This window comes from Garra rufa, chromosome 14 (assembly GCF_049309525.1).
Source record: "Garra rufa chromosome 14, GarRuf1.0, whole genome shotgun sequence".
NCBI classification, from domain to species: Eukaryota; Metazoa; Chordata; class Actinopteri; order Cypriniformes; family Cyprinidae; genus Garra; species Garra rufa.
Window position 1 is genome coordinate 31,855,553 of NC_133374.1, and position 72,089 is coordinate 31,927,641.

General features: G+C 37.4%; 1 protein-coding gene across 2 annotated transcripts; it reads right to left on the minus strand.

Moving 5' to 3' along the window:
- Positions 1–7,714: 7,714 nt before the first annotated feature.
- arhgap35a (Rho GTPase activating protein 35a) lies at positions 7,715–45,437 on the minus strand. 2 transcript variants are annotated; one of them, XM_073817569.1, is made up of 6 exons: positions 41,303–45,437; positions 39,184–39,328; positions 29,333–29,410; positions 17,077–17,208; positions 10,802–10,907; positions 7,715–10,711 (listed from the first exon to the last, which is right to left on the minus strand). In XM_073817569.1, the coding sequence occupies exons 1-6, from the start codon at positions 45,050–45,052 to the stop codon at positions 10,294–10,296; spliced, it is 4,629 nt and encodes a 1,542-aa protein (XP_073673670.1). In that variant the 5' UTR covers positions 45,053–45,437; the 3' UTR covers positions 7,715–10,293. The 2 variants fall into 2 exon arrangements, with proteins under 2 accessions (XP_073673670.1, XP_073673669.1); XM_073817568.1 differs by having other exon boundaries at positions 39,184–39,331.
- Between the last annotated feature and the right edge of the window lie 26,652 nt (positions 45,438–72,089).

Here is a 72,089-nt window from a genome sequence, read left to right on the forward strand (position 1 = left end):
CACCAAAAATAATATGCAGTCAATACATTTTATATTTTATATTTTATATAAAATATTATAAACGTTTGGAAAAACGTTCACTGAAGCAAAGTCGTATGGTGTAACCAGTCTATGGGTGTAACCAACATGCAGAAATATAAAGGGACCCTCATGGCTGTGTCAGGGTCAGTGACTTTCTTAAAATATCTTTTTTTTTTTTTCATGACAAAACAATGTTAGTTCAGGTATTGAAATGTCATCTGGTGCAACTAAAAATGGAGAGATATTCATTATTAACAATTTATGATACGTATTATGTATTATGTCTTCTATTTTAATATATTTTAACATGCTATTTCTTCCAGTGATGCTACGCTGAATTTTCAGTATCATTACTCCAGTCTTGAGTGTCACATGATCCTTCAGAAATCATTCTTATATGTGACCCTGGACCACAAAACCAGTCTTAAGTCGCTGGGGTTTGTTTGTAGCAATAGCCAAAAAATACATTGCATGGGTCAAAATTTTAGATTTTTCTTTTATGCCAAAAATCATTGAGAAATTAAGTAAACTTCATGTTCCATGAAGATTTTTTGTAAAATTCCTACTGTAAACATATCAAAATGTATTTTTTATTTGTAATATGCATTGTTAAGAACTTAATTTGGACAACTTTAAAGGTGATTTTCTCAGTCTTTTTGATTTTTTTGCATCCTCAGATTTCTGATTTCAAATAGATGTATCTCAGTCAAATATTGTCCGATCCTAACAAACCATATATCAATAGAAAGCTTATTTATTGAGCTTTCATATGATGTATAAATCTCAGTTTTGTCAAATTTAACCTTATGACTGGTTTTGTGGTCCAGGGTCACATATGCTAATTTGCTACCCAATTAACATTTATTATTATTATCAAACATGACACATTTTGCTTTTCCAGGATTCTTCAATATAAATTAAAAGATTATAAAAAGCATTAATTTGAAACAGAGTGTTTTGTAACACTTTAAATATCTTCACTGTTACTTTTATTCAATTAAATGCATCCTTGATGAACAGAAGTTCAATTTGTTACTTGCTGTTTCTTTGTAAATGTTTGCGAAATTTGCTAGCAATTTTTTTGGTTATACTCTATTATAAGTAAAAAATTCCTTAGATATCTCTTTTTTTGTATACAAATTTCCACATGTAATTAAAAAAGAAAAAAAGAATGCTGTGTTATTTGCCATAAGCTCAAGGAGATCCACATACTGTTTGTCTGTATCTGCAATCATCATGCCGTTAATCGTGTTTCCTCTTTAACCTCTAAAAGGAGAGGAAATGAGTTCGGCAGTCACAGGAAGTGAGGCTCCGGCGGTGCAGATGGACTGAGTGTGAGAGGAGGCTGACTGGGCCGCAGCGGGGCTGGAGCGCTGGGATGCCCGCTGTGCTCTGGAGGAAATTCTCAGGGCAATCGATGCTAGGGATTAAGGCTGGGTTTTGGGCTCAAAGGCCTGGATCTCGGCGTTATCCTCTAGGGGAACGTTGGGAGCGCAAGTGGAGAGGCGAGGAGCTAACCTGGAACTGTCAAGTGCGCATGAAGGGCTTCTGAAAGCCAGGCAGGAAGATTCGCAGGGGCCGCTTCAATGCGCGGAGCCGCTCGCGCGTGCTCACCATGCCATGGTAACCTTATTCAATATTCTATGGAAGACGGAGCTACTCAAAGTTTGAACTTGGGGGAAAAAAGGCAGTCTCTGAAAAGACTGGATGTGCTTAACTCACTTCTCGCTACTTGCTATAGAATCATGCCAGGCATCCATATTGATTCTGAATGGTCAATGCAATCATCTTCACTCGGCGCTCCCCGGGGTGAAACCGAACTCGACGCTTGAATTCACGACTCATTACAAAATGAGAGTGAAAAAAACACACGCGCACAAGAAGACCATGGGGAAATTACAGGAGAGCTATGGTGAATCTCAGAATTAAACAGCATAATTAATCATAGCAGAAAAAAAGACGGCGAGAGAAGGAAAAAAAAAACAACCACGCTAATAAACTTAATAATAATTGCATTTCTTTTCCACATCAGAAAATGCAATCAGTTCAACCATGAACAGACTAACTAATCTGCATCAGCCGTCTGCCTGGCCTTCAGTGCCAAAAACCACTGACCTGAACACATCTGCACTAAATCTATCCCAGAAAGATGATTTCTTCTGGCATACTGAAATGTAAAAAATATAGTTTCACTTAAAATGACTATTAAAAGAGCAAATAAAGAAAGTTATGTCTTATTTCACCTAATCAGAATCAAAATTATAAACTGATTTACAATTTACAGTGACCACAAAAAGTATTTTAACAGTCAGTTCATAACTTCAAAATAAATAAATGCTTACCAATAAATGTTCATACTGAATTCATCAAAGAACCATGAAAAAAGCAGCACAGTTTTCACAAAAATATTAAGCAGCACAACTTTTTTCAACTAATGCTTCTTGAGAAGTAATTATTAAAATGATTTCAGACGGATCATAAGACACTGAAGACTGAAGTAATGGCTGCTAATTCACATAAATAAATTACATTTTAAAATATATAAATGGCAAACGTTAATTTAAAATTGTATTACCATTTCACAATAATTGATAAATGCAGGTTTGGTGAGCATTAATTACTTTAACCTCAAACTTCAACCTCAAACCATGACAAAATGTAAAACCAAGAGTCACATAAAAATTGTAAATCTGGGCCACAAAACTGGACAAGGGTCCATTGAAACTGAGATTTATAAATCATCTGAAAGCTGAATAAATAAGCTTTCCATTGATGTATGGTTTGTTAATATTTGGCCGAGATACAACTATCTGGAATCTGAGGGTGCAAAGAAATCAAAACATTGAGAAATTTGCCTTTAAAACTGACAAAAAGAAGTCCTTAGCAATGCATTTTAATAATCAAAAATGAAGTTTTGATATATTTACGCTAGGAAATTTACAAAATATCTTCATGGAATATGATCTTTACTTAATATCCTAATGATTTTTGGCATGAAAGAAAAAATTGATGATTATGTCCCATACAATGTATTTTTGGATATTGCTACAAATATACCCATGCTACTTAAGACTTAAAAAAAAATTGCTCAAGAATCAAGATTAATATAACTTTTGAAAGTTTGACAACCACAAAGTTCCCAAACTGTAGGCTGTGTGATGTTTTATGACCTAGTAAACTTCTTTTAGTAACCTAGTAAACTTCTTTTAGTGACATTTTTGCTTGACTAATACATTTACGATAAGGTTTATCAGTTAACTTTAGCCAGCTACATTAGGTAACTAATGAACAATACTTACAGAATATATGAATCTTAGTTAATGTTAATTTGAGTATTTACTACTGCATTATTAAAATCACAAGTTGAGTTTGTTAAAATGTGAACTAACATGAACAAACAATGAACTACATTTATATTAACTAACATTAACAAAGATTAATAAACAGTCAAATAAATGTATTGCTCAACGTTCATTCATATTAACAAATTCACTGTCATTCAGTGTTATCAAATGCCACATTATTGTAAATGTTACCAAATCCCACTTTGTTTTGTATTCTGTTAATAATGCATTGACATTCATTTTATTCGTGGGTTTGCTGTTCTTTTTGTACTTTACGTTTACAAAGATTTGAGACGATGCACTGCCAATTATCCATGTGCTTCAGAACGATCTTTGAGTTTTATGTAAATTACACTAATATTAGTGAGGTTTGAAGAAATGACTACACAATACCAATTGTCTAACCTGTCCAACATAAAAAAAAGACTTGGCGTCACTACTCAGTTCTCAGTAGCCTACTCATGTTCTGTAAGGTTGCTGGTGTTTATACTTGTTTGATTTTTTTGTCATTGTTGGTGTTTCTATCTTCTGGCTTCAGAGCTATTGTGTTTCTTCGGCCGGACAGATACAGATTTTCCCTTTTCTCCGCTGGTAAAGCAGAATAAATTTGTTTTTGTCTAATTTTCGCTTCACAGAGATTCTCTCGTAACACCAGGGTTGCCAGGTTTTAACAACAAAACCAATTGCTACTCGCACCCCTGGTAAAATTCGCACTTCGGGGATAAATATAACGTTATTGGGGTCGCTTCAACCGATGACATAAAACAACCCTGTAACAGTGTTAAAGTATTCCAATTCCGCGGTAAAATCGAGGACTTGGCAACACTGCGTGACACCGGCGCGGTCACGTTATTTCGTCGTGGCACTGCGACCCGCATTCTGTATAGCAGCCTAATTAAAATATGATTGTAGACCATGTAGATCTACATTGTAGATCTTTACAAAAACAAAATGTATTTTTTAAACGTGTTAAATTAGAACCAAACTACTGGTGCCACTGAAAGTTTTTGTAATATATATACATATATAGGAAAAAGTTATCTAGGGCTTGGGTGTTGCTAGCTGTATTTGACTGTTTTCAGCTGATAGTGCCAGTACCATTTACAGCAGCATTCATCAATTTGACCATCAAATGATCAATAACAGCATCCTTACTCCCAGCACTGCCATCAATCGAGGTATCAGAATCGAAACACCCACAGTGACCCGGACAATCGATGTGTAGTCTAAGGACAAACATGGGCCTAAGGAATCTGTCTTGTCCTGTTCTGGCATGAGAGAGCCTGGGGGTTAGTTGTCACACAATTTTACAACGCTAGATATTTCTCTGGGTCAGGTTAACACAACTGATTAATTACTGTTGGCCAAAACAATGTTGTGATATTTTTGTATGTATTGTTGCATACGTTGTTTTGTGTTTCAAATGAACATCTATTCGGTTGACTTATGGCTGAACATGTGACCCTGGACCACAAAATCCGAAAAAATAAGCTTTCCATTGATGTATGGTTTGTTAGGATAGGACATTATTTGACAAAATCTGGAATCTGAGGGTGCAAAAAAATCTAAATATTGAGATATTGAGAAAATGGCTTTTAAAGTTGTCTAAATTAAGTTCTAATGCACATTACTAATCAAAAATTAAGTTTTGATATATTTACGGTAGGACATTTACAAAAATATCTTCATGGAACATGATATTTACTTAATACCCTATGAATAAATCAATAATTTTGACCCATACAATGTATTTTTGTGCTACTGAAGTCTGGTTTTGTGGTCCAGGGTCACAATTAGAGTGGGACTTCATTGTATTCCCTACATATTGCAAAAATAGGATTATACTGAAATGAGAAAAATCACATTAAAACTTAAGACTGGAAATATGTTTTTGAATCTATTAGACAAAATGAAGCATTTGTGTAAATTGATTTTTCGACTCAGAACCTTATTGTTTTCCCTTAAAGAGTCATGAAACAATATTTTCTGTAGTACGTATAATGTAAGAAGTAGGATGATGGTTACAGGTGGATCTCGGGATGCTGGTGTATTGATATTGATAAGAGCTGCTCCACCTGTGGCGGTATGAATCGTTTGGAGTCGGACGCATCTGAATTCAAGACTCGAAAAGACACGGATGAGCAGCGATACGTGCCTCGACTGATCATAAGACGAACCGGACATACAGATTTACTTTCAGACTCTGAAACTTTCCGGAAAGCTGCAGGCGAAACTTTTGATATACCGAGACAAAAGATTCATGAAACAACAAATCTTACTTTGTGTAGCCTATAAATGAGCACATGCACCACATGCCATGCGGTCGTATAGATTAAGTGTTATTTACATTTAGGCTGGTCTACATAGCATGTGTGTTCATAGCATTTATTCTTTAAAAATGTAAAAGCTGGAACAATCATTTATGAACATGTATCTCTAATGAAAATAATTCATCAACGTTAACAGAGTCAGAGGTCCGATTGATTTATATGCAGAGAATGTTAAAGATCCAGTACTGAAAGTTCAACAAGCGAGACACCTAGTGGTCAGTTTTTGTCATTGCATGCAACTCCAATACGTACTCACGCACAAACTTATAACGTAGCAACAACAGCTCGAATTAATTAATTAATATAAATAATAAATAAGCCTCGCTTGTAATTATGGTAATCAAAAATATCAAAACACAACCCACTGAAGAAAACGCTTTGGCGTAGTGCACTTTGTCAACTACACTTAAAAATAAAGGTGCTTTAAAAGGTTCTTCGCAGCGATGCCATAGAAGCACCATTTTTGGTTCCTCAAAGAACCATTCAGTCAAAGGTTCTTTAAAGAACCATCTCTTTCTTACCTTTTTATAATCTGAAGAAGCTTATTTTGCCACAAAGAACCTTTTGTGAAACAGATGTTAAAGGTTCTTTATAGAACCATTTAAACAAAAAAGCACCTTTATTTTTAGAATACGGTATGCTTTTATATTGTATACTTTTGTACTTATAGTATTAGAGGCAACAATGTTTTTGTTGTGAGTCCTTATTGTTCAGATAAACTGAACTGACATGAACTTATCCTATGAGATATAGCTAGTTTAAAGAAACATTTCTATCCCCCATACAATTATGTGGCCTTGGTCTTGATTCCCAATGAGCAGTTATGACCCAGTATGGATGGTCATATGAACCAATATTGTTCTGAAATGCGATGTTGGAAAGAAACTAATAGTTAATATAAAGTATGGTTCTTTAACTAGGTTGTTTATATAGCATGTCAGACAGTGGCATGTGTGTATGACAAAACTATATTTAATCTAAAACTAAGAATTTTATTACACATAGCCTAGCTTTTTTTTTATTTTAATGCTGGTCCTCAAATGCACCAGCATTGTTTTGGACATAATTTTATAGAAAATAACATAGTAATATTAGTTTGCATTGTTGTATATTATATTTGTCTTATATAGAGAGAAAGAGAGATGGCAAAAAGGTAAATTTGGGGTCAGTAAGTTTATATACAGTTGAAGCCAAAAGTTTACACACACTTTGCAGAATGTGCAAAATGTTAATTATTTTACCAAAATAAGAGGGAATATACAAAATTCACGTTTTTTTTTTAATTTAGTACTGACCTGAATAAGATATTTCACATAAAATATGTTTACATATAGTCCACAATTGAAAATAATAGTTGAATTTATAAAAACGACCCTGTTCAAAAGTTTACATACATTTGATTCTTAATACTGACAGTAGTTCATGAGTTCCTTGTTTGTCCTGAAAGGTTAAACTGCCCGCTGTTCTTCAGAAAAATCCTTCAGGTCCCACAAATTCTATTTTTTTTCAGCAGTTTTCTGTATTTGAACCCTTTCCAACAACGACTGTATGATTTTGAGATCAATCTTTAGACCCTGAGGACAACTGAGGGACCCATATCCAACTATTTCAAAAGGTTCAAATGCTCAGTGATGCTTCAGAAGGAAACACAATGTACTAAAAGCCTGGGGGTGAAAACTTTTGAAATTAAATGTGTAAATTTTTCTTATTTTGCCTAAACATAATTTTGCTGAATTTTCAGCATCATTACTCGTCTTCAGTGTCATGATGAGAAGTCATTCTTATATATTGGTTTGGTGCTCAAGAAACATTTTTTATATACACAGTATACAGAATTTCTTTGTAACAATGTAAGATTCATTATTTTCATATTTGACCAATTTAATGCGTCCTTGCGGAATAAAATTAATTTCTTAAAAATACTTTTAAATGATAGTCTGTATTACAAGTGAGCAAAAAGCACAGATGTAATGGAATTAATGCACATTCCACAACTACAAAATAAAGACAAGAGACGGATTTTACAAGATTGATTTATTAACTATAATACAGGTCACAGAAGGTCTTACTGTTTACACACCATTCCCATTGAGACTAATTACCAACTTCTTGGCAAAAAATGACATGTATTTTTGTTGATGTAACTTCATTTATTTCTGTATTTTTTCCATTCTATTTTTTTTGTTTCTTTGTTCATTTTTTCTTCCTTTTTTAATACTGAGAGTGGCAGACCCCTCTCCCTGACCTGGTCTTAAATCATGCACTACATCATTGTGGCCTTTACACCATTCACAAAAAAAAAAAAAAGACTGTTAAAAAATGCTTTGTCTCATTTTTTAATTATTAAAATAAAACATAAAAAGAACACCTTTTCTATCACCATTGACTACAGGGCAAAGTGTCAGACCCCCTAACGTACAAATAAACAACCATTCTGAATATAGTTTTGCTCCTTTCTCCTTTAACTTAACAGACAATCTGTCACCATTGTTGAACAAAAAAAAAGAAAGAAAGAAAATGAAACAAAATAAAGTGATGCAGCCAAATAGGATTGCTGAACCAACGTCACATTTTTAATACAGGTTTGTCATGTCGCTTTTTGTTGTCTTCCCCTGCCCTTTTTTATTACATGTTTTTTTTTTTTTTTTTTTAATTTTGCACAGTCTTTGGCTGTGAAGGACAGACAGCTCTGAAAGAATACGTTGAAAATACACAGAGAATGCAGCATTCATACACAAAGTACCAGGGGCGTATAGGCCACACAGCTCCCGATTTCCCAAATATACCATTACTCCTGCTCTCTGAGGGCAAAAGACGTAGTGTTTAAGCAAAAAAATTGGATAAAGAGTTGCAGCTCATCACAGCCAATCAGAAGTCAGAGTAGATGTTGATTGACATGTTAAAAGTGGGCGGGGCAGGTGTGGTTCACTGTGGTTAATAGGGAGAGATATGCACAAAAATGAATTGAAATCTAATTTGGGATACATTCATTAACCTCCATAAACGTGCTTGTTTCACAGTTTCACAAACCACTCTTTTGAGTTCAAATAAACACTAAAGTCTCAGAAAATGATCTGTTATCTAATCTGGAGTAAGTAAACTTACAAAATATAAGTGCTGGGGAATATTGGTATGAACTTGGAAGCTGAAAGGCAGCTGATTTCTCAATCAGGTGATTGTGAATGCATCCAGCATTTTCTAGAAAAACAAAAATGCAGCATTAGCCTGAAAACGAGCTGAGTTTCAAAATGCAATACCTCTGTTGTCCACTGGGTGATAGTGTTGCGCTCCAAGAGCTCGCAAAAGGAAACGTCTACTCCCAAGCTACCACATTAACTTTCCTATTTCCGTGCCCAGGTTTTCTTCCCCTAATCTTTCTTTAAAAAAAAACTTCTGGCATTTTATAAACAAAGTCATCCTTCTGAGGTCAACTCTGAAGTCTGATATTTAGTCAGTCCTGACAAAAAGCCACTAACTGCAAGCTCTGATAACGCACTGAACGCTTTATCTTTTCCGAATGCCATTTTTCCCCATCCAGCTATGCCACTATCTTCCCTCTCATCCTCCTCTAGGCTTCCACAGCTCACTAATTCAATGCCATCCGAATAGGTACAAGTAGACACAGCGTCTCCTCAAGTGCAAACTTCTATCACCCTCCAGAACTGCGAGGTAACTCTTGATTTAGTGCATACCTCTCCTCCAAACGCAGGTGGACCACAACCTAACCCATCCCCTTAGAACTCAACACTCATTGGTCACCAATCATGTGCACAAAAAGTACTCCGCAGGATCTAGCATGAGCCAGATGGAAGGGGCTTCCTGCAAACGTGTAACAACCAAATCAACAGAGATAGCAGAAGATCCTCGTGGAGCTTAAAACCGAAGGTTGTGTGGTTGTGAGGACATTCTGCAATAAAAGAAGCATTAGTCTTCCAGCATATTCTGGAGGCTCATGTGACAGGGGATGAAGGTGAGGAAAAGACTTTAAATTCCATCCTTGCCTGCAAAACTAGATCCAGTTCGTCAAGTTCTAGTTTTGTTGTTTGATTTTTGTTAAGGTTACGAGCGAAACAGGATAAATAAAGGGGAGGAATATGCTTGTGTTGCTGTGTCCGACAAAAGCATTTCTTTTTCCTAATTTGATAATAACAGTGGTCGGAAGTTACAACTAAATTCTGGTGAGTATATAGGCCACCCTGTTGGCCCGCTTAACCTTATTTCTAAGAGGTTGCGTACAGTGTCACATGGGCCCATTTGTTCACGAATTCCCCAACACCCATTGGTCGCCAATTGACGAAGACAAAGTTGAACCAGCAAGAATGTGACATCTAAGTCACGTGGACCCATTAAAGATTTGGGTTTGGGGTTACCACACTTCACGAGCAGTTGTCTAAGGGCCGAGAACAGAGCGGCGCTGCAATTTATGGAGTAGCATGATGCAGAAAGAGGGCGATGAAGTGTGGTTGACGTAGCTCATGTACTCTTGACCTCGTTCCTCAACTGTGATAAGTCAGGCACGGCCGTGCAATCTCCTCGGAAGTTTCTTCCATTCAATTAATCTCTTTCAATGCTCCCACAGTTCCTCCTCGTCTACAGGTTCACAGCGTGTGTTGTTCCGTAGGGGTGTGATGGGGGTGGAGCGAAGGCAGGAGGCTCTGGATTGGGGATTGAGGAGTTGGGGGTGGAGAATGGGGTGGGGATTGTCGGGCAGGGCTGTAGGGCAGAGCTAATGGGGTGTAACAGGTGGAGTAGGCGGAGCTTGGTATAGATGAGCCAGAAGACAAGGTGGTGGTAGGTGAGGCGGGCTGTCCGGGCAAGCCGCTGGGTGTGTCGGCCAAGGGCTGATTGTAGAAGAAGAAAGCACACTGGTGGATAAAGGTCTCGATGATTGTCTGGTAGGTACGCGTGGCGGTCAGCGCATCCATGGTGGTAAAATCAGGCCGCATCAGTGTTGGCCAGAAACAGATGGACAAGTTCTCGCTGGTCATCAGGTTCAGCCGGCTGTTTTGGCTCACCCTGAGAGAAAGAGAGAAACAGTGAGAATGGAGAACATTTGCAGAGGCGAGTTTGATCGTGCGTTGCCCTAGGGATGCTTCTGATTCTCACTTGTTCAGGTGAGTGATGACGTATTTGAAGACGTCGTAGTTCTCTCGGGGGAACCTGCGGAGCACGTCCTTCATGGTGTGGAGGCGCTGCTCTCGATCATTGATTTCTGCAGGGGGCAGAGAGGGAACACAGGATGAGACACAAACACATTTATTTTCTTTACGCTTCACAGGTGTTCACTTGTCCCACAACACAAATAGTTTGAAGGCGACAAAGCACAGGAATCGGTCTTGACAATGGCTTCAACCTTCAAGACCAGTGTGCTTCTGTAATGTTATGGCCTCTCAAACATTGCGTCCTATTAGTTCTGTGAAGTGACAAAGGCACAAATCACATTATTACAGTGATAGTTCACCTAAAAATGAAAATTCTGTCAGTAATTACTCACCCCTGTGTTGTTCCAAACCCAAAAGAAACTTTGTTCATCTTCGGAACATAAATTAAGATTTTTGTTCAAATCTGAGAGCTTTCTGATCAGCAACGCAACTGATTCGTTCAAGGCCCAGAAAGGTAGTAAGGAAATTGTTAAAACAGTAGTTTTATAAAGCTACGAGAGAATTTTGTGTGCGCAAAAAAAGCAAAAAATAATGCCTTTATTCAACTACTTTTCTGTTCCGCGTCAGTTGACACGTGTTCACGTCATGGTACTCTTGTGAACATGCATTTAAAAAAATGACATAAAAGAGAAGAAATTGATGAATAAAGTTGTTATTTTTGTTTTCTTTGCACACTACATGTATTCTAGCATCATAACATTACAGTTGAACAACTGATGACGCATGGACTATTTTATCGATGTCCTAACTACCTTTCTGGCCTTGAATGTGATAGTTGCGTTGCTGTCTATGCAGGGTCAGAAAACTCTCGGATTTCATCAAAAATACCTTAATTTGTGTTCCAAAGATGAACGAAGGTCTTACAGGTTTGGTATGACATGAGGGTGAGTAATTAACGACAGGACTTTCATTTTTGGGTGAACTATTGCCAGCTTTATGTACCATAAACATACTATTAAACTGTGTCCCACATATACAATGTGGTCAGCCCTGTTACCATAATGATCCACTCTTTAAGTTAAATTTTTGGAAATAAAAATTTAGCAAATTCCTACGGCATGGTGGGAATACAAGTATACAATCACATTTAATGTTTTAATTTCAACAAAAATATATTTGACAGCATTCGTCAGGCTAAAACTTCAACCCTGTTACCCAAGTCCCAATAACAGGGTTGGATGTTGCAAATAATATAAGGGAAATAAAAATGTATCAAAATCGTAAATACTTCAAATCTACATTTGCCTGCAAACTTGCTAGTCCATGCCGAGTGACAGCTTAATTTTAACCAAAGATTTAATGAATGTTTATTATTTTTAAATTGGTGTAGTATTAACAGCTGCTAAATCATTACATCAAACACAACATTTGGATACAATTTTAGACTGTATTTTAGTTTTAAACTCTCACAAATTTTGTAATAGGGAAACAGGGTGGAAACCTTAAATATAAATGTAAATTTAAAACCCTGCACAGCTTTTTACATTTTTATTTTCTAAGAGATGCATGTATTCTTTTGTATAGAGGATTAGAAGTGACACTTAAGATTAACAAATGAGTTATCTATTTCAATTATTTTAAAAAAGGATACAAGTCAGATTTTAAATGGACAAATTAGACGATAAGAAACTCCTTAATTCGTTGTTCAAATAAATTAATACAAATTAAATTGACAGTTTAATTAAATAAAAAAAAACAGCTAAATAAAGCAATACATTTAATTTAATTAGAATGAAATTATAAAACAATAAAAGTAAATAAAATCCTAGCCCTCCATAATTTAGCACCAGATTTGTGAGAAAAGCTGAATACTAATAAAGACTTTGACTGAATGTGTGTACAGAAATTGAATGACTCTAGTTGCTCCCGATGAATTGTGTGTGGGGACTCTTTCTTAAAACACAATCCATGTTTGGCTTTGGGACCTCAGATTGCTTGGAAGCAATGCTTGAGGAAGTAATTCAGGAATAATGAGTTGAATAGTTCTAATATGCACAAAGGAAGCAGCACACTCCACCTAAATCAATAAACAACAACTCTAGGGAGGAGTAACAGTGAAAAGGTGTATGTGTATGTGTGTGCGTGCATACTAGACTTCCCATCAGCCTCATCTGGGGTGACCGAGGGATTGTTCAATGAAGCACAGTGTGTCTCACACACACACAAACAGTACATGTACAGAAATAATTGTGTAGTGTGTGCAGTCACACACACATTCTTATACACACGCCCTGGGTGCAGCGAGCTTGATGGTTGCGGTGAGTCAGGACGGCTTACATCAGCCCTTAACGCTGTGAGCCTTGTGTCAGAACATGTGACCACTACGGCAGATGTGTTCCTCCCTAGTCACACACACACACACACACACACACACACACACACACACTCTCTGATGTCAGCGTTACACACATTCACGCACTGACATCAGCATTATGCATTGTGGCCCCAGATGCAGAATTACTGCAGTAACTAGAAGGAAAATGTGCAAAACCACCATAATGCCACATCGATGCTATATGTTTGCTAGCTAGGGTGATTTTTAGTGCATTTACAGTAGTTAGTTTCTGGAGTGTACTGGGTCTTGCCTAATGACCCACCCTCAAATTTTTTAACTCCAAGAGCAAAATAGCACAGACACTGAACAAGGCACGTTTGTGCATGACTTCAAACAGAGTATTAAAGAGCTACGCTTGGCTGTATGTTCATAAAAGCCCTAAATGACCCCCAACCCTAAATATGTTCTTTCAAAGCATTTGAAAAACAAACAATCGAGAGTTGAAAGAGTCAGTAATACAATAAAAAGAAGAAAATTACAAACAATTGGACAAATACAGTAGAAAAAAACTTAGGCTACTATAACTGCCTACTATAGAGAAATTTAAAGGATTAGTTCACTTCCAGAACAAGATAATGTACTCACCCCCTTGTCATCCAAGATGTTCATGTCTTTCTTTCTTCAGTCGTAAAGAAATTATGTTTTTTTGAGAACAACATTTCAGGATTTCTCTAATGGATATGTATGGTGCCCCCAAGTTTGAACTTCCAAAATACAGTTTAAACGCAGCTTTAAAGAGTTCTAAATGATCCCAGTCGAGGAAGAAGGGTCTTGTCTAGTGAAACGATCGGTTATTTTCTAAACAAATGGACAATTTCTATACTTTTTAACCTCAAATGCTCATCTTGTCTTGTTTTTGCGATGCGGATGCGTAGTCTGTGTGATCCGTGTCAATACAGTTAGGGTATGTCGAAAAACTCCCATCTCGTTTTCGTCTTCAAAATCGTTGTACATCGCCGTTTTACCTTTTTTTTGTAAAGGGCGTTTGATCTTCTTTGTATGTTCACTTTGTAAACACTGGGTCGGTACTTCTGCAGCGATGTAGGACGATTTTGAAGTTGGGGAAGAAAATGAGATAGCCCGGATCACACAGACTACGCATCTGCATCGCAGAGACGAGACAAGACAAGCATTTGAGGTTAAAAAGTATATATATATTTAATTAGTTTCGAAAATAACCGATCGTTTCGCTAGATAAGACCCTTCTTCCTCAGCTGGGATTGTTTAGATCCCTTTGAAGCTGCATTTAAACTGCATTTTGGAAGTTCAAACTTGGGAGCACCAATCATATCCACTATATGAAGTTAAATCCTGAAATGTTTTCCTCAAAAAACACAATTTCTTTATGACTAAAGAATGAAAGACATGAACAGACATCCACATCTTGGATGACAAGGGGGTGAGTACATTATCTGTAAATTTTTGTTCTGAAAGTGAACTGATCTTTTATTACAGTAATCAAACATAAAAAAAAATAAAACACTGCATTGTTGTCATTGTATGAATTGAATATACACAGATTCTTATTAAAATGACTGAAGTTATTCAGTAAAGTGCAGTAAATAATTCAATTTTTTCCTTGTTTGATTAATATTAAACGACAAAGACAGCAGCAGATTTATTAGGCTGCTGTCACTTTAAGACCAACTGCACAGATCTAATGGTGTGTGGCACACCAAAAGAGAAGTGAATATTTTCAACGTGTTATGACTTTAGATTACTCGTGGGACGTTTTTCATCACTCACGCAAATAAAACTCACCCTAACCCTAACCAATCAACAAAATGCACGAAACTAATAGTGCGCACACTAAAAGCAAGCAAATATTCGTAACATGTTATCACTCTAGATTTTTCGTGTCATTCTCGCAAATAAAGTAATCGTCTAATGCTCGTGTAATATTCAAATTGTGATTGAGGTGTACATTATGCATTCGAGGTAACTGCTGAAGAGCGCTGAACTTTCTTTTTTTCTACAGTTCTACTATTCAAACTTTTCTTTACTTAAACACAATTTACTTTTTCGTTAGCCTTAGGCTTAATTATTTCACTTTTTGGTGCGAAAATTTCAAAAAATGTAACTGCAAAAGTAATTTAACTTCCCATAAAAAGTAACCAAGTAACATAATTAGTTACTTTTTTAGGGAGTAACGCAAATATTGTAATGCATTACTTTTAAAAGTAACTTTCCCCAACACTGATGACAACTCACCAAAATGGACATTTTCGCATATTTTTTTGTGTATTTGTCCATTTAGGTGTATGGCCGAAGCCCAAAGTAGCCTATACTTGTTCGTATTTTGCTCGGCCTTGAATCACGTGCACAGAAAGCCACCTGGGGAAGTCTCTTTCGTAGCTCAATACGCAATACACAACTCTCCTTCCAAAGGGAGACTGGATATAGTTTTCATAGCCAAAATCAAAAACAAAACTAAAATTCTATAACTAATCTCTGAGAGAAAGAGGGTCCCCTGGGGGCCCTACGCAACTTGCATACTTCACGTATACTGTAGGGCGGACTGGCGCTAGCATGGTGTATTTAAAATCTACCCAGACAGTGTTGATTTTAAGTCTGAATATGCAAATATCTAATGATTCAGAATAAACCACCACCGCCACTGCCAATCAGAAAATGCATTAATCTAAATATCCCGTCGAGACGTCTAATAGATGGCAGATCAACAAAGCAAAGGCATATTCAGGTCTTAAAGCAGTGCAGGTGCTTCCTGCGCTTTCAGAGACTAAAACAGAACAAGCCTGCTGGGCTGTTGCCATGGCGTCCAGTGACAGACGGACCGGAGCAAAGCCCCGCCCACCACCTGCAGAGAGTGACACGGCAGTCAGGTGATCTGCCGTCTGTCCTTTCCCTGCATTACCCCTTCCTTCTTACTCTTATTGGGCTTCAGTAATGTTCTCGCTTTAAGTGTTTAGTTAAAAGACATCACTGTTATTGTTTCTTATATTTAAGGTTAGGAGTTTGTACAAGTGCATGACCCTAAACATTAAAGGCCTAGTTCATCTGAATGACTTACTTTCTTCTATAGAACATGAAAGAAGATATTTGGACAAATGTTGGTAAACAAAATCACTTGCTTACCATATGAACTAAAACACTGACATTTTTCAAAATATCTTCTGTGTTTCACAAAAGAAACAAACCCAAACACGTCTGGAATGAGATGAAGGTGAGTAAATAATGACAAGTTTAATTTCTGAGTAAATGATCCCTTTAATCTTTGCCGCGTAACTTTTCCCGCACATCAAACGCCACTCATAACACATTAGCAACCGAACGGCAACGCCTAGACAAACACTTATAGCATACTGAATAATTTAACCAATCAAAGCTCCTCTTTTGTGCTTTACTACACCAGGTTTGGGTGTTACGCTTTATTTTTCTGCTGAATCAGGCCTGCTGTTGTGAAACTATTTAAAGCATGGTAGGACTTGAGAGGGCTTGTTTATTGAGAAACAGTCTGGAGTGAAGGACTAACGGCAATCTTAGGCTTAAGTCTCATCGCTTGTGTGTTGCTGGCTTGGAGCGATGCCCAGAGTAGACAATGCTGAACTTCACACTGAGATAGAGAGTGTGTGTATTAAAGAACGGGGAGAGAAGTCTATAATACCGCAACAGGAAAACGCACTGCAGAAACTCAATCCATTTCTACTCGCTGGCTTATCCCTTGTTTTTCTTGTTCTCCCTCTCTACACACAGGATGTCCAGCAGAGGAGCTCTCCAGAGCACACCAACCTCAGAGGACTACAACCAAGCACACTGCTTTCTGACAGTAAACATCTGGCTGTGGAAAATCTTCCCTCTACATCAGTGTTGTTATTGATTGTGAGAGTCTACATTCATCTGTTCGCTCTCGTGTTAATACTCACTGAAGGCCTCCACCAGCTCCGTCTGCATGTTGTAGGGTACCAGAGGATCGGGCAGCTCTGAGAAGAAGCTCTTCATTGCTCCAGCCACCGTGTTCACTGACATGTCCTTTTCGATCAGGTCAATGTTAGGGTCTGTAATGCACCAAAAGAGAGAGACTTTGGTTAGACTTTCAAATGGAAGTTTGTGAAACACTGCAACTTTCAAATTACCAACACATGCTCATGAAAATACGTGCCCCTATATATATTTCTGCTACATCTTTTTGCAGCAGTTTCACGATTAAATATTCAAAGAGTCGCACTAAAAACACACGTTCAATATGTGACCATGGCACGTTTTTACTACGCTGATAGAGGCACATATTGCTGTGTTTATTTTGCTGCTTGAGATACATATTGCAGCTGTTCAGAATTCAAATATCCAGGGAATGTCACTAAAGGTTAATGCTATATCTTGTTGGAAATATCACCTGCACCAAATCCAAACCTAAACCTAACCGACAGTGATACAAAAACGCATTTGTTGATGCAGCGTTGCTATTTTAACTTCCTTATGCGGATTTGAGCTGCTTTTGTCGAAAATTAGGCGTTATTAATCAAAACTCTGTACCTGTAAATAAGTCTTTGTGTGAAAAGGAAATGTTGTTGGAGTTTTACTGCCTCGAGTATTTATTTCAACTGGAAACTGCAGTGATTTGTACACAGTGTTGAGGAAAGTTACTTTTAAAAGTAATGCATTACAATATTGAGTTACTCCATAAAAAAGTAACTCATTACTTCACTTAGTTACTTGTTATGGAAAGTAATGCGTTACAATAATTTTGCGTTACTTTTTAAATCTGGCCAGGGCTTGCTTGTTTGTTTTTAATATAAAAAGTTCTATTTTTGGCAAATGTAAAAGCCTTTTCACACCAAAAGTCTGTACAGTAGACCGCAGACTCAACTCTTCAGCAATAAAAAATAAAAGGAAAACAAATGTTAGATTATCTTGAGCAATTTTTGCTTAGTATGGAAGAATTGGATCATCGAAGGTCGGCAGCAAAGACATCGGTTATTAAAATGGGATTAAATGCATAAAGGATATTTGTATTATTTAACATTTAATTATAGCAGGTTTGCGTAGAATTTCACTGCTTTTATTCATTTTGAGGAATACTGTATCTGTTTTTTTTTTTTTTTTGTGAGTGAGATGAATTAATGCATGTTCACATTTATTCTAGAACTAAAGTAACATCTTACTCACAATTTCTCTCAACATGGGGACAGGAGAGCTTTTAAATAAATAGGGGGAAAAAAGTAACTGGTGTTACTTATTTGAAAAAGTAACTTGGATATTTTCTTGTCAATTAAAAAGTAATGCGTTACTTTACTAGTTACTTGGAAAAAGTAATATTATTACGTAACTTGCATTACTTGTAATGTGTTACCCCCAACACTGTTCGTACATATAGGTACCTTAAGTCTCAGAAATGTATATAGGGGCATGTGTTTCCAATAAGCCTATGTTCTAAATTACAGTCTAAAAAGCACTATTAAAAAAAAAAAAAGGAAGTGCACCATAATCATTCTCAGGGTGGGACTGGATAAGTGTCCGTTACTTTTCAAATGGGTGTTTCCTTAACTTCAGGCAATTTTATGTGCTGTGGGTTGATTTTTATTAAAGCCAACAGATTTCAGTATGATCACATTATAATGATTGTACAAACTTTACCATGCATAAAAGGCATGTGAAAAGTATTTTTGTTAGTTACTTTTCACAAACATTTTATGTATAAATTTAGTTTTACCTTTGTTAAAAAAGTGTGTAAAAAAGTTAAAAAATAAAGAAATATAAAATTACGAGATTAAAGTTACATTTTAAGAATAAAGTCGAAATATTTTGAGAATAAAGTCAAAATGTTTTGAGAATAAAGTCGAATTTATGAGAATTAAATCGTCGCAATTAAAGTTATAACATTTAAGCAAACTACGAATGCAAATGGTCCAGATTGGGAGTCCACCGGAATTTATTCGAATACATGTGGTATTATTATCAAAAATCATACTTTTTTTATATGTTATACTCGCACGGACAGTATGCTTGGAAATAATATTTTGTGTCTTCGATTGCATTCATTAGGCCTATTTGTAGTGCGCCAGCCACTCAATTAATAGCAATAAGCTTTGTGCTTTTGGTACTTTCAATATAAAAAAAGTCTCAGCTTTTAAAATCTGTCTTTTATAGCGAAATACAAACAATGTGTCTTGCAATAATGTGTTTTTTACGCTCTTTAATGTGGTGGGATAGATCGCTGTATTCATGTGAATCATTTATCTTTTCGATTACAATGAGACATTCGTTTCATTACATTATACTGTTTTCTTTGTGAAAATTCCACCACCTACTCCACAAAAAACGTCTGTGTCCAATCTTTCATTTCTCACATATATTTAATTAAAAACAACAATAAAACCTTTTAAAGGTTGAAATGGACTCTATCTGAAGTATATAAGTGACTATTCACAAGTGGTTTTATACACAGTAGATGATTGGAAATAATATTGTGTTTTCCTATTTATTTCAAGTTTATAGCACAATATAAACGTAAAGGAACATCAGAAGCAATGAAAAATTCAGTATAGCATAATTTACCTAAACAAATGTCTCACTGTAATTTTAAAGATGACTGATTCACATGACGCTTAAACTGAGGCGAATACAGTGATCTGTCACGCCATATTAAAGAGCGTGAAAAACACAATATTGTAATAGAATTTTAGGCTAGCATATACTCTCGAAATATTAAAACCTTAATCTTGTAATCGTAGCAGTGTGCCTGTCGTAGGTGGCAGACCTTCAATCTAAAACTGAAAATAATTCATATTTGTAAAATGGATTAAGTTTAATCATTTAAACAAAAAGTGAAGTAAACAAACTTTTCAAGCTGAGTGGAGACAGGAACTAATTAGCATATTAATAGCCTGCGAATACTGCGTATATAAATGAGGTAAGTGTGCAGGTATATAGAAATTATTTTCACTGGAAAAAATGGGAAAAAAATGCTATTTTGATTATCTAGGATGAGTTTTAAGGTATATAAATAAAATTAGTGACTGCAGGGGGACTTCAATCAACCAGTTATTTCAATCAATCAAACAATAAATAATAATAATAAAAAAAGATAATAAAGTATTCCATAAATGTAACTTTGTCTGTTTAGAGTTTGAGATTAATATTAGAAATTAAGGTACATTTTTTTTTCCAAATTAAGCAAAAAATTATTAACATTACATGTTAGATGTTAATTTGGTCTTAGGAAGACAAAGCAGTAATTTCAAAATAATTCCATCACAAAATGCTATTGAACAATACATTAATTTGTCTTTTATCTTTTATGAAACTAATGGGATTGGAAAAATGTCTAACTGAAAAAAAGTCCACAGGCCAAAAGTGCCAATAACTGAAGAAACACTGCGACCTGCGCCATAATATTGAGTCACTCTGACTCTGAAATACATTATGAGATTTATGAACCGAAATGAAAAGCCAAAGAACTGGCACTGAGATGAATGGGAGGGCTAATGGACATAGTTCTCTAGATATTATAGAGGCACACTGATCTGAATTAACAATATCTGTTTCTTAAAATCAGAGATCATATGAACATTACTGAGAGCCAGCTTCTTTTTTATTCACACAAGGGGTCTTTCTGAAAGCGCAAGCCCTTTTTAATCAAACCTGCCACTTTTGCAGTCTGGATGCTTCTCTAATCTCTCATCTGATCCAGCAAAATCTAATTGGAGAATGTGTGCTTAGCGTGCAGGCGCGAAATTGGTGCATAGGAGAGGGTGAGAGGGTACGAAACGCAAACAAAACAAACGGCGATTAAAACCACAAAACAATTTTGATCTGCGGTTCTGCCAATGTGATTTAGTTAAAGCTAAAAAAAACACAAAGCACTCTACATTCGCATTACAATTTGAAAGTAATCTTTCAGTCCAGTATGTTAAATCCAGTTGACCCCAGATCAGTTACTCTAGCCGTCCTGATTCTATTTTATCAGAGATCGATAATGGCTGTGTAGCACCTGATTGTGAATCGTCTAACATTTCTCCACCTGCTCATGCTGGAGTTGGCCGGGATGCTGCTGAGCACATACCTGCGCAGTAATTTCCGCCGTAATTGTATTGTCACCTGGCTGTGCAGGGTTCTGATCGATCAGACACAAGCTTTCGCCTTCTATTAGCTCATGCCGATCCGAACCGGGCCCAAGCAGATCAGTGGAGCGTGCGCGCTCGCAGTTCATTACCCAAACCAATCTGCTGGTAATTAACTGACCTTCTCTTCCGGCGCAAACACACAAACAGTGGCGCACACACACAGATATGCATCCAGAGCAAACAAGTTTCTTTAGAGCACTTAATGAAATGAAAATGAGAGATTTGGGCTTTTAGTCCATGTCTATTAACAAATAAAAAATATGAATGTTTACATAAATGTTTACATTTAACATTTACTTAAAAAAAATTATTAAATGTTGATATAAATATATATTGTATTATATTTATACATTTTTTATTTTTATAATATATAATATTTATAGCATGTTAGGGCTGTCAAATCGATTAATCATGATTAATCACATCCAAAATAAAAGTTTGTGTTTACATGTGCGTGTACTGTATATATTTGTGTATTTAATAATATATTTTATTAGTTCTTTTTATATTTTATAATATTTAATTAATTATAATTAATATTATAAAATATATAAATTATATAAATTAGGGTTGTCGAATCAATTAATCACAATTAAATCACATCCAAAATAAAAGTTTGTGTTTATATATGTGTTTAGAAATAGTTATTTTTATATTATAGAATATTTATAGCATGTATATAATTTAGGGCTGTCAAATCGATTAATCGCGATTAATCATGATTAATCACATCCAAAATAAGAGTTTGTTTACGTGTGTGTGTGTGTGTGTGTGTGTGTGTGTGTGTACTGTATATATTTATGTGTATTTAATAATTTATTAGTTATTTTTATATTATATAATATTTTTAACATGTATGTAAATTAGGGTTGTCAAATCAATTAATCATGATTAATCACATACAAAATAAAAGCTTGTGTTTACATATGTGTGTGTATTGTATATATTTACGTGTATTTAATACATTTTATTAGTTATTTTTATATTGTATAATATCTATAACGTATATAAATTAGGGCTGTCAAATCGATTAATCACGATTAATCGCATCCAAAATAAAAGTTTGTTTACATGTGCGTGTACTGTATATATTTGTGTATTTAATATATTTTATTAGTTATTTTTATATTTTATAATATTTATAAAATATATAAATTAGGGTTGTCAAATCAATTAATCACAATTAAATCGCATCCAAAATAAAAGTTTGTGTTTATATATGTGTGTGTGCACTGTATATATATATGTGTATTTAATAATATATTTTATTAGTTATTTTTATATTATATAATATTTATAGTATGTATATAATTTAGGGCTGTCAAATCGATTAATCGCGATTAATCATGATTAATCATATCCAAAATTAAAGTTTGTGTTTACATGTGTGTGTACTGTATATATTTATTTGTATTTAATAATTTATTAGTTATTTTTATTTTATATCATATTTTTAACATGCATCTAAATTAGGGTTGTCAAATCGATTAATCACGATTAATCGCATCCAAAATAAAAGCTTGTGTTTACATGTGTGTATACTGTATATATTTACGTGTATTTAATAATATATTTTATTAGTTATTTTTATATTGTATAATATTTATAACATGTATATAAATTAGGGCTGCCAAAGCGATTAATCACAATTAATCGTGATTAATCGCATCCAAAAAGAAACGCTTGTGTTTACATGTGTATGTACTGTATATTTATGTGTATTTAATATCATTTTATTAGTTATTTTTATATTGTATAATATTTATAACATGTATATAAATTATGGTTGTCAAATCGATTAATCACAAATAACTGCATCATGAATATATATGTGATTAATCGTGATTAATCGAATTGAAAGCCCTAATATAAATGCTTAAATAAATTGCATATATAAAACGTTCTGGATAAAAAAAAAAAAAAAAAAAAAACTATATATACGTCTTAACATCTTAAAAAAATGAGCAAACAAAGACACTATGCTGCCTTGTTTCAAGTATGCACATAATACAAGCATATTTCTATGTGCTCTGACATTATGCTTTCGTAATGGCCCTCGGTGGGCCGGATCAATAGCTGTGGATCAGGCCCGGTTAATTGAGCTTATCTGCTCTACAATGTGCTCATTGACGGAAATGCGATCCATGCACCGAGGAATAGCAGCCATTTCTTTGAAAGCAGCGAGGTCAGCAGGGTCTGCTGTGACTAGCCCACTCAAACTTTTCCCCAAGGCAAATGTGAGTAACAGAGTTTTGTATGTACTATGATATCCATGAGATGTCTTTAGATTATGCTGCTACAACAGCAGGGTAATGTGAGAGCATGGAAGTTCATGGAGGCCAGACAAGTAGAGAGAGAGAAAACAGAGAGAGAAGGCAGGTGGTGGGAGTCATTGCTCTTGTTATACTTTGGTAATGTTCTTAACTTCACAAGCTTTTTTAAGTGGTACTTTTAAAACAGTACCACAGTATTGTAATGTTTCATGATTTTCCAAAAGTGATTGTATATACATAGAAAGCATAATAAAGGCAAATAAAGTGTTTACTTTACTAAAGTGTCTACTAAAAGTGTTAAAATGTGGGTGAAAATCTACTGTCATTGAGCGCAAAAGATATATTTATTTAAAAATGAAATTATATACTTTTTTCTGAACAGTACTAGTAAAAAGCTGACATATGGGTAAAACCTATTGATTTGAAATACAGTGGCAAAGATTGGTCAAGATTTATATGTACAATTAACTGGTTTTGGTGCCTGAACTGAGTCTCTTAACATCATCTGCTAATTCTTACTCTAAATATGCTTTCATTGTTTGATGTTTGAAAACCCCTTTTCGCTTTGACCCACATTTTATGGTAATATGTTACACATCAAAGTAACACTATCACATCTAGTATTACGCAATTAGTTGTGTTATAAAACTGAAAGATTTATGTGGAACTTAGTCCCCATGAGCAAAGACGGCAACTAAGCAATTGTCACTGAGCTTGTCACTTGGCTTTGACAATTTTCTCTTGACAAGACTGTGGCTTTGTAAGGGTTTTGTAGCAAACATAAGTCTTATCTGAAAAGCTACAAAAGATATTGGTGGACTTCAAATAGCAACAGTTATTAGGTCCATCTGAAATCATATACTGTCTAGTAGGTACTAGTCTTGTGTAGTGACAACGGAAGGTCTGAGAACCTTGGCTGTTTTGAATGGCCAAGGCCTGTCCAAGAGGCCATATAACTGACAGGTAAAGTAACCAATCACGTTTCGTTTTGTGCCTCGTCATGTTTAGGGGCGTGTAAATGTCCCCACAATAACAGACCTAGTGTAAAACTCTTAAACGCATTTTAAAGATTTTGTGCCACAAACTTTAAATATTTTACGGAGTTCTGAAAATCCAGCGTTTAGTTGATCTCAAAAAGCGCTAATCGTCAGTAAACACTGTTTTCTTCTTTCGTTTGGCATCACAGCATCTTTGTTTCCAGGCGGAACGTTAAAGAACGCAACACACACCTGCCGGAAATGTTTTCGAATTTAACCAATCCGATGACGACTTTGAAACTCCTGAAGTTTTTCCACTTTTGTGTGCCATATGCATTAGATGTTCAGTTAACAGTCAGTGGGCGTGATGTCTGAGGCTGACACTACGTAAGTAACTAGAGGTCGACCGATGTAACGGTTTTGCAGATTAATCGGCACCGATAGTTGATTGGTGGAATTTTTATTCATTTACAAAATATAGTTTAGTAGGCTACTTTTTATTTAAAGGGGAGGGGGGTCCAATCCTGTTTAACACATGGTAAGTTATGGTTATAAGGTTATATAAGGTTATATATGGTTAAAGAGTTGGATTCTCATGCTAAACATGGCCAAAGTTTTAAAAAACGATTTGAACTATTAGAGAATTTCTGTGCCGGTTTTCTTACAAGTTTTTTTCCATCATGGCTCTTCATGACGTCCTGAAGGGTGGAACTCCTTGTATGGCCATTTCTTCCAAAAGAAGAGCACATCAACGTGCTTCATTCGGCTGCACGGGACTCTTATGTCTCTAAAGAAGTGTGGTTTTGGTTGTAAAGCAAAGATAACCTTGCTTAGCTTCCCGAAGAACCCAGCGTTATGTGAACAGTGTATGATGAATAGTGAGTTTCTTTTTCCGGGGCAGAAACTGAGTTTTGCAAGTGTCTTTGGTGATGAACGTTTTATAAATAAGACCCAGTTCGACACTGGATTTGCACATCGTTTGATGCTGAAAGATGGAGCGGTCCCCGCTATAAAAGATCCCGGTCATGATTCAGAAATTGCAGATGAAACGGCATCAAATGTCTGTGTTTTGTTGGCAATCGGCACGCAAGTTCTCGTCAGTCTTTAGCTCTGCCCACGACGCGCCTCCAGGAGCTTGGCTGTTTTCGGGGGGGATTGTAAAGCTGTAGCTTTCTTTGGTAAATATGATAAAACTAAAGGCTTTTTGGAGATATGAAGGATGCAGTACTACTCTATAGGTACTCAAGATTAACATAAGATTGGGTGAAACTGTGTGCATTATGCCCCCTTTAAACTATTTATTTTCCATTCAGTAGCCATTTTAAAAACTATCGGTCGATTAATCGGTATCGGCCAGTGTGGTCCAGCCTAGCAATCGGTATCGGTAAAATCCAATATCGGTCGACCTCTAGTAGGTACTACATTTAATGAGAAACAAACTTCACAACTATTAAAAGGTCTGTTCTATATAGTATAAATGAAGTTAGTCACAACTCTTCACCATAGTAAAATGTTATGTCAACAGCACAAATTTGTCAAAAATAAAACAAAATTTACCTATCAGACTTATGAAGTCTAATCAAATAATCTAAAAGTTAATACTTTCTGTGGTGCTGGCAAAAAGACACTTGAGTGAGACAGTTTGCTAGTACTGAGACAACGCCATTACATTTTTATCTTGATATTGCAAACTTCAGCATCTAGCTTTTCTAGATTTCTAAAGGTTTATTTATATGTTTTTCAATTAGTAAAGTGGACAGAAAGAAAAGTGAGAGTGAGACAGGGGACGGGAGGCTTTGACATATTCATACTGGGGCTTTCATGATATCAGATATTCACTACACAATTATTATATTTCAGCATTATAACGATATCTACAGAAATGTTGTCACTTTCAAACACAATGTAGAGAAGCAGAAAGAGTTTGTGACCAAGAACTTTTGAAAAGAACTGTCGATCAGCACAGCTAACACCCTGTATTTTTTTAAAGGATCCAAAAAACTCCCACACTGTTGAACAAACTTTTTCAGCTGAAGATAGAGTGTCTTGCTTTCGTCTGCCATCTCATCTGACATGATTTAGTGCAGCAGTACTAGCTACACGCTGAGTCATCTTTATTTTTCAATTTTCTGATGGATGTCAAACAGTATTTAAGGTCCACTGAAGTGCTTTGAAATATGCAGCCTTATTCTATGTGTTGACATAACTTCAACCGAAACAGAAAGACAGGGCGGGACATATCTAGCAGTCCCACCTTCTTTTTTTAAATAGCCATTAGCGTTTGTTTATATCACAGCTTAGGGCAGAGCTGTTGAGGTGGGTACAGCCGCATTTGACAGCGTATGACAGTCACAATCTCAATCATATTACAACATCTAGAAATAAAATAGCATTCAGTGTAGAATTCAAATGTGTCCAATACATTTTTGGGGTGAATGTGGTTCGAGCGGTTTGCTGACACAGTGCAAAATCAGACTTCATTCGCCCCAGTGGAAAGCATATTTACACTCTCTGAATTGTTCTCTATTCCTAAGTAGTGCACTATGTGCCATTCACTATACAGAAAGTATAAATTCTGTGAACAAGTGACCAATTTCAGCTGCAGCTTCAGCGTCTATTTATAGTGTACGGGGTAGGATGCTTAGGATTCTAGAGAGCATTTGATTAGACAAAGTTTTTTGAGAAACTGAAGTGCAGGTTGATGATGTCAGAGTGAAGTTTTGAGCTTCTCTTTAGGCTTTATATGACTTGGGGTACATTTGGACAAGCTAAACAACCCCTTTATAGCTTCCCAAAGGGTAAACTTCGACACTTTTGGACCTAGAGAGTCCAGAGAATTGTACTGCAGTGTTTTTTCCAGATTGAGTGAAAAACCTAGGACTAGTTTGCAAAATTAGTTTTTCATTTAACAAACGATTTGATTGACAGCAGTGGTTCTAGAGGCAAAGTTGTCCCGAATGAGGAGTTCTATTATATGATACAAATATCGGATGGTCGATTTCTTTCTTTTCCTTTAGGGACATGAGTCAAACATGCCCACTGAGTTTCATTCTGATTAGCCTTTGTTAACCTTGTCTAATAGGTGTTCAAAGTTCATTCACCAATAGTGGCCAATTATTTTTTATTATACGTTTTGGCATCCCTTTACAACGGTGAGTCAAAAGTTAAGATAATTATTGATTTTCACTCACTGGTGAAAAACCTAGGACTAGTTTGCAAAAGTAGGTTTTTCAAAAAATTTAGCCAAGACTCACGATCGAATCTGAGGCATGCGGTTGTCCAAAGTGAGCCAAGGATTCCAATGACATAAGACTTGAGCCTGTGACTGACGGATTAGGAGTTTATGGGCGATTTCATACTTTTGATCGCTGTAGTGTCCCCGTCAGGCTGATTGGGGAGAGCCTTGGTGACATTGTATGCAGTTTGATAACTACAATCCCTCCAAGTTTCTAGTCTCTACGACTTGCGGTTTGGTCTACACGATCAGTTTTACGTAGATGCTGATGCTTGACCATTCTAACAATTGGCGCTACATGATTAAACCCTTAATAAAACTAAAATAATTGTTCATCATTAATCGTAATCGAGGTAAATTAATCGAGATTTAGATTTTTTTTTTTTAAAGGTTGTATCAGCGATTTCTAGCCTAAAACATAAAGTGTCGATTTCAGCTTACCTTTCATCACGATCCGCTCGCTGCCTGCCCCATAAATTGTCTGTGAAAAAAACGCGTCTCTCTGGTCAGCCTAGGGTCCGAGATATGCCAAAAAAAAACAATCGGCGCTATCAACACACCACAGATAACCAAACAGTGTTCCAACCAATCAGCGTCAGGGGTTTGGTGTTGTGGACTTTCCTACTGGTGCAGGGATGTGAGGGAGGCGGAGCGAACGTCCACAACACCAAATCCCTGACGCTGATTGGTTGGAACACTGTTTGTTTTTGTGTGGAAAGGTTGGTAGTACCGATTGTTTTTTTGGCATATCTCGGACCCTAGGCTGACCAGAGAGACGCGGTTTTTTCACAGACAATTTATGGGGCAGTCAGCGAGCGGATCCTGAAGAAAGGTAAGCTGAAATTGACACTTATGTTTTAGGCTAGAAATCGCTGATACAGCCTTTAAGTCATGTCCCCCAGCTCTATTACAACCAGGATCAATCATAGGGTTACTGCTACTGTCACTGGATATTTATATTTTGGCAGTATTTATATTTATATTTTGGCAGTATCACAACGGCAGTATTTAATTTTTCATTCAATATCATGATTATCATTGCATTGTGACACAATTCATATTTATTTAAAAACTGCCATGGCAGCTTCGGCGACAACATTTTTGTGCGATTCATTAAAAGAATCGACTCATTTGTTCTCAAACTGAACTACATTGGCATGCTTGCATGTAAGTCTGTGTTTGTTTTTGTGTGCATCTAACAAAGACAATATAAATTCTATTGTGGTGTATGGACTTCATCACATTCAGTTCACACTGCAAGATGCAAAATGGGAAAATGTGATTTCTTTTGCTGAGGCCGATTAGCATTTAAATGCATTATTCGTGCCTGACTTGAATCATTTCGAATACTGACTTGTTTCAATTTACCCTTACTAATTTCCCTCCTTGGTATTTCAACTCGTTTTACTTCACAGTTTCTAAATGCAACATCACTGCATGTTACTTAGCTGCACTAGATTTAGTTCTATTTATACGTATCTGTCATGCCAATAAAGCACACTAAATATAAACTGAAAAGAGAGAGATCAAAAGAAAAAGAAAGTGAAAGACAGACAGGTCACGTGACTCACCCTGGTCAAACTGCCGCTGCATTGCTTCCATCTCGGCCTTATTTCCACTCACCCTGTAGATCCCCTCTGTGCTCAACCCTGTGTGAGAGAGAGAGTTGACATTAATTAATGAGTTTTGCACTCCATTCATTTTACACAGTCTCAGAGTTTGATAAGAGCCAACAATGGCGTTATCTCCCGCTCAGAATGTACAACGCATTACACATATTTAATTTATATCTGAGGTTGCTAATTGTCCGACCACACTCTGGCTGTCAGATCTTCACTGTTTGACTTATCAGTCGTACATGAAGAATGAGCTCTGCCACAGGCAGAGAGCAGCTTGCGTCTTGTGCCCCGCAGATGCAGACGAAGGGCAAGAGCCAGAGTACGGCTCGGCTTGGCCCATCTTACTCAAGAAAAGAGAAAACAAGTACATCGATAAAGAGGAAGACAGGGTGAGAGGCAGAGAGACACTCTCGGAAATGAGTCGGCGCGTTGCCGAGGCAGACCGCATTGATTGCCTCACCTCTCCTGATCAATTATCCATAAAAGCTTTTCTGTGGAGCTGCAGGAAGGGAAATATGTGAAGAGAGAAAGGGTGTGTTTATGGCAGAGTGTAAGAACATGAGGGGAAAAAGAAAAAGGCGAGAAAAGGACCGTAACACTTCTGACAAAAGTTTCAAATTGCGTTATAGATTTGCACCGATCATAAAACTCTACTTTTGATGTCTGGATGTCTGAGAAATCCACAAAGTCTACCAATCATTTCAATGTTTCTATTAATAATAGACTCAAATGTGATTAAAAAAACATTCAAAAGTATCACAGGTATATTTGTAGCAATGGATAATACATTGTATGGGTCAAAATTCAAAATCAATTTTTCTTTTGTGCCAAAAATCATTAGGATATTAAGTATAGACAATGTTCCATAAACATATTTTGTACATTTCTTAACATAAATATATTAAAACTTAATTTTTCATTAAGAGCTGGGGGTGAAAACTTTTGAACAGAATGCCGATGTGTACATTTTTCTTATTTTGCCTAAATATCATATTTTTTCATTTAGTACTGCCCTTCAGCAGCTACAGGAGATCATTGCATGTTTCCCAGAAGGCAAAATAAGTTGAATTTAGCTTGATCTTCAAATTCAAAAAGCATCAGTAAGCATTCAGACCTTCTGTAATAGTTGCATATGAGTCCCTCAGTTGTCCTCAGTGTGGAAAGATGGATCTCAAACTCATACAGTCATTGATGGAAAGGGTTCAATGTATGTAAACTTTTGAACGGGGTCATTTTTATCAATTCAACTGTTATTTTCTCTTCTGGACTATATGTAAACGTCTTTCATGTGAAATATCTTATTCAGGTCAGTACTAAATAAAAACTAACATGCATTTTGTATGATCCCTCATATTTTGTTGAAATTAACATTTTGCAGATTCTGTGAGGTGTATGTGAACTTTTGACTTCAACTGTATTGTTAGTAATATGCATATTTATAGTTATTTACTTATGTAGTAATATACTTTAATTTACTTTTTTGTTTAGTCATTTATTTAATTATGAACTTGTTTATCTGTTTATGCACATACAGTAACACTTAAAGCCTTTATGTATAATGCATTATAAACGTAGTTTAAATGCATTAATTATGCCTTGCAATGCACCTTATAATGCATTGTACAATGTCACGAGTAATTGTAACCACAATTAATACATTATAGCACTTATCAATTCATTGTTACATTATGCATTTAAAATTTTGGTTATATTTACAACAAGATATAATGTATGCACATTATGAACAATTATAATCTATTATACCCTTTAATAACCCTTTATAATGCATTATACATAAAGGCTTTAAGAAAATGTGTTACCGTACACACTTATTGATAGATTTTTTTTTTCTAGCGCATTTAAACAGTACAAATCTGTAATTAATTTTTATGTTCATATTACTTTTTTTGTTAGAGACGAATAGCAAACATTTAGGCTTTTTAAATTCACTTTGTTGTGGTTAACATTATGGTGTTAATTTTTATATCACAAAAATTTCCTTGAATAGGCTGTTCGTAATTATCACATTTGTGACCCTGGACCACAAAACCAGTCATAAGGGTCAATATTTGAGCAATATTTTGGACAATATTTAAAAATCTGGAATCTGAGGGTGCAAAAAATCTAAATATGGAGAAAATCCCCTTTAAATTTGTCCAAATGAAGTTCTTAGCAATGCATTTTATTAATGCACTCTTTCCTTCTGGAGCATCAGTGAGCATTTGAACCTTCTGTAATAGTTGCATATGAGTCCCTCAGTTGTCCTCAGTGTGAAAAGATGGATCTTAAAATCATACAGTCATTGTTGGAAAGGGTTCAAATACACAAAATGCTGAAAACCCAAAGAATTTGTGGGATCTGAAGGGCTTTTCTGAAGAACAGCAGGCGGTTTAACTGTTCAGGACAAACAAGGGACTCATGAACAACTATCACTAAATTAAAAAAATAGTGTATGTGAATATTTGAACAGGGTCATTTTTATAAATTCAACTATTATGTTCTTTTGTGGACTATATGTAAATGTCTTTTATGTGAAATGTCTTACTCAGGTCAGTACTAAAGAAAAAAATAACATACTTTTTGTATGATCCCTCTTATTTTGGTAAAATAAGTGTATATAGCTTAAGTTTTGATCTTCATTTTACAAGCCAGTTGTTCAAATGAACCTTAATGAACTTCATTCAGATGAGCTTTCCAACTGACAAAAAGTACAAAAGAACAAGTCGATCCATTCATAGCTTAAACCAAATGTACTTTCGAACTAAAGACTTCCAAAGAAAAACATTAAACATGAATAGAAGCCACAGGAATATATGAGGAAGAAAGAGCAACACCCTCTGAAGGACAGTCAAGGACAATACAAGGAAGTCACCATATTTCCAGTTCATTATATAATTTCTCTCATGTCATTCCCTGTCCATCACTCTCAATCTACTGGCCTTCATACTGAACGCTCAGTCCATTAGCAACGTCCAGAGAACGCCATGTTAAGACATTTCAAAAAACAGAAAGCACTTCGAGCCTCATGGGCTTCTCTAACTGAAACTCACCATGACCTTTTTGCTTAGAGCCCTCCTAATGCACATCTAACCCTGCAACATGTCCAAACAAACCCCTGCCGCTTCCTGCCATCATCTTCAGCATATCCTCCGGGGCCAGTATCAGCCAATTCAGCACTTCTCCTCCTCCAACGGCTGTCATGTTCCCTCCTTCCCTGTCTTTATAACTGGAGCTGTTTCTGCCAGAACCATTTCACAATCTGATTTTTATTGAAAATAGGGTCTGAGTGACGGGTTACAGTTGAACAGACAGTTGCTGTCCTGTTTGCTGAGACTATATACAGTATTTCCTGTTCCCATAGTTTGGAACAGGTCCTACCGCTGCTCAGGTGATTGCAGCTATAAGACGCAGTGAATAATGTGGAAATGGTGACCCCAGTGGTCCTAAAACATCCAAACACTCATTTATTATACCTTCCCATTGCTACAGTGAGAAAAAGGACTCACTGAGTGAGAGAAGACATAGAGAGGAAAGAGAAGTTAAATGAGAGACAGGTTTACCTAGAAGAATGAACAGGAAATGAGAGGAACAATAGGGGAACACAAGTATTTTTGGTACAGAGGGCATAACGGAAGGGACGGAAATGGATCCCTATAGAAACTATATAAATCTGAGGTTACGTAACAGGCGGTGACTGTGTTTTCATTTCTGCCCCATCGAACACAAATAGAAATGAGAAAATGATAGGAACACTTCTCCAGAAATATATAAAGAAACTAAACTTGACTAGTTTGCTATGAAATGAGAACCTGTCACCATAAGAGAAAATGTTGAATAATGTGCTGGTCACTCTACAATGAATTGAAGCTTTCACAAAAAAGTTTCATAAAAGTATGAGGGTGAATAATAAAACAAAAAAGACATTTATTTTGTATGAACTAAGCAAATTAATTAAGTGAATTAGACTAGGCATTTGAGTCAATACTTTTTTATGTCAAGAAAATAGTATTTCCATTCAGCAAAGATGCACTGAATTAAAAGGAAGTGACAGTAAAGACGTTTATAATGGTAAAATAAGTTATATTTAAAACAAATGCTGTTCTTTTGGGTTTTCTATTTATCAAATAACCTTGATAAATATTTATTGCGGTTTCCACAAAAATATTCAAGGACAATATTAATATTCAATATTCAGGACAACTGTTTTTAAACATTCATAATAAGAAGAAATGTTTATATATTAGAATAGAAAACAGTTATTTTAAATTGCAATCATAGTGTACAATATTACTGTTTTAACGGTATTTTGAATAAATAAATGCATCCTTCACGCTTAAAAATAAAGGTGCTTCAAAAGGTTCTTCAAGCGATGCATTTAAAGAAACCATTTTTGGTTTCACAAAGAACCATTCAGTCAAAGGTTCTTTAAAGAACCATTTCTTGCTTACCTTTTTATAATCTTAAAATTACAAAGAACCTTTTGTGAAACAGAAAGGTTCTTCAGATGTTAAAGGTTCTTTATGGAACGTTTTAGACAAAAAGGTTCTTCTATGGCATCGTGAAGCAACACTTTTAAGAGTGTTATTAAGCACAAGATACACTAACAGTCAAAAGTTTTTGAACAGTGATATTGTTTTGCTCACAAAACCTGCATTTATTTGCAGTAATACTGTAAAATATTTTTACTATTTAAAATAACTGTTTTTTATTTGTATATTTTTTTTAAATGCAATTTATTCCAGTGATCAAAGATATATTTTCAGCATCATTACCCCAGTCTTCAGTGTCACTGATCCTTCAGAAATCATTCTATATGTATTCATATAATGCTGATTCGCTGTTCAAGAAACATTTTTTAATATTATTATTATCAATATTTAAAACATTTGAGTATGTTTTTTTCCAGGATTCTTTGATGAATAGAAAGATCCAAAGATCAGCATTTATCTGAAATAAAAAGCTTTTGTAATATCTGTAAACACTGTACCATTCAAAAGCTTGGAGAAATTATAGAAATTAATACTTTCATTTCTCAAGGATGCTTTAAATTGATCAAAACTGATGATAAAGACATGTATAATGTTACAGAAGATTTCGGTTTCAGATAAATGCTGTTCAAAGAAACCTGAAAAATTATATTTAGCTGTTTTCAACATAATAATAATACTTTTTGAGCAGCAAATCAGAATATTAGAATGATTTCTAAAGGATCATGTGACTAGAGTAATGATGCTGAAAATTCAGGTTTGAAATCACAGGAATAAATCATATTTAAAAAATTTCACATAGAAAACAGTTATTTTAAACAGTAAAAAAACATTTCAAAATTTTACAGTTTTTGCTGTACTTTGGATCAAATAAATGCTGGCTTGCTGAGCAGAAGAGACTTCTTTAAAAATCATTAAAAATCTTACTGTTCAAAAACTTTTGACTGGCAGCGTACTTCTTTAAAAAAAACATTAAAAAAAAAAGCATATCGATCCTAAATTTTTGAAGGGTAGAGTTTAGGGGAGAGTGGAGACAGTTGCAAAATGTGGCAGTTGCAACATTGCTTATTTCTTCAAGCAGGAATAAGATACAGTGATAATATTCATACTGCACATGCTTTATTGGCCACTCATACTTCCTGGAAGAGATCAGTCACATGTGATCATTCCTTCTACCCACAATCATTTTCTTTAAAGATTAGATTTTTGGTCATAGTGTCTAAGTTGTTTGTGTGACGAATTGTAAAAACATAACATTTTAATCTGTGCGTTCTTAGTTTCTAATAGGCATAGCTAGCGTGTGCCAATGATATGTTGTCAAGCTAATATACCAATTTTTATCATGGCTATCACTGTAGGGACAGTTGCAACACACTGTTGCAACCATCCCAACATGCTGTCCCTTACCACAATATTGATTTAAAAGCTTGTCATAACATTACATAATTGTAATTTTATAATGATAATACTAATGAACCCCTTTAATAGATAGTTATCTCCTTTTTTTTAAGTGAATAGGTAAAAAATCTACTTGTTACTTAATGTTTTTAATTTACTATTCTTTGTTTTTTGTTTTTTTTGTTTTACAGCCAATTTACCTTATTGAAGACCGTGACTGTGAACAAATAAAATAAAGAAATTGCAAAATTATATTTAAGAATGATTTCATTTTATTAAATGTTGCAACTGTCCCCTATTGTGGGGACGGTTGCAACGTTTCACTTTGTCTATTTAAGTGTAAAGTGTACGTATATTATAATGTACACATGTTGCAGCAATATGGGTGAGTAGCTGACAGATGCGGCTTTTTTGTATTAAAATTTCGGCTTTCTAATACAAACAGTCTCTGAGAAACTAAAGGAAATGCAAAAAGTGTTGCAACCGTCCCCACTCTCCCCTACTATACTTTAAATTAGTTAGTCAACATTGGTTTGAACCTGCACATACCTTGTCACTTGCTTAGTATTTGACTTATTTGATTTTGCTTTCAGCTATAAAATAGCTATAAAAAATTATTCAAACTAAATCGAAATAGCTGACCTTATAAACCGCCTAGCTGTTTTCATATGACCTCACTGGCCAGTCGCAAATTTATACAGCTAGAGGTAAATTTAGCTTTTATGAGGCGGTGAGATACACAGCGTTGCTGTATGTACAATACTAAGCCGCTATGACTAAGCACATCTTAACAGTAGCTGTTAGCAGGACTTGCTTGACATGTCAAACTGACAAGCCTTTGTAAAAGCAATTCGGCGTAATTCCGATAAGGTTGTATTGTTTTGATGGGTAAGGCACTCTGTCTGAGTATTCTCTAGTGTTCACTCTGAGGGTGCTATCAGCAAATCATGCTGTAGGCTGTTGTAGAATCCAGTTCCACCCACAGAGCACAAAAAAAGAGCTGAGCCTGAAAGATTGTTCACCATTTCTGCTATGTGATATTGATCTCAATGAGGGAGTTATCAGGCAGAAAATTACCGCAAGGGGCTTGGCAGCTTACACACATACACAACCACACATAAAAAAGGCGGGAGACGGGCAGGGTGAAGAGGAAATGGAAATGAGGGACAAAGATCAGGAGCTGAATTAAGAAAACTATTAATGACACAGCCATTGACTCCATTCTGCCTCCTAGTGGTTCACACACAATCCAAAGGGTGGGGTTGAGTGCTATCTTCAGGGATCTGAAATGCATATACTTCATGCATGTACAGTACGTAATACATAAAGGCATGTAGTTTTAGTTGCTTTATCTATGTACTATAATCCAGTAGTAAGAATACAGTCATAAATCACTTGAGTGATGCACAAAGTACCATAATTATGATATCTGCATCCATGAACATGCCAGCATTTGACTAACAGGGGCTCATTATACAGTAGGCTGCGCAGGGTTGACTTCATCTGAACTACAGATGGACAGATGCATCCCAGAGGGAATACTGATGTGTTCTCCAACACTCAGCACTACCGAAAACACCAGCCGGAGCAAATGCACTTGCTCTCAGTAGGTGAGTTTAATCCCTGGAAGCTAATGGCGCTAATGCTATCGAGCCAAATCAAATCATAGCTGCGTAGATACACGCTTAACAAGTGCGCATACCTGCATAGCATTATAGTACTGCTAAATATAAAAGGCTCTTATTCGCATGCTAAGCTCTGTGGGCTCATTTAAAATGTTCAAATGATCATACAGGTTAGGTACAGTTGGCAAAAAACATCTTAAACCAGCCTAAGGTAAATAGCTGGTCTCCCAGTCTGGCCAGGCTGGTTTGGTTTGCTGGTTTTAGAGGAGTTTCAGACCTAAATCAAATATGATAAGCAAACTACCTGAGGTTAAGCACAGATTTAAATGGGATTTGAATTTCAGCCTCAAGTGTTAGTTGCTGGCGTGCCTTTTTTAATCCCTCAGCCAAAAATGTTTTACTCACCCTTAGGCCATCCAAGATGTAGATGAGTTTGTTTTTTCATTAGAAATCGAGAAACTTAGCATTACAACACTTGCTCACTAATAAATCCTCTGCAGTGAATGGGTGCCATCAGAATGAGAGTCCAAACAGAGACTTTCTCTAGTGAAAAAGGTCATCCCCTGTTGTCCTTTCACATCAAAATCCACCAACACATTTGTTTGGAACTGTCTTGAACATTTTACACTTTGTAAACTGCATATTTCTCTACTAATTCAGATTTACCTTGGGAAAGCAATACTATGAATAGACAGCCTGTTCGCATTGTTTATACGTAGGTATTAGTACGTAATGTTTAGAAAGCACAAAACATACATTTTTGTATGTTTTTAATGATGCTGAAATGTACAATATGGACGTATTTAAATGTTTAAAATGTAAAAATGGCTACGCATTTTATCTGTAAGTATTTACAAACCTTTTATATCATTAAATTATAATTCTAATCAATGCATTTTTATCATTTTATCAATAAGCGATTTAGATTTTTAAACCCCTTAACCTACCCCCAAACCTAAACCTACCCAATTTTTTGTGAATATAAAAAGATATAAAACGTGATTGACCGAAATATGCAATTTTTTTTTGCAAAAATGTTTTTGTATGAGGTGCACAGCAGGATTTAAATTGTTAATCTCTGAAATTTTTATTATCCAGATTATTGTCCCAATCCGCTCCATGAAGGCGCGCATTCCTCATTCAAACACACCTCACCGGAAAAACGGCATGTCGTAATCTGTGACGAAGCAGCCGTCCAATTTTCTTACCGTAAAACCTGTCGCAAAAGTTTTTTGAATCGACAACTGTTAAATTTGTGACGAGTGCGTCAGAGCGGGTTTTGATGCTCATAGTCACTGCTCAGGATGGAGATGAAGATCGCCAAATAAAGACTTGGATTTGGTTCTGCTCCTCACAGTTGAATGGATTCTAAAGATTTGGATTACAGTGCATGAATAAAATTGATTGTTTTGTAATTATGTTGCGTTTTAGTGTATTTTACGGTTCTATTATCAGTCATAGCATGTCAGAGAAAATGCCTTTTAGGTCCCACTGCAGACAAAGTAAAGATTACATGAAAAGTAATGACTAAACGATTGCAGAAATGTTATTCATTTTAAGGGATTAAAGTGTAGTCTTGTTTAACATTGAAACGAGTTGACAGCAGAAATCACACAGAATGAAATGTTAGCATTTTGTATTAAGTAAATAAGTAAGCTTCATTTAATAATGCAACTGAAAACATAATGCTATTGATATGACAACTGAATATAATAAGTTAATGCCAGGATTTCAATATTCATAAGGATTCATTTGTAAGTCTGTAAAGCTATTCATATGTAAACAATTCACATTTTAGGTGTCGTCAATACGTCAGTATTATCAGCTGTTTAAACTCTCTTTCTGATGGCACCCATTCACTGCAGAGGATGCACTGGTAAGCAAGTGATGTAATGCTAAATATATCCAAATCTGTTATGATGAAGAAACAAACTCATCTACATCTTGGATGGCCTGAGGGTGAGTACATTTTCAGAACATTTTTGGTTAAACTAATCAATCCAGCATCAACCAGCATGAGATGCAGGTGCACAAACAAGGACTGCTACGATTACTACTGCCAGGGAGCCAATATTATATGTAATTGTATCTAAATTCATCTTATCTATCCACTATATACTGTACACAAAGTATGTACTGTACATTCTTTTGAGTCTGAAACACTGCCATTTTTACACCACAGACTTCTTGCCACACACTGTTTAAATTTGCATGCAAACGTTAGCATCTAGCTAACTTCAATACTTCACTCCGAAGTAACAACACAAAGTCAGAATTTGGCTGTGCTGCTTACCTGTAGTCTCAATGTAACGGATACACTTTTCGATGAAGTATGGAATGGGCCGCTCCGGTGTAACAACGTTGGCCAAGGGAACTCCAAAATAGTTACTCTCAAGAGGTTTGGACAACGACGACTGGCGAGCCTTTGGCCGCGTTTTCTGCTGGACAGGAGAGGAACACATTATTTGCTGGTACAATTACAATAGCTAAACTTCAGCCACAATTAAACAGGAAGTAATTCAGAGAAAATGTTTGATCATTTGTTGACACTTGGTTTTATATTTTGTATCTTATGCAATGAAATTCAAATAATTTTAAGTGTCATATAGGTGTCCCTAAAGGAAGTCAAATCATTCGCATTATTCTAACAATGTGGTACATTGTGTTTGACTTGAGTTTGGAGTTCTGCAGGAGGACACACTGCTTAGATATCCCTCCCCTCCTCATGCCTTCCCACAATGCTCTGCAGCAGGGCATCATGGCTCATTGGCTAGTGTGTCTGCAGTACTGTCAGACAAGAGAAAAAGCTATGACGCTTATTAGGCCAGAGTCTTTCTGCTCTAGAGCTAGAAGGCTACCCGGCTTCCTGGTACATCCGCAGGTCAAAGCTCTGCTTTTCACACATTTTCCTTCCTTTCTCTCTCTCTTTTTGCTTCTCCCTACATTTCCCACTGCTCTACTCCTTTTCTTATTTTCAGATTTCACCTAAATCCCCACTGGCTCCTCTCAATAGACGTTTACATAATTACCACCCTCCCCTCTGCAAGCTCTCGGTAAAGAATCTGTGCTCCAATTACAGTTCACAGGGAGTATTACTGTGATGGCAATGTTACGCAAAAGTAATGCGTTCACCCTGCAATGCAGGTCACACAGCAAACCAGACCAAGGCACACAAAGAAAACCAGCTACATCATGTTTATAACTGCTACTCCACCCATTTGCAATTTCAGACATGACAGGACACTCTAGTGTTACAGTGTGAATGAATCTGATGTTTGGTTATGTTAAGCCTCACTAATCTCACAAACTTTTCACAAAGTATTTGCAAGTGGTGGAAAACTATCTCCACCATGCAACTTTTCACTTGCCAGTTGCTGATGCAAGGTTAAAGGGGGCATTAAAAAGGAACTAGGTGACGGTGGAATTTAAAACATTCCACTTGTTGGGTGAGGAGATTTTAAAGGCTGAGAGAACATTTCCGGCCTTGAACATACTGAGAAAGAGAGAGCGCTAAGATGGGATGGTACACAGATACAGGCTTATTCAAACTCTTTTAACATCAAAAAGGGACAGTCTTTGTTGAACAGAGCTTAAACCAGTACAGACCCCTGGGGCTACTGGGCTCCTGTGCTTTTTTATGGGTTGCTTTATGCATCAATCCCATAAGGCAATTGATGCAAGCAAGGTGATTTAACCCAATGGCCTCAATCTAACCCCACTGAAGTAATAAAGACACTGCTGTGCAATGAGAAGGTCTGGTGGCTCAATCCTTTCACATGCCCTTAGGCTGTCACATGCTCTATGAGAACAGCAGTCACTGAAATTTCTGCTCGTGTGAATACAGTGTATTATGGGAGGGACGGCTATTATAGTATTCCCAGCAAGAAATCATTTAGATTTTACATTTGTCAGACAATTTTATCCAAACCAGCCCTACTAGGCATTGTTAGCACCATGATGTAGAAGTTTAACTATAGGAACTATTAAAGCAAAGAGCAGACAGCTGCAAGTGAACAGCACCCAACCACCTAGTAAAAGAGTCAGACTTATATATCAATCTGTTTTGTCTTAGTTAAACACTTTAAAAGATGGACATGCACTTGACCGAAGACTAGCATCTAGGCATCCAGATAAACTAAAGGATTAAAGTCTGTGGATCCATGAAACATAAAAAAACAGCTGGGTCTTTTCTCAGATCTACTTTCTGAAAATTAAGTAAAACAGAGCCTATCGAGCTACTGCTCCAAGGCTGTAATTTGCATTTAGAGCATGGGTCAAAGTCATTCCCTAATCCTGGATGAAGCTAAGCGCAAGCATTGTCATATTTTCAAACTGGTAAAGTACAAATCATAAATGTGTATTAATGTGCTCTGAAGTACAATGTATGTAACAAAAAAACAGCACACCTTTACCTTGGTATTTCTCCGGAGACTTCTCAAGAGATTCCTCCTCTTTGGGTCCTCGCCTTCTTCATTTAACGAACTGTCCCCTTTCTGCGGACCAAGCTCATCCTCTTTAGTCTTGGGGAGACCTCCAAGCTCATCATCACTGCCAATGAAGCTTGTGCGGAAGCTGCTAAACTTTCCAAGGCGCTTGGAGCGTTCACGGTACAGCCGAGGTTTAACACCAAGAGCAGATAGTTTCCGTCTACGTTCCAATGAACTGCTATCGGCCTCACTGTCTGATCCATTTCCTGCACCATTAGAATGACTCTTGTTTGCATTGCGAATAGTGATGATCTTGCCCTGTGTGCTGTCATGTGGAACAGAATAAATATTCTCCTCCTCCGTGGGACGGGGCTTTGCTACTGCGTCCATGGGCTCAGCATAGTCAGATGGATCATAACCACCTTCAGTTGCTGGTGGCCAGGTGACTGACGGTAACGAGCGCCTGTTAGGTCCGTGTATGGTCAGGTCCATGTATGAACTGATGTTTGAGGTTTTGGGAATGTCGAAGGTGACATTGGGCTTTGGTCGCACCTGAGGTGGGACTTTGTTGTTCAGCTTGTTTTCAAAAGTGGTGATGTCAGAGATGAGCGAGAAGGCATCACCCTCTAGGTCTGGGAGCTTGAAACCTCCACCATGGGCCAAAGTGCCATCTTCCCTTAGGGTAGGATAAGGTGGGGAGGGCTCAATGTCATCCTCCGAATCTAGCAATGTGATGCTTGGGGAGCCACATCGAGGTGAAGAAACGTTCTCATTGGTGACATTGTCTGCAACGTTGTCATACATATATGTTGCCTCTACAATGGTTTTCTTCTCCACTACCTCTTTAAAGAATGGCTGGAAGTGGTCTATCCGATGCAAGCCTCCCACCACCCCACCAGGTCCACAGATTACAGAGCTGAAACGGGCGTCAATTTCATGGGCCAGTTCCTCCCCTTGGGCAAGCTGCTCTCGGACTGCCTCAGAGTCTGCAAGTTCTGATTGATTCTCTGCAACAGCAAGCAACTGCACTGGAATAATGTCCTGGACTTCACAAAGGAAGGCACAAACGGTTTCCATGGAAGCCTTCCGTTTGGCTGAGTACACTGCTATGTAACCATGTACTAATCTGCTTTTACGTAAGGAAAAAGATGAGTGGTAAGATAGAACAGCAAGATCAATGCTTTGCCTTTGGCCACCAACAGATAATTCCAACAAAACCGATGTTCCACTGGATAGATTGGAAGATGGCCGACAGTGCTGGGGCAGCAAGAATGGTGAAAGAAGCTGGTCGACATCATAAGTATCTCCACACATCAGACACATTACGATTCGCAAGTCACCATCTGTGCTCTGCTGAGAGTCTCTGAAACCTCCAAGTGCAGGTAGCAAAGGTGGAGAGCTACTCCCAAGACTAACTGAGGGTCTTCGTGTGTCTAACATACCTTTGAGTATCTGGTTTAAATGTTTTTCATTTATATTGCGACCATAGCCCACACCTGGAGAAGCAGGCTCTAAATAACTGCACTGAAATTTGCCAGCCATTTGTTGACCTTGTTGGATCAGGCTTTGTGCCGTTTCACCTCCAATGTCAGAAATTGAACCAACACCTCTTTTGGTGACCAACAGAAGAGATAAGGGAAGCTGAACTAGACTAGTATCCCTTCGACTTATGGTTGATTCTCGCAATTTCTCAATACTATCAACAACATAGGATAAGGATTCCTTTGAGTTGTAGAGGCAGAGGCAACCATGTGGGGCAAAAGTGGGAGTATGGAAGGAGTTCACTGGAAGGCGTACATTTCCTTCTATAGGTCGAAGAGCCAGTTCGTAAGTCCTTCCATCTAGCAGGTACCGTTCATCATTGGTGCACAGTGCTCTGATCTCATTTGCCAACTCTCTTGCAAGTCCATCTTTGCCAAGGATCACAAGATTAATTCTATCAACCTTTCCTTCACCAAACTGTGATTTTGAGCCCCCGTCACAGGAATATCGAGTAGGAAAACGGAGGGCTAAGAGTTGCTCAATTTTGCCATCCACACAATGTGGACTGCTAGGACAGGTTTCCTTAGTAGGGTGGTAGACAAAATGGATATGCTTGAGCACTAGGGCATCTCTCTCAGCTTGAAGCTTTTGCAGGGCCTTGAACCTCTGCTCATCTCCAAGAACCTCTTGAATGGCACCCATTTTCTCTTTACTGGGCTTAGCATCAACTTCGAGCTCATAGAACAACTCGGAGTACTCCAGTAAAAGTTCTTGGAAGTCCTCTTTGGCTTGGTCAATAATGATCTTCTGGTATTTTTTATAGATATCAAGGTACTCAGGCTCCTCTAGCCACTGATAAAACTCCTCATTCATAATGAAGCTACGAGCTTCCTCAAAAGGTTTGCCAGGTGTAACAAATACTGAAGACGCAAGTTTATCTTTGAACTCCCATCGCATTTCTGCCCGCTTTCTCTCATTGCGCAAGTGTTCTAAGTGAGCCTTATAGATATGCTCTGCTGCAGGGGTTTCCAAAAGGTCCTGGGGAATGCGTTCATCTTCCATGTTGTCAATATGTGGTGTAGTTTCCCAAGGTGTGTCGTCCAGCACAACAAACCATTGGGAGAATTCTCGCTTGGTCTCGATAACTTTCTGTACTCCTGACCAGCTCAGGTGATCAATCTCTTCCAGGTCTGAAATCAAGGAATTGAGAGCCTGCGGGAGTGTGCTGAAATAGATTCTACGCCGCTTTTCTATATGCTCTTGCTTCAGCCTGTGCACATGTTGCTGGAATAGTTTCTTGGCCTTGGAAGTACCCTCAAGGAAGACATACTCTTTGTATTCAGGGGATGTCTGCATTCTGCGGTTGATGTTCGGCCATGTTTCATTGTGGTTCTTCACAATGCGGCTTACCAGCCACTCGTAACGGTCCTTAGCAGATGCTATCTGCTGACTCTGCTGCTTGAGGGCTTCATAGTATGGAATGATCTTGGGCTTCCCTCTACTTTTATCTATCAACTGCACCAAGGTAAGAAAGGCGAGGTCAACATTAACGTTAGAGCGTGCTGAGGTTTCAACTACCTGTAAATTCTTCTTGGCCAAGGCAAAGGTGTGAGAGTCTTTAATGTACCGCTCAACTCCTTCATCACACTTGGTCAACACAAGTACAACTGGCTTCTTGGTCTTAGCTAGCTGGGTATAGAGATTGGTGACAAACTTCATCTGGTCATCGAAATTTCGGTTCATTCCCCTGCTCACGTCGACACACAGTAAGAATCCATCCACTAAAAGTTTGCCTTCAGGCATTTGCTTCTGCTCAAAGTCTTGCTCCAGTCCGAGCTGATCTGTGCAGAAATACATAAGCTTCTCAGCAGAGGCTAGTTTGTTGGAAGCTGCCCGCTTGATATAGGGCAGTAAGGCAGTACTTCGATGTGGCTGAAACGTTTGATCATCAATAAACTCTGTTTGTTCCACCACATGCATTCGGCAATCAGCGCCCTCCTCCAACATTCGTACCGCCTCGCCCCAAAACAGGAAGTGGTCATTGTTAACCACTCTACCACCAAAGTCACTTGTGCTTAAAACAGATGTGTGGTCCAAATAAAAATCATCAGCACTGGGGCGAACAAAGCGATTGCAAAGGCAGGACTTGCCTACCCCACATTGCCCCTTTTCCTTTTCAGTCCCGGACAAACCTACCACAACAAGGTTGTAGGTTGGTGCCCGGGCATCTTGTTTTTTTGCCATCATCATCATTTGACAGCACTCATTTTGCCATTCCCAGAAGCTCTAGTTTGAAAGCTGCTGGGGTGATGTTCCATCCAAATGCTTGCAGGCTTGGCAAATTATTTATTTCTAAAGATACTGAAAGTTACTTTAGGGTTTTTTTTCCATGCAGGGCCAAGTATGTCCAGTCCCTTTAATGATCAAATTTGAAATCCACAGTCATTTGGCCATTCACAATTTTGGAAGAGGTTTAGAAGGGGAAGAAGGGAGTGGGTTTGAGGGTGGGGAAGGGAGTCCCTGTGGACTTAGGCGGGTGTGCTGCAGGTGGTTTTATTCCAGCCCATCTCCTCTCTTCAGGGGCACTCCAACACAGAATACTGAATACTGTAGGCGTCAGGCTCGTCTAACCTGGATCTGACCCTGCAAGACATAAAACAGAATATATAATTAGAAAATGAACTACAAAATAGATACAAAGAACAATAAAAAAACATCCATCACATTTTCATCATTTAAACATCTAAGACTACTTAGACGACAACTAATTTTGTTCAAATTTGACCTAATATGACTATAAACCTATAGGTTTTCATATCAAGATGAATGACTAATTTGATTATTTTGGCAACACCAGTTTCATTTCATCAGTTGCCCAGGGTTGTTTATGCATAACCTAAAGGCATCAAATACCAAGGTATAAGAGGCTAGTATCATACCAAAGCCCAAAATTTTTAATTGATTCAACCCCACAAGGCATTGCATTCTAATCCCTAAATCCACACAAACATATACGCACAGATGAAAGCTGTGATAAGTGCTTCAGAGATACAGTTTTAATTAGGCAACCAGGGAAACCCAAAATGGCCCTTAATAGGAAGTACTGCACATTGGCTGCCTTCCACAGTCTCAAAAATCATTTTCAAAAGGTTTTTGCTATAAGAAAAATTAACAACTCCATTAACATTTCAAACAGAGTGATACTGTGAATCAAATTCAGAAACAGATTCAAAACAGGAAATGTCTGATGTATAAACTGAGTGGTGAAAGCATGTGGATACCAAAACAAATTAAGTCAAGGCCTGTGGAAATCTACAAAAAGGACAGAAACCTCCAGATAATATATGACAAGAGCTCACAGAAGCCCTTACACTGTTCTTGAAATCCCAAGCCTGCCAAACACAGATATGAACCAAAAAATGTGTAGCTATAATTACAGAATACTGCAAAAGGTGTAACGATCTTTACCCTTTTGATATATATTCTTCTATTCGTTTAGTAAACACATTACATTCACTATTTATACATTTATACTATATATTTTTGTCTTTTTATAAATACTGTAGCACTTGAGTTGGGACAAACCCAGATTGTCATAGTCATCTAAACAGAAAGAATGACTTGGGCCTATGCCAAGGACAGGCACAGCAGAAGCCACAGACCTTCGTCTCCCAGATCAACAGCAGCACCTGGGAGGCAAGACTAGGTAAATGTGCTGACAACAGCTCTCAAAGCACAACATCTAGCGATCACAAGCGACACAATTGCATTTGCAGATGTCACTGTCACAGTCTGAGCCAAATGTAATGATTCCGCGGTCTGTGAAATAGCTTCCATGTATCAGCCACCATTCTTGAAATCACAAAACATGTAAGAGTTTTAACATTTCATTTGAATTTCTGACACCTAATATCGGAGTGGAAAAAGGTATCAAAGTTTGAGCCTTGGCATGCCAGTCAATGTTGAATCAGTTATAAGACCAATGGAATCATGCTTGTATAGCTCTCTCAAAAACAGCTTTTGCTAGTACGATTAGCCAGCAATCATTGGACACTTATAGCAATATAGCAAACACAAAAGTGAGGTATGCTAGCTTACCTAGAGAAAAAGCCTGAAATGTCAAAAATGAATTTGTCATTCTACTCCCCCACTATAGTAAAACAAGGCCGAGAGCCAGTGAGCAATGCAATGCTGTGGGTGGGGCAGCGTTATGTTTATTTAAACATTGACCATCTCCTCTAACATAACTCGGAAACATCATCTCCATTTTATATGTTAAATACTACGCTTGCACTGCTCGAGAAGTCATATGAAACATAACCAAGATATATTTTTATTACATTCATCCAATAAGACTTCAAATGAACTTTTTTTTTCTGAGCCCATCAGATGTGGTTATCAGTTAGTAAGCTATGAGGGAGTAATTATATAATTCATGCTGATAGAGGGCAGGTAATTATGTAATTATGCTCAAGAACAGGTTGCTGTAAGTGCCACCCATGGTAATGCTTTCCATATTAAATTCCAAGAAGTTACAATGAGGAAGAAAAGGCGTGAGAATAGATGCTGTAGCTTGAAAATTAATTTTAGTAGAGAAACACTCGAGAGCTCTCAAGAAAAAAGAAATCATTAACAAATAGCCATGACAGCTGCCTGGCTACAGATCAGCAATGACCCACGTGTCACACACACATACACGCACAACCAGGTGGTGACTCCAGCTTCCGGGACAAAAAAATTAAAAATCAGTGCATCTATTCTGTTGGGTCACCAACATGACAAGTGACGCCATGCTTGCTGGTTCATGACCAATTGTGAAAGTCATTAGTCTAATTAAGGAAGTGCTCATTATTCCTCAGCTCTTCGGGACCTGGCCCTCTGAAAAAAACACACACACACACACACACACACACACACACACACACACACACACACACACACACACACACACACACACACACACACACACACACACACACACACACACACACACACACACACACACACACACACACACACACACACACACACACACACACACACACACACACACACGTTGCCGCCAGCGCAAGAGCCACATCTGCTTGATCTGTCCCAGCTGTGTAATTCCATGTATTGCTTTGTCTTTCCATGTTCAGCATGCTGTTAGCGCTGTGAACAAAATGAAATTTACAACAGCTAAAGATGAGAGCCAAATCAGCCTGTTTTTTCCCCCTGATGAGCTAATGCAGCAACAAACAAATCATAGATATCACAAACATGCGAACAGATGGCTAGTATAGTTGATACAAAATCAACTAATAAAAATTCAAGCACTTCAAGCAGACGTTCAAGGATTAAATAACTGTTCGTGTCTTTCTGGAATTCTAAACACTTCTTGTCCACCAACTGCTCTGAGTCTTAAATTTGACAATAACCATAATTTATAACAGAAATAAAACCATTTTCTGATACACAACGTATTTTAAATGTCTCAAATGCCAACTTAAAACCTTGAAATCCTCATTTGTCCACTATAAAGTCTAGATCTGTATGAATTTTAAAAAATCTCAATGCATAGTAGATGAGGCGGCCTTCTGAAACCAAAAATTTCAAATGGGACAACTTACAATCTTGCCGACACCCATAGCACTCCTAATGTATCTTCAGACATATATAACAGACCGCTAAAGCAGATGTTCCAGCATCCACCAATCAAAGGTAAGTTACAAGTTCGCACCCAAGACCATGTTTGGCTAAGTCATGATACAGTCCATCAAGCCAAAGCTAGGCTAGCATGTAGCCTGCAGGCTTGACGACTTCATCCTACCGTTCATGTCAAGACACAGTCACTAATAGATGGGGATATGCCTGGACTTGCCCTCAACCATGGCCCACTTGCCTATATAACGAGTAGAATAGTGAAAGAGGGTGCATGGGGGTCTGGCTGGTGGGTGTAAGAAAGATCATCTAAGAGATGGAGGCCAGCTAATCCAAAAACAGCATGTAGTGGCCGAAAGGGCGTGAAGTTCGCACTTACTTGTAACAGTGGGTTGCCGTTAACTCAGTGAGAGGGGGCAATCATAAGGGATCAGAGCATCCCAAAGCTTCATTAAAGGGCAATTTAGTCTTTTAAGGGACTGTCAAGGTTTAAACTCCACAAGGTTTCTGAGCTTTAGGCTACTGTTAAAAATAGGTCACATTCCACCGGCCTTGGGCCTGACCTGCGCATAGGCTAAGAATACTGTTAAAATTGGAGAGAGGAATCCATACACTAAAGTCTGAGTGATGTGCAATGTTAAGCTTTGTAAGACTGTTTTTTAAAAGGTTACGGCTATATCAGGACTCTCGAGAAGACTGTTTTTTGAGTGCTACCAAAGCCTCTGATCTGACCTTTGATATGTAAGGAAGACTAGTACAACATTGAAAATAGAAGTTAGAGTGTTGGATGAAGCCAGAAACATCTCTCAAGCTACATTCTGAATTTTTCAAGTGTCAAAAAGTTGACGTTTACTTTTCTAAGACATAATATAAAAGATTATCTGAAAAATACCCATTGCTGGCTGACTGTTTAAGTCCCATCAGTTTCCAGTAATGAACAACTCCATAGCGAACACAATCAAACTAGAGAACAACAATACAGCGCCTCTGAATGGGTCTTTGGACAGTAAAATGCAGCAGACAAAAGCAATTTCAAAGTATATAATTAATACCAACAGAAATGAAAACTACAATTTGTTTCCTGTCAAACTACTGTGAAGAAGCCTGTCTAAACAGACAGTCACACGCATAATCAGGCCGACAAGCTGTAAACATCCACTTACGCACACTCTCGCAGATCAATTGGTCTTTTATATTCTCTTCAAAAGAAGCAAAGATTGAAAATGTCGCTGAACATCAGAAAATCACAGATGTGTATTGTTTGGGCACTAAAGACATTGTAATTGTTGAGAGAGTATTACCAATGCATTACAATGTGCTGGTGTACGTATTATTCCTAATGGCATGTCACAGCACCTAAATTACGAGGAGAGATATTTGTCCAGCCATCAGCATTTATATAAAAAAAGAATTCCACTCTTCTAGTGTGTTATCTTTACTGAAGCCGAAGTCCATGCGGCATAGAAAATGAGAGGCCATTCATATGGTGTCCCGCAGGGCCGGTGTCTAGGCCCTTTCCATTTCCGGCCTGTCCTCGTCAATGCCACGTTTCATAAAAGAATTATAGCTGACAGAACTGTCGATGATGACGAAGCAAGGCAGGAGCGGAGGAAACACAGTTTAGTTTGACTGATGCAACTTGCAAACCCATCCCTCCAACCGAATCAGCACTAATATGCTCGTAAGAGCAGATAGTCCACTCATCCATTTCCCCCACCCCTGATCCCCCTCTCAGTCTCTCTTGAGACCTGGACTCCATTAGAGCACTGCCTGGGGCGCAGAGGAACAGAGCCTTTGCACGGACAACACTTCCTGTATGGGAAGAGAGTCTAATGCTACATTGGATAGTGTGAGTGAGTGAGAGAGAGAGAGAGAGAGAGAGAGAGAGAGAGAGAGAGAGAGAGAGAGAGAGAGAGTCATACAGGGATGGGAAGATGAACAAAGTGGAATGAAGATGTATAAAATATTCAGCTAGCATGGCCAGGGAGGGGGAGAGACCATATTCTCCATATCCAGAACTGAGAGGCTAAAGAAAATGTGTTGCTCTAATGGTGTAAAATGGGTGATCCAATAGGCATAATGCACTCTGACCAGGATGTCAGAAAACAGACATATCATAAACCCCCTTCAATCACATACACAGTGCATTAGGTTGCACTCACAACTAGGCACGGCTGCCTTGAACCGAGCCCAAGTGTGACTGTTCCCCTTCCCCACTTCTCACTCCCTGCTGGCCTGCACTCACATTGCACTTTACTTTGCATGCAAGGTACCAGGGGTGCATTTCTCAAAAGCATCATTAGCTAACTATGGGCGTAAGTTCCATTGAACTCTATTTGTAACGACGAAACTTGCGACAGTAGTTGCTATCAGGAAACGCACCCCAGAAAGTAAGCACTCTCGGTCAGCACAATGGAGTCCACTGTTTTGATAACTTTGTGGTTTTCTTATTTTGATTAATTTGGGATGCGGTGACGCATGGCCTTCTCACAATATATTGCTTAAAATACATTTTCAGACATTTTCAGAAGGCTTTGGGGGCCAAACGTGTTCGTGCACTGTTCAGATCGCCTAGTGCAGGGGTGCCCAAACTCTGTCCTGGAGGGCTGGTGTCCTGCAGAGTTTGGCTCCAACCCCAATTAGACACACCTGAACCAGATAATCAGACTCTAACTAGGCTTACTAAAAACTTATTAAAACCCTGCAGGTGTTTTAAGACAAGTTGGAGCTAAACTCTGCAGGCCACTGGCCCTCCAGGACCGAGTTTGGGCACCCCTGGCCTAGTGTGAGTACACCTTTAGTTACACCGACAGACCCATATGACAATTTAATATTTGACCATTGTAAGAATGTGTAAACCAGGGTGTCCAATATGCTTCTGAAGAGATACCATCCTACAGAGTTTAGCTACAACCCTAACCAAACACCAGCTAATCAAGGTCTTCAGGATTATTTGAAAACAACAGCCAAATGTGTTGGAAGAGGGTTGGAAATTAAGTCTACAGGAAGGTAACCCCCTCCAAGAGTAGGGTTGGCTACTCCTGGAATAATCCAAAGAATTTTTAAACCTATAGGCTCCTTAACACTGCACATAATGGATGTTTCCAGTAGTGGACTCACCCGATTTGAACCCCATGGCTGAACAACAAAGGTGGCAGTGATAGGGGCTCTCTCTTTTCAGTCACACACCAACACAGCGGCCCACACCAAACTTCACAGTCACACCTACTGTATAGTCTTTGCAAAGACAGATGACCTTCATTCAACTCTATTCTTAGGGAGTTACTTCTCTTAACATATCAGGCACATGTAGAGACCTTGGGACAGTTGACAAAAGGCCAAAAAACTCTGGCAAGACCACAGCTGTTGCAGGTGTTTAAGATAGACAATGTTCTTCTGGATGGACTCTACTCTTCTGGAGTTACTCTTCTTAACGTATGCCTACTCTACCTACCTTGGGACAGTAAACAACTCTTTTCCTACTTTGGGATAGTTAACAAGAGGACAAAAACTCTTGCAAGACCACAGCTGCTGCAAGTGTTTAAAATGGACAATGTTGTTTGGGGATTGGTTCTCTTGTGCTGACTATATTTCTGTGGCTTCCTTCACTCGAGAACATATGTGACAGTTGTCATGTTGACCACTACTGTAACAACACAAATACAGACAAACCCATGACTCAAAGCTCATACGTCATAAACAGCTAGGCCACTACGCCGAGATTTTAATCTCACCGTGGACATCAACTGTTTGCATGCAAAGCACACCGGATTACTCTGGATTAACACGGCACTCTCTGCATCTTCATATTTCCAGGATGGCTGGCTCTTCAGACATGATATAATGCATTTAACCACACACACATACGCACACAAAAAGAAACCAATGCTACCATAAAACCCCTGACCTAGATCCTAGCACTGCCCGATTTCGCTGTCAAAATCCGTTATTGACTTGTTTAACCACTGCAAATATCCTCCTCCTCTGCGTCACTTTAAAAATGACCTTTTGGTTGCACAATTTTGGTTCCTTGTGCTAGAAGCTTGTAGTGGCAGGGTGAGCAGGGGATTTCTCATTGAAGCCAGATTGTGATCATGACCAATCTGCAGGACGGCTTCCTCTCTCACTCTCGACACACACACACACACACACATGCACACACTTTTCTCAGCCTGAGACTTGGAACGAAGGTCTGGTTTAGTAAGCAGGGAGAAGGAAAAAAGAGGGTGTGTGTCAGAAAGGGAGGGCTGAAGAGAAAAAGGCAAACAACATAACAGAAAAAATGATCTGTTCAGAGGAAAATGTGTAGAGCGGCGAGACGTAGTTGAGGTTAGCTGCTGTAACTCATTTCTAACACCACGACTCTTTCACGATAAAGGCTCTAAATATTTCTCATCAGGGAGCCGTGCGTGATGACAGCTATTAATTCCTCACACCAGCAGGCATGGTGGCAGGTTTGACAGCGATAGGAGCTCCCTCTTTTCAGCCACACACCAACACTGTGGCCCACGCCAACATTCACAGTCCAACCCACTGCACAGCCTTTGCAAAGACAGATGACCTTCATTCGACTCTGCTCTTGTGGAGTTACACTTCTCAACATGTGCCTACTCTTCCTACCTTGGGACAGCTGACAAGAGGCCAAAAAACTCAATAACACAGCTGTGGCAGGTGTTTAGATGGACAATGTTGTTTGGGGACTATTTCTCTTGAGCTGACTATATTTCTGTGGTTTCCCTCACTCGAGAGCATGGAGAGAAACAAAATCTTTGACTAAATCTGTTTGATAAGGAGGTATTCATGTTTTAAATACCACTGACAGTGTGGTTGACAAATAAAAATGCATAATTCTGTTGCTCTGATCTGTTATGAAGGTATAAAAGAAGGTTTGAGGAAAGGTGGAAATCTAGCGCAAATGGATTTATGAATAAAGCATCTTCTGGATACATTTGGGTTCATGACCTTTTGATGCACCAATCTGAAATCCATTGCAACATCTGCAGCATTCTTTTACGTTCATACTTGCTGTTGGTTTTATTGGTTTGTTTGGTCCGGACCGAAAAAAGAAAACATTAGATTTGGCCTCAGTCCACTTAGCGTTCACACTGGCATTTTTGACATCGAACCTAAAGATACTGAAACTAAAGACACAGTGATATGTTCACAATCTGATTGGTCGGGCTGAATGACATACATTTCATGACATAACTCACGAACACCCCAAACAAAAGGTGCTTTCAACTTAAAGCAGCCCTGCAAGTTGAACAACCTTTTGTTTAATGTGGCGCTTTAAGTAAAATAATAAATAAATAAAATTAAGTTTGCCCTCTGCTCATTTTGTTTAGAATACACCGCTTGTTCACAGCATCACATCTTGTCATTACATCCTGTTTTTCGTTCATTTAGAAGGATTTAGTCCATGTTGCGTTCATATTTCATTCAAAACCGCATTAGAGTTCATTTGGAAGTGGTCCGAGAACCAGCTTTGAAGCGGTCTCGGTTTGTTTGTTTGAACTCCAAGGTTCAGATGGCAGCGTTCACACTTAAACAAATAAACCACAACAACAGAGCAATTGCACCAAAGTTCATTTAAATCGAACTAAACATGAAAAGTGTGTTTAAACTCTAAAGTTCATGCAACTTTAAAGCAATTTGAACAATTATTTAAGTTCGCCAAGTCACTCTACTGTTGGTTGCTGATAGCTGTTAACTCAACTGATATATCCAAATGTATCAGGTATTGGTCCACAAAAGCTTCAGTAGCATTTTCATTACAGATTTTGTGCAAAAATGTACATTTTAATAATTACGGAAAAAAAAAAAGCAAAATGACGCCATTTCCACTAACCAATGTTATGTGACTAATACAGAATTTTCTCATCTCAGGAAAAGTCATGGCGACGGATGTTGGTAGGTTGTACATCGCAGCCACCACACTAGCCATTATTTTTAATTGAAGGAGATGTAGGTAGGGCTGGGCGGTATGACGGTATATATCGTTACCGCGGAATGAAATGTGTACTGTAAAAGAATTTTTTATTCCGTGTATACCGTGAAATGTAAATAAGTGGGCGTGGCCAACTAACATGCAGCACGCCTGAGGCTGAGACTGGTCAAACCGTGGAATGCAAGACTGAAGGATACGCTGGGAGGTTGTAAAAACATGGAAAAGGAGAAACGAACAGACGAGGAGGGCTCAAAATAAAATCCTGAGCAAGAGGAGGAATAAAATACAAAATAATCAAATAAGATCAAGTCCTTCTCTTTTCTTAAATATTCAAGTTTATTTATTATATAAAGCCCTTTTGTATATTTTCTGGAATAACTACCTATATAAAAACTATATCGTGAAAGATATCGTTACTGTGAAATAAAACTTCTCATACCGTGAAATCAAATTTTGGTCATACCGCCCAGCCCTAGATGTAGGCGTGCATCTTTAGCGGAGCAGCGTGAAGAGCCGCTTCTGGGACGTTTGTATAAGCATTAACTAGTAGCCGCAATCAGCTCTGCTGTCTGTGTTGAAGACGTAATGCGCTGCAGACGTGTGCAGTGTAAATAAGTGGTAAATAAGTGGTTATCCAAACATTACTGGCAAGGAAAGGCACATAATCATGTGACTTTTACGTACACCTGGTGACAAATGCAAAATTGATGTGTTTGCATTAGGCATATTTTTAATTTGCACAGTTTGAAGGGCAATGAAAATGAGCTACTGTCTTGAAGACGTCAGCTCGCAAGTGTTCAACTGTTGTATAGCATATATCTGCTGAATCTTCGAAGTTTACCAAACATACCTGAAGCAGCTAATCAAGGTTTTCAGGATTACTACAAACTTGAAGCAGTGTGTTGAAGCAGGTTGCAACTAAAGTGTCAGGACGGTGACCCACTAAGATGAGCCTTGGATACACCTGGACTACTGAGACAAATGAGAAATGAGGAAGATACCTTACAGGGGCTAAATTTACTATCACAATCTAATAACACCACAGTCAAACTGTATATATTCAACTAAAATGTGTACAGACACACCCTTAACTCCCTCGCATAAACAGTCAGGTGCAAATGTACACAACACTACCACACAAAGAGGCAATTATAATTACACAATGCCTCCTTCCTTCAGGGCCGAACACTCCCTTCCCAGCTGCCAATCTACCTCACTAACAGCAGAGATTTACAGGCTAATTGGCTGGGTAATTGTACTAAGGCACAGGTGTTGGGGGGCTGGAAGTACAAAGAGGGTCGGCCAAGCCTTGAAAATCCTTAGGTCAATCTCAAACCATGAACTAAAGACAGACACTTTGCTTGAGGGAAACTAGCTTTGTTAAAAAACTGAAATGTTACATAACTAGGGACTACGTAAAAACTCTGTCAAACCTGAATGAACAGAGTTTCCATACTTTTTCATGACTTCTCCATGACCTTTTGAGCTGTTTATAAATACTGGTAAAGATTTTAAGAATCATTCCATTTGAGAGTGATTCGCTAATGAATCATTCAGAGCGATTTGTGAACTGGGTTGACTAAATAATGGAAAAAGTACAATCTTATTTCTGTAATAGTCTCTGGCTGTTTCATAGCTCCCAACATTAAAAGATAATTAATCCATGACATTTCCAGTCCTGATATTTTCATGTTTTTCATAATCGTGGGAACCCTATTGTTTTGTGTGTAATGATATATAGTATGTATGTGTGTTAAGCAAGCATGTGTTAAATGTAAACACCATAACCTATGGGACACCAGCACAGAAGGGTTACTCTCTTTCAAACAGATGGTTCTTCCACACATACGCTACACTTATAATGTACCATCTGCTCTTGCAATGATAGAGAGTGTCAAAGTCTCTAATACACACACTAACGCACACACACTCATTAACTCTTCAAATGAGTCTATAACATTAAAACACCCATCTTTGATGCAGGCAAGAAATATTTCCCGCACTGCTGCATTATGACACCAATTAAAACAAATGACAAAATCGCTGTGTGAGAGCTTCAAGTGTGAAATTCTACATTTCAATGGCTGCCTCCACACAGTCAGGGTTCGGGATTTACAACTGTATTTAATAACAAGTGTGATTCTCATACAACAGCTAGAATATAATCTGTAAGAATGAAAAAAACAATGTTAAGCCATTCTTCTGCTCTCAGGATAGCCATGAATAAGGACTGTAATCATAAACTGTGATCAACATGGTGACTGGGTAGTATTATCACAATTGATTATGAAGTTATGTATTTAATAAAGCAAATCTAATTGTGAAACATACAGTTGAGGCCAAAAGTTTACACCCCCTTTTAGAATCTGCAGAATGTTAATTATTTGACCAAAATAAGAGGAACCATACAAAATGCATGTTATTGTTTTAGCACTGACCTGAATAAGATATTTCAAATAAAAGATTTATGAATTTATAAAAATGACCCCGTATAAAAGTTGATTTTTAATACAGCGTTCTTACCTAAATCATCCACAGCTGTTTTTTTTTTCAGTGATAGTTGTTCATGAGTCATTAGTTTGTCCTGAACAGTTAAACTGCCTGCTGTTCTTAAAAAAAAATCCTTCAGTGTCCCACAAATTCTTTGATTTTTCAGCACCCTTTCCAACAATGACTGTATGATTCTGAGATCCATCTTTTCACACTGAGGACAACTGAGAGACTCATACGCAACTATTACAGAAAGTTCAAACCCTCACTGATGCTCCAAAAGGAAAAACCATGCATTAAGAGCTAGGGCAAGGGGTGAAATCTTTTGAACAGAATGGAGATGTGTACATTTTTCTTATTTTGTCTAAATATCATATTTTTTTCTATTGAGTACTGCCCTTCAGAAGCTACAGAATATAATTACGTCTTTCCCAGAAGACAAAATAAATTGACCTTGATCTTCAATTTTCTTCAACTCATGAACAACTGTCACTAAACAAAAAACACAGCTGTGGATAATTCAGGTAACAACACAGTATTAAGAATCAAGGGGATGTAAACTTTTGAACCGGGTCATTTTTACAAATTCAACTATTATTTTCTCTTGTGGACTACATGTAAACACCTTTTATGTGAGATATCTTATTCAGGTCAATACTAAAAAAACAAACAAAAAAAAAAAACAATAACATGCATTTTGTATGATCCCTATTATTTTGCTAACATAATCAACATTTTGCAGATTCTAAAACTTTTGACCTCAACTGTATGTCAATCCACCAAAGACCATAAAACTGAAAACTTTGGTAACAGAAACTGGATGTAAAACCCTTGAATGACAGCTGATATAACCATCGCTATGAATTATCATAAACAATTTGAAAAGCCCAGGATCATAAATGAAGGCACTGACTGACAACTTAAAGTGTGTTAAAGCACACTGTGAGCCACATTTCCATGCCACAGTTTCAGTACTTCCTGTCATTTGGCAGTTCTGCTGATAACCAGAAAGAGAAGCCTTCAATATGGTTATCTACATTTTAATGCCATTGTAATAACCCTATAAATTCCAGTCCTGGTACAATCGACGTGAACCAACAAGACAAAGTGAGAGAGAAAGATAGACTATACAGAAAAAGAATGCAATGATCTGACAGGGAGTTACCGGGGCTTGGTAGCAGCAGCAGCAGTTCACTAATGGCACATTGACTTAACAGAGTGTTGTAAAATTCTCATATATGCCCAGACATGCTGCTAGCACCTGAAGCAGATGATGATGGTGCACTTTCCCCTTCTGGTTAATTATACTGTGGAAAACCCGGGGTGGAAGTTCTCAACGTGAAAGTGAGGGACAGAACAAATCATTCAGAACTAACAAAGAACTTAAGGCAGAGGATGAGCGTGTAAGAAAAAATCCCAAATTCTAAGCGAGCACAAGACATCTGACTCACTCTCTAGAGAGTGAAAGCAAACTATGAAAACACCTGAACCGGCCATGGTGTCAATTAGAGATAATGACTTTTTACTTGTTGCCACAGTAACTAGCTCTTGCAGCACTGGCAGATGGCTGTGGACTTTTTTTTTCGATGCTTGTTTTCTTCAGAGAGGGCGACTCAAAAGACCAAAAGAATCAAATACTGTCTTTTAAAGGATTAGTTCAGTCAAAAATGAATTTTCTATCCATTTCTTTACTCATTCTCATTCCGTATACAACTATCGTGGAACACAGAAAGAAAAAATACTGAAGTATGTGCTGGTCATTATTTTTATACAATTACAAGGCTATTGAGGCTTTCAAGCTCCAAGACTGACACAAATGCACACTTAAACTATCACTAAGACACTCCATACAACTTATGTACTACATTCAAGGTCTTTTGAAGCTGTATGACAGAAAGAAAAAGTCACTTTTACAGGATTAGTTAACTTCCAGAATAAAGATGTTCATGTCTTTCTTTCTTCAGTCGCTAAAAAAAATTAAGGTTTTTGAGGAGAGCATTCCAAGATTTTTCTCCATATAGTGGACTTCAATGGGGATCAACAAGTTGAAGGTCCAGATTGCAGTTTCAATGCAGCTTCAAAAGGCTCTAAACGATCCCAACCGAGGAATAAGGGTCTTATCTAGCGAAACAATCACTTTCTCTTAATTTCATACACCTTATTTTTGTACTTCAATTCAAAAAGGTCTCCTCCAACTTCAAAATCATCCGACATTGTTGTTTTACCTTGTTTTGTAAAGGGCGTTTGACTTTCTTTGCACGCTCGCTTTGTAAACACTGGGTTGTTACTTGCTATGTAATGCATGAAGTCGAACTAGTGCAAGACAAGCATTTGTGGTTAAAAAGCATACACAACAGAACGTTTTGCTAGATAAGACCTTTATTCCTTGATTGGGATCATTTAGAGCTCTTTGAAGCTGCATTAAAACTGCAATTTGGACCTTCAACTCGTTGGCTCCCACTAAAGTCCACTAAATAGAGAAAAATCCTGGAATGTTTTCCTCAAAAACCTCTTTCTTTTCGACTGAAGAAAGACAGACATGAATATCGTGGATGACATGGGGTTGAGTAAATTATCAGCAAATTATTCTGAAAGTGAACTAATCCTTTAAACAGAAGTAGCCACAGTAGCTTCAGAGTGTTTTATTAATTATAGAAAAAGAAAAATGTGTGACTTTTTTTTTTATTACACCTATCCATCAGTGGCGTTTAAGCAGACTAAATAATTGGAGAATTCTGGCATGTGTCACTATAGACAGAAGTTTCACCGGAAGATCAAGTTATGACATTTTAATTAAAAATGAGGTTTAAAAGTCATAGATGATTAATTCCAAATAAGATCAATAACACACATCTAAAAAAAAAAAAAAAATAGACAGGATTAATTTTAATTTCACACAGACTTCAACGCCATGCACTAAAGACTCTAATATCCGGCCTAGCTGGAGTTCTTGACAGAAACAGTGAGTACGTTTACATGGACAACAATATTCCGATTTTAATGCGATTAAGACAATACTCTGATTAAGAAGCAACCATGTAAACTGAGATTTTTGATTAATTTAATCCGACTAAAGTCATAATCGAAGTAAACACAAATCGAATTAAGACAGGTGGAGTATTCCTATTTTAGTCGCATTATGGAAGACATGTACACACCTTAATCACACTATTACCCTTGTGTAGGACTTTTCGCCACATTTTGCGGCAGGATACACACTAATGCTGCGTTCTAGGCAGGTTTTTGAGCTCGTAAATCACGTCTTCAAACCACGACTCAGGACTTTAGCATTCCAGGCAAGTCACGCCAAGCATTTATTATTTTTATATTATTAATAATTTGACTGCAACGTTATATTGTCCTAAACTCTATTTTCCCACCGTGTGCCACTTGCATAAACACCGCACCCCTACAGGCTTTATTGTTGTTTCGTGGGCTATGTCACGTCAGAACTCGGAACTGGGAGTGCGTCGATCTAGTACGAGTTCACGGGTGGGAATTCACGGGTTTGACTGCCTTTCCAGTGCACTTTCACAGGTAGAAGTTATGGAAAAACACGGGTAACGTGTTGCCTGGAACGCTGCATAACGTTCTCAGTTGGTCGCACATGCATATGCTTTGGTTTCATTTTTATTTATTTATTTTTTTGCTACAACATGGGATTAATCAATGCTCACTGCTGATAAATAGTTTGTCTGTTATCATAATTTATAGTTTTATGAAAACGTATTTAACATTCTACCCGTTCTTTTTCATTAGTATTATTTGTGATTTTAATTTTGTGAACGGGATTTCCGCTATTGGAATGTCTTAGGATGCTTTTCACTTTTACTTTCGAATTCATGATCTTGGTTTTGCTTACATATATAGGCTACACCTATCAATTTTAAGATTAAAACAAATTCTTAATTTTTTTGTTATTTAAACAGCATAACAACAATAAAATAAAACTAGCTTATGTAGCATTTATTAACAAAAACTAATAAGACGAGGAATGGACTCCATCGCATGCTGTGTTATATGCCGACTAAACAATTTATTACAGGGCGCGCAAACACTGTGCAATCAAATTAATTAATAAAAAATAAACGAAAGCCTCCAAAGCGTAATGTGAGGTAAACGGCAAAGATAACAGGGTTTTCAAAATGAAAACAAACAAAAAAAGTAAAACTAAACTGGCTTTCGGTGACTGTGCTTGTGTGTGTTTTTTTCTTTTTTTCCTAAAAACTGACTGACTCTGAAACGCTCGCTGTATGGAGCAGACGCTTTGGAGCAGCACAGCATGCACTCGCACAAATGCGACCACGGCAAATTTTAACTCGCACATTTTAAAATATTTGTTGCATATGTTCAGTGCCACTTCAAGCTTTTTGTAAAATTAAAACCGAAACATCCAAAAGTCTATAAGGAAGATGAACTGATAGTGTCGCGTGTGGACCCAATGATGTGTGTCATTAACCGATCTATGTACTATAACATGTAAAACGGGAACATGAAAGGAATATTCTAAAAGCAACTCATGTAAACAGCTTAATCATATTATTGTCTTATTCAGAATAAGGTCATTAATTAGATTACTGGTGTCCATGTAAACGTAGTCAGTGATGTGGAGCTCATGAAAAATGTTTTGAGTAAGATCTTTTAAATTATTTGGTTGATCTGGTTTACAAAACCAGTTTGAACTGCATTCGAGTTAGTGAGTTCAACTCACTGACTTTTGATTATAAGTGAATAATGAATTGTCATCAGTCTATTAATCACAAAGGTTTATCCTTGCACAGAAGTAAGTCTATAAGCGAGACTTCTGGTTCTTTATCCGAAACAAAGAGAATAACAACAACATGCAGTAAATGGTAAAACTGTTTGCACTACAAACCAGTGTGTTCATAGTTAAGGGTGTGTTCACACTTGATAATTTTAGATAAATTTGGTCCTGGTCCGCTTTGCATTCACACTGGCATTTTTGACAGCGAACCTAAAGATATCAAACCTAAAGGCATAGCGAATAGTGATACGTTCACAACCTTATTGGTTTGGTTGAATGATGTATATTTAGTGACAGAACTCAGTGAAAAAAACCCCAAACAAAAGGAAAAGGTGTGTTCAACTTAAGTCAACTACACCTAATGCCGTCTGCTGGACTAAACGCGCTCGTTGCATGTATATGATTTTATTTTCACCACCTGCAAACTCACAAAGAGCTCATAAAAGTCATTTTACCTCCTTGTTGCTCCACATTTGCCCTCTGCTCATTTTGTTTTGGATACATCACTTGTTCCCTTCATGAAATCATGTTGCATAGCATCACATCTTGCCTTTACTTCCTGTTTTTGGTTCGTTTAGAAGTATTTGGTCCATGCTGCATTCATATTTCATTTGAACCGCACTAGAGTTCATTTGGAAGTGGGCCGAGACCCATCTTTTTAGCCGTCTCTGTTTGTTTGGTGCGCACCAGGGTTTGGATGGCAGCGTTCACACTTACTCAAATGAACCGCACTAACAGAGCAATTGCACAAGAGTTTGTTTCAATTTCAAACATGACAAGTGTGGACACACCCTAAGATGCACCAATTTGCAATAACAAGCAGCAAATCAAGCTGTTTTGTACAGCTAAAAATAGCTAGACATGAATGAGACAGGAAGCCAGACCCATAAAATTTACAAACAGCCATATCCACTCATACAAGAAGAAAAAGGTGGGTTGAGTTAAGTAGATTTTGCTTTCTTTCTGAATTTGAAATGCTGTGGACCACATTCATGTTAATTGCATGGAGAAGCACAACCAGCGCAAATTGTATAACAATTTCTGTAATATGTCATCACTTTCTGTTTTGTCGAAACCCAAGGAAACCAAAAAAGAGAGGTCGCACAAACAAGAGAGAGAGTATGTGTGTGTTTTTCTTGCTCGGTCAGACTCGCCTCTGGCTTTGGCAGTTGCGAAAACAGCCCTAAGGCAGCCAGAGGTTGGAGGGTTTTGTGCTTGCTCGTCCATTTTAAATGGGCATTCAGACGGGGAATGCCATTAGCCCCATCCTGCCTGCACTGACTCAGCCATGGGCGGCAGTAACCTCAGACTCCTCAGAACAGCAGACCAGCAGTCGACAACCTCGCTCTTAATGTGCAGGGTGTCTCGGTTATTACCTGAGGAACCAATCGACTATTACACCAACACATTTAAAGAGGAAGTGTGTAATTCCTGTGCCACTAGATGGACCAAAAAGAATTGCAAGATGTATGTTGAAGCCAAGGATATCAACAATAGCTGGAGAAAGCTATTCGTTAGCATTCCCAGAAATCTCAGTGGCAGTTTCTCTGAAATACATTATCTTTGTGTAATGACCATAGATCAGTAGAATGAACTACTAAAATGATTGCAGTCACATTCAATTTGTTTCTAAAAAAAAAAAAAACACTATGCAGTTCAAAAAAATTAGGGATGCACAATATTATCTGACCGATATCGGAATCGGCCGATAATGACTTTAAATGTAAATATCGCATCGGGTCCAATACGAAAAATTACCGATATGTCTTGGCGATACGAGGAATAGGTTAACTCACATGTGCTCAGGGTTATTTTCAAAGCTTCAATATACTGTCATTATAAAATAACTTCATTATTGTGTATTTAATTCTAACAAATAAGTTCTTGTTAAAAAACAAACCACAATTAAAGATAATTTGCTTATAATTTCTGCACAGGAGAGACTTAGTGTTGTTTCCAAACAAAAGGAAACATATCGGTATCTCATCGGCTATCGGCCAAAATGAGTAGAAAAATATCGGCATATTGGTTATCTGAAAAAAATCCAATATCGTGCATCCCTAGTGAAAATGGAAACGGAAATTACTTTTAAAGATCAAAAAGTCGTGAAAGTACCAAAAACAACTTGAATAGACTAAACTTTGTATCCTTTTCTACTGAAAATCTACAGTTGTTATAGGGATGGTTAAACATGCTTGCAAGAAATGCAAAACACGTCATATGGATTACTTTTCTGATCTCTCTTTATGAACTTTTTGAAGTTTTAGAGTAATGGACTTTTGACAGAGGAACAGAAATCTCTCAGGTTTCATACGCATCTTCACTTGAGCTTCAAAGATGAACAAAAGTGTACTGGGTTTGTATTAAATGATTTATTTTAATTTTTGGTCAACTATTCCATTGCGACCTGACCTTTGAGTCAAAAACCGGAAGAGCCTGATTAAATCAAAAGATCCGACTCAAAAAGAATGATTCGTTCATGAATCATTCACCCCAACTCCTCTCACTGAGGAGCGCTAGGGTGGAAGTCAAGGTTTTCAGTAAATGAGTGGCAACCGCTGAAGTGTGTGCAAAGCCATAAGGTGTCAAAAGTTCAATTCGAGATGCTTTGCAGAAACCAAAGCACCCTACGGTCCCTCATCTACCCTTTGAAGTTAGTGGACTATCACCATCCGAATCACTACAGGTGGCGGGGACACAGCCACATGTCTCCAATGTTCTGTTCCAGTCCCAAACAGCATGAAAGCAGTTGGAGGAAACTAGCTGTACGCAAGGAGGCCTCACACATTCACAGCGCAATGGTACCCTCTGCCAACAGTGCAGCCAAGCAGAAGAATAAACAGCAGCTTGAAGGGCTACGGAGGCTGAAAGTGTTAGCGCGGGCTCCGCTGGCCAGATTGCAAAGGGACCTCGGATGCATCTGCCAGAGTAGTTCTACAAGAAAATGTCTGTGTTGTACGTCTGTGTTTGAAAAAGGTGAATGAAATCTGAGTGTTTATACCAGGCCTTCTGTTTCATTCTGCTTTAGCATTCTCCTGATTTCCTCCGCTTTTATCTCCACCCCCGCCCAATGTGCATTTTCGCAACCTCATGACTGGCACAGGCTCTCACTGCCGCCACTTTTCCCAGGCCCTCTCAGGCTTGAGTTCGACCACACCTCCTGCAACTTTACAACCAAATCTTCATTCAACAACTTTTCAGCTCTCTTCACAGAGGAACACTCACTATGCTCACTAAGTGAGTAAATGTTCTTACTAAGTGGTCTGTGAAAATAATAAGAGGCTACATTAGATGTAAGCACCAGCAACACTACTAATTTTCATAAACTAGTTTAGTATTTTGTAATTAATTAAGAAACAAAACCCTTTAGATAAGATTCCACCTGCTGACTGTGAGCAAAAACGCTAAACTCTCTTGAAAATCTTTCATAGTATAGTTGAAAAGTCAATACTAAAATGTAATATTAGTATTAAAAACAGTCATTCAAAAGTAACTGAACTGAATCAGATCTGCATGTGGTCAACTAGGCCAGGCTAGCTGCAGTAAAACATATTAGGTTGCAAAAATCACTCATTTTAAGGAAAAATAGAACGGTACTGATTTCTGACCTTTTGCCTTTTATATATATTTTTTTATAATTTTTTGAATGTTCGCTTGAACCCAATACAAAAACAATCTTTAAGCAATGTTTACTTTACTTTTTCATTACAGACTCAATCTCTAAAACTCAAAACGCATCTTTAAAGGAGTAGTTCCCCAAAAAATGAAAGTTACCCATGATTTAGGGTCTGTTCACACTTGTCATGTTTGGTTTGATTTAAACAAACTCTGGTGCAATTGCTCTATTAATGCAGTTCATTTGAGTAAGTCTGAATGCGGCCATCCAAACCTGGTGCGCACCAAACAAAAGATTGGGTCTCGGTCTGCTTCCAAACAAACTCTGGTGTGGTTCAAATGAAATATGAACACGGACCAAATACTTCTAAACGAACCAAAACGCCATTAGGTGTATTCGCTTTAAGTTGAACGCACATTTTCTTTTGGTTCCACTTCCAAACAAACTCTGGTGCGGTTCAAATGAAATATGAACTCAACACAGACCAAATATTACTAATCGAACCAAAAACAGGAAGTAATGACAAGATGTGATGCTATGCGATAGGATTTCATGAAGGGAACGAGCGGTGTAGCAACAAAGAGGGTAAGTGCCTCTTATGAGTTCTTTGTGAGTTTGCAGGTGTTGAAAAAAATAAATAAATCATATACACACACAACGAGCATGCTTAGTCTAGCAGACGGCCTTAGATGTATTCGCTTTAAGTCGATCGCACATTTGCTTTTGTCTGGGGTGTTCGGTGAGTTCTGTCACTAAATATACATCATTCAACCCAACCAATCAGGTTGTGAACATATCACTATGCCTTTAGGTTTGGTATCTTTAGGTTCGCAGTCAAAAATGCAAGTGTGAAGGCAAAGCGGATCAGGACCAAATGTATCATTTTCCTTTTTGATCCAAATGAACCAAACCAAACCACAAGTGTGAACACACCCTTACTCGTCCTCAAGCCATCCTAGGTGTATATGACTTTCTTCTTTTTAAGACAAATGCAATCAGAGGTATATTAAAAATATCCTGGCTCTTCCAAACTTTATAATGGCAGTAATGGCTGTTGAAATTCAATAGTCCAATAGAAGTCCAACAAAGCGCATACATCCATCATAAAAAGAGATTACGGTCTATAAAGTTTAAAATATGGATATTTTTCTTACTCAAACACATCAATTCACTTCAGAAGGCGTTTATTAACCCACCTGGAGCACATTTTATGATGGATAGATGCACTTTACTGGACTTTAAAATCTCAACAGCCATTCACTGCCATTATAAAGCTTGGAAGGGCCTGGGCATTTTTAATATAACTCCGATTGTAATCGTCATGACAGGCCAACATATGCCTATAATTCTCATCTCTACCCATCAATCTGGTTTTATTTGTTACCATGCATTGGCTCGTCTTCCCCTCCCTTCACCCGCTTGACATCCATTGATTACCTTGTGATCTGTTGACTGATTATGCTGAGTTTTTTCATTGGGGAGATATATTTGAGTGCTTTATAAGCGTTTAACGCGAGCTTTGACAACAGAGGCAAAAGATGGAGGGCAAATTGACAGGTGCTAGATTTTCTTGCAAGATAGCGTAAATTACGCTCAAGCTCTTGAGACTCAGGCAGGCATGCTGACCAAACGACCTTCAGCGGGGTTAATTCATAATGCCCAGTACACAAGAGAGGAATGGAGTGGACTTTGATAAAAATCTACTCGCAGACAAGGGAAAAGTAAAGGGCCGGAGAGAAAGGAATAAACGAATTAGGCCAGATAACCCACTGCTCTGACTGCACTTTGTGAGCAAACGCCAGGGCAAAAATGGGTAGAAGAACGAGAGCAGCAGAGCCCTAAGTGCACTTTCATCCATTACTGCATCCAGCAGCACAAATGAGGAACTTTAGAGAAATGGCACAACAATAATGTGAAGGTTAAAGGAAACTGGACAAAATATAGGCTGGCACAGAGAGGAATTTCTCAGAACCAAATCTTTTACAACTACAAAGGCCTTAATAATGTACAGTTCAATATATGCTGAGTCAGAAATTCTTTTCAGAGATTCAATCTACTGAGGCCTGTGCCTCAGTTACAGAAAAATCACAGGGTGAAATACTTTAAGCTCAAGTTTTCAGCAGCAATAAGCAACAATGAATAAAAAAAAGAAATTAAACACTACAAAAAGAAGTGAAAAATGGTGCTTTCTTGGAGCTTTAAGTACGTACAGTTGAGGTCAAAAGTTTACACCCCCCCTTTCAGAGTCACTATAAAATGTTATTTTACCAAAATTAGAGTGATCATATAAAATGCATGTTATTGTTTATTTAGTACCAGCCTGAATAAGGTATTCCAAATAAAATGTTTACATAGAGTCCACAAGAGAAAATAATAGTTGAATTTATAAAAAATTACTATGTGTTTTTTAGTACTGTGTTGATACCTGAATGATCCACAGCTGTTTTTTTGTTTAATGATAGTTGTTCATGAGTCCCTTGTTTGTCCTGAACAGTTAATCTGCCCGCTGTTCTTCAAAGAAATCCTTCAGGTCCCACAAATTCTGTAGTTTTCCAGCATTTCTGTGTATTTGAACCCTTTCCAACAATGACTGTATGATTTGAGATCCATCTTTTCACACTGAGGACAACTGAGGGACTCATATGCAACTATTACAGAAGGTTCAGATGCTCACTGATGCTCCAGAAAGAAAACCGATGCATTAAGAGCCGTGGGGTGAAAACTTTTGAAGAATGAAGAACAGAATGAAGATGTGTACATTTTTCTTATTTTGCCTAAATATTCATATTTTTTTCATTCAGAGGCTACGGAAGATACTTCCATGTTTCCCAGAAGACAAAATAAGTTAAATTTACTGCTTTAGCATTCTCCTGATTTCCTCCGCTTTTATCTCCACCCCCGCCCAATGTGCATTTTCACAACCTCATGTTTCCCAGAAGACAAAATAAGTTAAATTTACCCTGATCTTCAAATTCAAAAAGTTTTCACCCCCCAACTCTTAATGCATAGTTTTTCCTTCTGGAGCATCAGTGAGCATTTGAACCTTCTGTAACAGTTGCATATGAGTCCCTCAGTTGTCCTCACTGTGAAAAGATGGATCTCAAATCATACAGTCATTGTTGGAAAGGGTTCAAACACACAGAAATGCTGAAAAACCAAAGAATTTGTGGGATTTTTCTGCAGGCAGTTTAACTGTTCAGGACAAACAAGGGACTCATGAACAACTATCACCAAACAAAAAAACACAGCTGTGGATCATTCAGGTAACAACACAATATTAAGAATCATGGGATGGGATGTAAACTTTTGAACGGGGTCATTTTTATCACTTCAACTAACAAATGACATTATATAAAGGAAAATATGCTAGTTTTTCATGTAAATTTTTATATTTATATATAACATAACTACATATTTTTTTAATATACATATGTGTGTATGTATATATATATATATATATATATATATATATACACATACACAGTGCACACACACATAGTATGTAAACAACCTTTTATTTTGAGTCGATTAAATTGCAACTAATCGTTTTGCAGCTCTAATAAAGTTGTTATTCTGAACCCTAGATATGCTTCAGTTCCCTCCTACAATAAAAGTCTATGGGTTTAATGTCCGTTTTATCACCTGATCGCTTATAAAAATACCAGCACACCTCAAGCTGCTGGACAATTTGCCATATCATTCGTGTCCAAAGAGCGAACTGTGCGGGACGAGTTAAACTCTAACGTTTAATACTTCAGATTAAGGGCTTTGAGGAAATGAATGATGTCTGCATTTATGAGGCACCACTAAATAGGCCGCACTTGATATCTAGACATCTCTTTGAGCTAAATGCCCATATATCCCCTATGAGCTTGTCCAATTTATCCACTCAGACGCTCTATGAATATAGCAGCGGATCCAATCTTGATTAACAATTCTACTCTAATAAGCTTCTTTCTGCTTGTCAGGCAAACTGTAATTACTCTATTCAACATCACTTTACTTAGAAAAACTAAAAAGGCTAAAGACTAGAACAGACTCATGACAAAGTTACAGTAAAGGAAGGAGAGGTGATCATTGGGTTTTCCATCGTGTTTGCTTTCCTGTAGAATTGGGTACAAGGCATTTGGTCTTCTGCTTTGTGGTTAAAGCCTTGATTGATAACTTTTTATTGAATAATAACGTCTGTGATAAGTTAAAGGAAACAGACAGGTGGCATTAGATCTGCTGTCTTTTGAGAAGTCTTGGCCATATTTAAAGAAAATAGCATAGTGCATATCATAATTTTCCTATTGTGAGTTATGAAAAAAATGATGGATGATGCAAAATAAATGGTTATAAATATATGCATAACTCATACGATACTTAAAAGTATTGATTAAAATAAGCTAGAAATTTAAATTGTGTGCTAGGTATATATTTTTTTTATAATTTGTTCTAAAGTAATATTTTCAATGTCTAAGCTGTAATGATTTCAGCGTTCCATTGGAATTTTTTTTGTTTAGTTTTTATAATCTAATTTCATGGTTTCAATTTAATATTTCATTGCGCACAATCTAGATTTATTGATTTAATGTATTTAAACATTTAATTTAATTTAAAAATATTTTATTCAACAGGGAAACATTAAATTGATGAAAGGTGACACTAGTGACTTTAACATTGTTATATATATATAATTTAATTAAATGTTTAATTTTTATGTTTAAAATGTTTTTTTATAGAACACACCAAAAAACTGGAATCAGTAAGATTTCCCTTTTTCTAAATAAAATAATTTATTCACAAGGAACGCATTAAATTGATTAAAAGTGACAGTAGCAACTTTTACATTGTAAAAAAAATATATTTATATTATAATAAAATAAATGCTGTCCTTTTGCACTTTATTTTCTTTTAAAAAATCCTGAAAAACAATCCTGGTTTTCACAAAAATATAAAGCAGCACAACTATTTTTAACTTTGATAATAGAAATTGTTTCTTGAGCAGCAAATCACATTATTGGAATAAATATATGGTTATAAATATATGCATGTGAGGTAAACGGCAAAGATAACAGGGTTTTCAAAATGAAAACAAACAAAAAAAGTAAAACTAAACTGGCTTTCGGTGACTGTGCTTGTGTGTGTTTTTTTCTTTTTTTCCTAAAAACTGACTGACTCTGAAACGCTCGCTGTATGGAGCAGACGCTTTGGAGCAGCACAGCATGCACTCGCACAAATGCGACCACGGCAAATTTTAACTCGCACATTTTAAAATATTTGTTGCATATGTTCAGTGCCACTTCAAGCTTTTTGTAAAATTAAAACCGAAACATCCAAAAGTCTATAAGGAAGATGAACTGATAGTGTCGCGTGTGGACCCAATGATGTGTGTCATTAACCGATCTATGTACTATAACATGTAAAACGGGAACATGAAAGGAATATTCTAAAAGCAACTCATGTAAACAGCTTAATCATATTATTGTCTTATTCAGAATAAGGTCATTAATTAGATTACTGGTGTCCATGTAAACGTAGTCAGTGATGTGGAGCTCATGAAAAATGTTTTGAGTAAGATCTTTTAAATTATTTGGTTGATCTGGTTTACAAAACCAGTTTGAACTGCATTCGAGTTAGTGAGTTCAACTCACTGACTTTTGATTATAAGTGAATAATGAATTGTCATCAGTCTATTAATCACAAAGGTTTATCCTTGCACAGAAGTAAGTCTATAAGCGAGACTTCTGGTTCTTTATCCGAAACAAAGAGAATAACAACAACATGCAGTAAATGGTAAAACTGTTTGCACTACAAACCAGTGTGTTCATAGTTAAGGGTGTGTTCACACTTGATAATTTTAGATAAATTTGGTCCTGGTCCGCTTTGCATTCACACTGGCATTTTTGACAGCGAACCTAAAGATATCAAACCTAAAGGCATAGCGAATAGTGATACGTTCACAACCTTATTGGTTTGGTTGAATGATGTATATTTAGTGACAGAACTCAGTGAAAAAAACCCCAAACAAAAGGAAAAGGTGTGTTCAACTTAAGTCAACTACACCTAATGCCGTCTGCTGGACTAAACGCGCTCGTTGCATGTATATGATTTTATTTTCACCACCTGCAAACTCACAAAGAGCTCATAAAAGTCATTTTACCTCCTTGTTGCTCCACATTTGCCCTCTGCTCATTTTGTTTTGGATACATCACTTGTTCCCTTCATGAAATCATGTTGCATAGCATCACATCTTGCCTTTACTTCCTGTTTTTGGTTCGTTTAGAAGTATTTGGTCCATGCTGCATTCATATTTCATTTGAACCGCACTAGAGTTCATTTGGAAGTGGGCCGAGACCCATCTTTTTAGCCGTCTCTGTTTGTTTGGTGCGCACCAGGGTTCGGATGGCAGCGTTCACACTTACTCAAATGAACCGCACTAACAGAGCAATTGCACAAGAGTTTGTTTCAATTTCAAACATGACAAGTGTGGACACACCCTAAGATGCACCAATTTGCAATAACAAGCAGCAAATCAAGCTGTTTTGTACAGCTAAAAATAGCTAGACATGAATGAGACAGGAAGCCAGACCCATAAAATTTACAAACAGCCATATCCACTCATACAAGAAGAAAAAGGTGGGTTGAGTTAAGTAGATTTTGCTTTCTTTCTGAATTTGAAATGCTGTGGACCACATTCATGTTAATTGCATGGAGAAGCACAACCAGCGCAAATTGTATAACAATTTCTGTAATATGTCATCACTTTCTGTTTTGTCGAAACCCAAGGAAACCAAAAAAGAGAGGTCGCACAAACAAGAGAGAGAGTATGTGTGTGTTTTTCTTGCTC

Bases quoted from the DNA above. Each gene is read 5' to 3' on its own strand.
- arhgap35a (XM_073817568.1), bottom strand. From the start codon at position 45,052: ATGATGATGATGGCAAAAAAACAAGATGCCCGGGCACCAACCTACAAC. The intron at 39,332-41,302 runs GTAAAGGTGTGC...TCTCCTGTCCAG, and splicing joins GTCTCCGGAGAAATACCAAG to CAGAAAACGCGGCCAAAGGC. The intron at 10,712-10,801 runs GTGAGAATCAGA...TCTTTCTCTCAG, and splicing joins GTCATCACTCACCTGAACAA to GGTGAGCCAAAACAGCCGGC.